Here is a 71,882-nt window from a genome sequence, read left to right as displayed (position 1 = left end):
AAACATTTGGAGGGCTTAAAAATTGACCTAGGGATGTCAGAATTTAATGAAATAAGTTTCTGTAGATTCCTAATTTTCTAGTGATCATAAAAACATCTTAATTCTAATTTTTAACCTAATATATTTAGTTTCATGATTTTTTTAAACACGAATATGACCTAATTTGGGGTTAAAAAATCATGAAATAAATATATTAGGTTAAAAATCGAGACTAGGATATTTTTATGATGAGGATAAAATTACAAATCCATAGAAACTTCTTTCATGAATTTTTGACATCTCTAGGTCAATTTTCAGGCCATCCGAATGATTTTTTTTAATTTATTTAAATTTAGGACGAATCTTGGATTCGTCCCAGATTTGGGGACGAATTCCTAGATTCATCCTCGATTTTGGGACAAATCTAGGAATTCGTCCCACATTTAAAAAAAATTAAAAAAATTCGGAGGGTCTAAAAATTGACCTAGGGATGTCAGAATTTAATGAAGCAAGTTTTTATGTGTAACGACCTAAATTTCCTCATTTGGAGTTCTAATAGAGGTTAAAAATATTTAGAAATACTTTAGAAATATTCTAGAGATTTTTAGAAATTTTTAGAGTATTTTTATGTAATTTTTGGAAGTTATTTGGTATTTTTACTAAACAAAGGAAGTTTTGACAAAAATATGTCCAAGCCGAGGTTCAAACCATCGACCTTTGACTCGGTCAAAACCCGACTAACCAAGTGTGCAAGCAGTTATTACTTGATCAAATAAGGGTCGAATTGTATTTAAGTAATAAATAGTTAATAGTAGAAAATAAAGGGAATAAAAAGGCTCGGTTGGGGATTCGAACCAACGAACCTTGACTCGGTCAAAGGCCAGCTGACCAAGTGCTCCAGCCATCGATTCTGTTTAGAAAAGGTAGGAAAATTTACTTAAACAAGTTAACAGAATACCTAGTTATGAAAAGGAGAATTTAGGTATTAACCCTAACCCCGAAATTCTTTCTCTCCCTCTCCCCTTTCCTCGCTCGCGACAGCACCGGCGTTTTTCCTCTCGGGCAGAAACGAAAGGGGCTTAGGGCATCACTCCGGCCGTCGGTCGAGGGGGGGGGGGGGTTCTCTGAGAGCCATCTACACCTTCGTGATCCCCTTGTCGAGAAGAGCAAGTGGGCGCAAGGAGAGGTCGGGAGCTCGAGTTTTTCCCGAAGCCCTAGCTGCCTCTTTTCGGTCGTGAGTCTAAGGAACCGAGGTAAGTGCTTCCTCACCTGCAGTAGAGTAGCTCTGGGTTCTCGTTTCTTCCTTGTTTCCGAATTTTGCTGTGGGGATTTTCCGTTTAGGGCTTGTTGCCATGAGGTTCAAAGAAAGAACGAGAAAGAGGATGATTACATAGTTGAGCAAGTACACATTCATATGCTAACGTGAGATCCATAGGGTAGAGAACAGGAGCTTAGGCGAAATTTGGCTTAATGAGTTGTGTTTTTGAAGTTTCCGTGGGATTCCTAATCTGTTCTTCGATTTCTTCTGATTTCTGTTAAGGGAAAGAGGATTGTGTAGTAAGATGGCTTAGTAGGGTAATTTCCTCGATAGATCGAGCTTTCTGAATCGATTTCTTGGGGTTCCGACTGGTTTCAATGGTGGCTATTTTTCTTTGATGCTTGGATGGTTTTGGTCGGGTTGTTGATCACTGAGGCTTTACGAATTGATCAGATGCTCTGGGTTTTCTTTGGTATGAGATTTGTTTGACGGAATTGTAGTGGATTGATTTGTAGTGTACAATATACTTACTTTTCTTTGTGCTTCTTACTACTGTCAACAAAGTTCTGTGATGATTTTCGGTTGTCAAGTTATAATCGATGGTAGTAGTTGTTGCTTGAGTTTTATAAATTGTATGAAATTTAAATGATAAGACTCTGCTGTAGCTTATTGTAGTCGCTCTTCCATTGCTTTGGAGGTGTACGACTATGGAATAACTAGAGCTATAGTCCTTGATAAATTATGCATGAGTTGAATTATGGTATTACCTTGTATTAGTTGTTGTTATGTTAATTAGGGCAGCTCACTATGAATTCCAGATTTTCGATTAGGTAGGTATGCAGATTTTACTAAGCTTGCAAGTGCAGAATGTTAGTATGCAGTATTTCAATTAGTTAGCATTTCATTCTACAATTCTTATATATGGCATGCTTAGTCTTACTTCAGTTCATATGGGACTACGGTCCAATACAATGGGCGGGCTCCCATAGTCGCCCCTAGGTTTAGATAACCTAGCTCTAGGTTCAGATAACCTAGCAAGAACAAGATAAGATAAATTAGCTTATAAATCAATATTTTACTTTTATCAGTGGCACTGTACTGGACTCTCAGTTGTCCTTGGGTTGGGCTCCCATAGTAGTCCCTAGGTTTAGATAACCTAGTATACAGGACTCTCAGTTGTCCTTGGGCTGGGCTCCCATAATCATCCCTAGATTTAGATAACCTAGTAAACCCTACTAGATTCGGGATCAGCTAACTCGGGTCTAGTTAGGGATGCGCGCATAGCAAGTACAGTTGCCGGGCCCAAGAAGAAAGTTGATTATTATTTTGAAGTATTATAAGTATAAGTTTTTGAACAAATAAAATAAGTTTCACATAAGTATAAAAGTATAAAAGAATAAGTTTAGAACAAATGAATTAAGTTTTACTTTGTTTTAAAATCATCAAGTTTAGTTTCCTTTTATGCTAGCATGTTATTTAGATTAGCTTACTGTTCTTTGCTATTAGAAGAGCATGAGTAGCTTTACATGTTTAGCATTTCAGTATGTTTGTTTCTTTTACCAGTAGATAAGCATGAGTAATTTTCCTTTTGAGCATTCAATTTTAATTTTCAGTATATTCACATGCATATCGAGTTTTTGTGAGTTAGATAGCGCTTACTAAGCATTTTGCTTATAGATTCCATTTCCTCTTACTGCAGATAAAGGAAGGCGACAAGGTGGCGTAGATGATGTGTGATGCCAGGACTATGGAAGTCTTAGGATTAGAAAGGAGTTCCTTTAGTTTTCTTTCCTTATTTTTTTTTAGTTTCTGCATTTTAGTTATTGTAAACATTTGAGACTGTACTTTACACTCCGTGTCATTCGAGTTTATTCTTGTTCTAGGTTGTATGTGGGATGAGTTCGGTTTAGTAAGTAGATATTTGTGTGTTGATACTTATTTAACTGCGTGGGTGTCTGATAAATGTTCCAGCCTCCTGTGGATGATGTATACTATGTTTGTATCTCGGTTTATGGTCACCGGTACAGGGGAGACTCTGCCGAAATTTTTTGGTAGAGACTCTTCGTGGTTTCGATCATACCGGTTAAGTAGAGTTAGTAGTTATGTAACGGTCATCTTAGAGAGTAGTATAGTATAGTAAGAAGGGTGGTCGTTACAGTTAGTATCAGAGCAGTCCCCATTCTCCAGCATCACACATCAGCACCATCTTTGTCATTTTCAAGTAAGAAAGTATTTAATTTTTCTTTTATGCTTATTAATTGTGGTATAGAGTATCTGGTTATATGTGCTTAAGTAAGAAGAAAATTCTTGTTTTATTTTTCTATGTTTGGATACATATGCTTAGGAAGAATAGAGACGATTTTAGTTTTGTTTCTCTCCTACATAATTAGATGTCAAGAAGAGGGTGTCCCCGTACCGTTCGTACTGAGGACCGAGCACAGGAGAACGAAGAGCCCAGAATAACTGAACCAAATCTCTCTGAAGTTGTTGCTCAACTCCAAAGACAAGTGGCAGAGCAGCAACAAGTGATTGTCAATCTGATGGCAAATCAGCAGCCAGTCCCTCCCACTCCTCCAACTATTAATGTGGAGACTCCAGTAGTGACTGAGGTTCCACCAGCCGCTCTGGAAGTCCCCACAGCACCTAGAAGACAAGAAGCCTACTTGATACAGTGGTTGAAGCTGAAGCCAAAAAGTTTCTCAAGCACGACTGAGCCCTGGGATGCTCAGGCTTGGTTCAAGACACTAGAAAGCACCATGGAGCTTCTTGACTGGCCAGAAGTCGAGAAGGTCAAGTGTGCTTTTTTCTGCCTATCTGGAGATGCCCGTATATAGTGGGAGAGAGTGAAGAGCAAGAGAGTAGTCAATCAGATGAACTGGGCTGACTTCGAGATGGAGTTTTGCGAAGAATTCTTCCATCGATGAATCACCAACAAGCATTATGAAGAGTTTATGGAATTCAGACAAGGTGATCTGTCAGTGGAAGAAGCAGTCAAGAGGTTCAATAGGCTAGCTCGCCTCTGTCCAGAGTTAGTAAGTACGGAAAAGGAACGAGTCAGACTGATGCTCAGGATGCTGAGACCAGTGATATCACTTAATGTGAGTAGTGGAACTCACCAGTCCCAGACTGGCGAAGAGCTGGTCAGCAGAGCATTAGTCGCTAAGCATTATCTGAACAGCATCAAGGCACAACGAGAGCAACACAAGTCAGTCAAGATCGAAGACAAGACAGTGGGAAGCCAGAAACCTCAGTCAAGTGATTAGAATTGGAAGGGCAAGGGTAACAAAAGGAAACGAGGGAATACCGGAGGCAGCCAAAAGGGACGTCCAATAGACGAGCAGATTAAGTTCCCTCCCTGCCCTAAATGCGGGAGATCACATCTAGGGGCCTATCTTTTGGGTATGACCGGATGTTATTCATGTGGCCAAGAAGGACATCTAGCTAGAGCATGTCCTAATAAGTTAAGGCACCTCAGCAACAGTTAGTGCAATATGAAGGCAAGCCTGCACAGTTACACCACATGACAACATCACTAGAGGGTCCCTATCTCAGTCAGGGAAGATTGGAAGCACCACCCGTTCCAACCAATGCCAGAGTATTTTCTCTCACTAGGGAAGAAGCTGTCGGTGCCCCACAATAGTCACAGGTCAAATAACTATCTTTTAGCATTTAGCTACCTTCTTATTTGATGCTGGAGCCACCCACTCTTGTGTGTCAATTTCTGTTGCCAAACTTAACGAGTACCCACTGCCCAGAATTATTCTAAGTTCGAGGACGAACTTTTTATAAGGTATAAGGGATTGTAACGACCCAAATTTCCTCATTTGGAGTTCTAATAGAGGTTAAAAATATTTAGAAATACTTTAGAAATATTTTAGAGATTTTTAAAAAATTTTAGAGTATTTTTATGTAATTTTTGGAAGTCGTTTGGTATTTTTACTAAACAAATGAAGTTTTGACAAAAATATGTCCAAGCCGAGGTTCAAACCAACGACCTTTGACTCGGTCAAAACCCGGTTGACCAAGTGCGCAAGCAGTTATTACTTGATCAAATAAGGGTCGAATTGTATTTAAGTAATAAATAGTTAATAGCAGAAAAAAAGGGAATAAAAAGGCTCGGCTGGGGATTCGAACCAACGACCCTTGACTCGGTCAAAGGTCGGCTGACCAAGTGCTCCAGCCATTGGTTCTGTTTAGAAAAGGTAGGAAAATTTACTTAAACAAGTTAACAGAATACCTAGTTATAAAAAGGAGAATTTAGGTATTAACCCTAACCCCGAAATTCTTTCTCTCCCTCTCCCCTTTCCTCGCTCGCGACAGCATCGGCGTTTTTCCTCTCGGGCAGAAACAAAAGGGGCTTAGGGCATCACTCCGGTGGTCGGTCGAGGGGGGGGGGTTCTCCGAGAGTCATCTACACCTTCGTGATCCCCTCGTCGAGAAGAGCAAGTGGGCGCAAGGAGAGGTCGGGAGCTCGAGTTTTTCCCGAAGCCCTAGCTGCCTCTTTTCGGTCGTGAGTCTAAGGAACCGAGGTAAGTGCTTCCTCACCTGCAGTAGAGTAGCTCTGGGTTCTCGTTTCTTCCTTGTTTCCAAATTTTGCTGTGGGGATTTTCCGTTTAGGGCTTGTTGCCGTGAGGTTCAAAGAAAGAACGAGAAAGAGGATGATTACATAGTTGAGCAAGTACACATTCATATGGTAACGTGAGATCCATAGGGTAGAGAACAGGAGCTTAGGCGAGATTTGGCTTAATGAGTTGTGTTTTTGAAGTTTCCGTGGGATTCCTAATCTGTTCTTTGATTTCTTCTGATTTCTGTTAAGGGAAAGAGGATTGTGTAGTAAGATGGCTTAGTAGGGTAATTTCCTCGATAGATCGAGCTTTCTGAATCGATTTCTTGGGGTTCCGACTGGTTTCAATGGTGGCTATTTTTCTTTGATGCTTGGATGGTTTTGGTCGGGTTGTTGATCACTGAGGCTTTACGAATTGATCAGATGCTCTGGGTTTTCTTTGGTATGAGATTTGTTTGACGGAATTGTAGTGGATTGATTTGTAGTGTACAATATACTTACTTTTCTTTGTGCTTCTTACTACTGTCAACAAAGTTCTGTGATGATTTTCGGTTGTCAAGTTATAATCGATGGTAGTAGTTGTTGCTTGAGTTTTATAAATTGTATGAAATTTAAATGATAAGACTCTGCTGTAGCTTATTGTAGTCGCTCTTCCATTGCTTTGGAGGTGTACGACTATGGAATAACTAGAGCTATAGTCCTTGATAAATTATGCATGAGTTGAATTATGGTATTACCTTGTATTAGTTGTTGTTATGTTAATTAGGGCAGCTCACTATGAATTCCAGATTTTCGATTAGGTAGGTATGCAGATTTTACTAAGCTTGCAAGTGCAGAATGTTAGTATGCAGTATTTCAATTAGTTAGCATTTCATTCTACAATTCTTATATATGGCATGCTTAGTCTTACTTCAGTTCATATGGGACTACGGTCCAATATAATGGGCGGGCTCCCATAGTCGCCCCTAGGTTTAGATAACCTAGCTCTAGGTTCAGATAACCTAGCAAGAACAAGATAAGATAAATTAGCTTATAAATCAGTATTTTACTTTTATCAGTGGCACTGTACTGGACTCTCAGTTGTCCTTGGGTTGGGCTCCCATAGTCGTCCCTAGGTTTAGATAACCTAGTATGCAGGACTCTCAGTTGTCCTTGGGTTGGGCTCCCATAGTCGTCCCTAGGTTTAGATAACCTAGTAAATCCTACTAGATTCGGGATCAGCTAACTCGGGTCTAGTTAGGGATGCGCGCATAGCAAGTACAGTTGTCGGGCACAAGAAGAAAGTTGATTATTATTTTGAAGTATTATAAGTATAAGTTTTTGAACAAACAAAATAGGTTTCACATAAGTATAAAAGAATAAGTTTAGAACAAATGAATTAAGTTTTACTTTGTTTTAAAATCAGAAAGTTTAGTTTCCTTTTATGCTAGCATGTTATTTAGATTAGCTTACTGTTCTTTGCTATTAGAAGAGCATGAGTAGCTTTACATGTTTAGCATTTCAGTATGTTTGTTTCTTTTACCAGTAGATGAGCATGAGTAATTTTCCTTTTGAGCATTTAGTTTTAATTTTCAGTATATTCACATGCATATCGAGTTTTTGTGAGTTAGATAGCGCTTACTAAGAATTTTGCTTATAGATTGCATTTCCTCTTACTACAGATAAAGGAAGGCGACAAGGTGACGCAGATGATGTGTGATGCCAAGACTATGGAAGTCTTGGGACTAGAAAGGAGTTCCTTTAGTCTTCTTTCCTTATTTTTTTTAGTTTCCGCATTTTAGTTATTGTACACATTTGAGACTGTACTTTACACTCCGTGTCATTCGAGTTTATTCTTGTTCTAGGTTGTATGTGGGATGAGTTCAGTTTAGCAAGTAGATATTTGTGTGTTGATACTTATTTAACTGCGTGGGTGTTTGATAAATGTTCCAGCCGCCTGTGGCTGATGTATACTATGTTTGTATCTCGGTTTATGGTCACCGGTACAGGGGAGACTTCGTCGAAATTTTTCGATAGAGACTCTTCGTGGTTTCGATCATACCGGTTAAGTAGAGTTAGTAGTTAAGTAACGGTCACCTTAGAGAGTAGTATAGTATAGTAAGAAGGGTGGTCGTTACATTATGGATTCCTAATTTTCTAGTGATCATAAAAATATCCTAATCCTAATTTTTAACCTAATGTATTCAGTTTTGTGATTTTTAAAATATGAATATGATCTAATTTAGGGTTAAAAAATCATGAAACAAAATATATTAGATTAAAAATCGAGATTATGATATTTTTATGATAAGGATAAAATTAAGAATCCATAGAAACTTGTTTCGTGAATTTCCTACATCTCTAGGTCAATTTTCATGCCCTCCGAATGATTTTTCTTTTTTTTTTTAATTTTTTTTAAATCTGGGACGAATCTTGGATTCGTCCCAGATTTGGGGGTGAATTCCTGGATTCGTCCCAGACTTTGGGACGAATCTAGGAATTTACCCTAGATTTAAAAAAATTTTAAAAAATTAAAAACATTCAGAGGGCTTAAAAATTGACCTAGGGATGTCAGAATTTAATTAAACAAGTTTCTATGGATTTCTAATTTTCTATTGATCATAAAAATATCCTAATCCCGATTTTTAACCAAATATATTTAGTTTTGTGATGCTTTTAACATGAATATGACCTAATTTGGGGTTAAAAAATCATGAAATTAAATATATTACGTTAAAAATCGGGATTATGATATTTTTATGATGAGGATAAAATTATGAATCCATAGAAATTTGTTTCATGAATTTTCGACATCTCTAAGTCAATTCTTAGGCCCTCTGAATGATTTTTCTTTTTCTTTTTTTAAATTTAGGATGAATCTTGGATTCGTCCCAGATTTAGGGACGAATTCGTAGATTTGTCCCAGATTTTGGGATGAATCTAGGAATTCGTTCTAGATTTTAAAAAGAAAAAGAAAAAGAAAAATCATTCGGAGTGCCTAAAAATTGACCTAGGAATGCCGGAATTTAATGAAACAAGTTTATATGGATTCATAATTTTATCTTGATCATACAAATATTATAATCCCGATTTTTAACCTAATATATTTAGTTTTGTGATTTTTTTTAACATGAATATGACCTAATTTGGGGTTAAAAAATCATGATACTAAATATATTAGTTTTAAAATCAGGATTAGAATATTTTTTTGATGAGGATAAAATTACGAATCTATAGAAACTTATTTCATGTAATTCAAACATCCATAGGTCAATTTTTAAGCCCTCCGAATATTTTTAATTTTTTTTTAAATTTTTTAAAATCTAGAACGAATTCCTAGATTCATCCCAAAATCTGGGATGAATCCAAGAATTCATCCCCAAATCTGGGACGAATCCAAGATTCATCATAGATTTTAAAAAATTAAAAAAAAAATCATTCGGAGGACCTGAAAATTGACCTAGAGATGTTAGAAATTCATGAAATAAGTTTCTATGGATTTCTAATTTTATTCTCATCATAAAAATATCTTAATCCTGATTTTTAACCTAATATATTTAGTTTCGTGATTTTTTAACCCCAAATTAGGTCATATTCATGTTAAAAAAAATCATCAAACTAAATATATTAGGTTAAAAATCGGGATTAGGATATTTTTCTGATCAACAGAAAATTAGGAATTCATAGAAACTTGTTTCATTAAATTCCAACATCCCCAGGTTAATTTTCAGGTCCTTCGAATGTTTTTATTATTTTTTTAAATTTTTTTAAATCTGGGATGAATTCCTAGATTCGTCTCAAAATCTGGGACAAATCCAGGAATTCGTGCCCATATCTGGGACGAATCCAAGATTCGTTCCAAATTTAAAAAAAATTAAAAAAATAATGAAAAATCATTCGGAGGGCCTGAAAATTGACCTAGAGATGTCAGAAATTCATGAAACAAGTTTCTATGGATTTGTAATTTTATCATCATCATAAAAATATCATAATCCTGATTTTTAACCTAATATATTTAGTTTTATATTTTTTTAACCCCAAATTAGGTCATATTCGTGTTTAAAAAATCATGAAATTAAATATACTAGGTTAAAAATCAGGATTAGGATATTTTTATGATCATTAGAAAATTAGGAACCTATAGAAACTTATTTCATTAAATTCCAACATCCCTAGGTCCATTTTTAGGCCCTTCGAATGTTTTTAAATTTTTTAAATCTAGGAGGAATTCCTAGATTCGTCCCAAAATCTGGGACGAATCCAGAAATTCGTCTCCAAATCTGGGACGAATCCAAGATTCGTCCTAGATTTAAAAAAATAAAAAAAAAAAGAAAAATCATTCGGAGTGCCTGAAAATTGACCTAGAGATGTCGGAAATTCATGAAACAAGTTTTTATGAATTCGTAATTTTATCCTCATCATAAAAATATCTTAATCCTGATTTTTAACCTAATATATTTAGATTCGTGATTTTTTAACCCCAAATTAGGTCATATTCATGTTAAAAAAAAATCACGAAACTTAATATATTAGGTTAAAAATCGAGATTAGGATATTTTTATGATTACTAGAAAATTAGGAATCCATAGAAACTTGTTTCATTAAATTCCAACATCCCTAGGTCAATTTTTAGGTCCTCCGAATGATTTTTATTTTTTTAATAATTTTTTAAATCTGGGACAAATTCCTAGATTCATCCCAAAATCTGGGGCGAATCCAGGAATTCGTCACCAAATCTGGGACGAATCCAAGATTCGTCCTAGATTTAAAAATATTTAAAAAAAAAAGAAAAAATCATTCGGAGGACCTGAAAATTGACCTAGAGATGTCAAAAATTCATGAAACAAGTTTCTATGGATTTCTAATTTTATTCTCATCATAAAAATATCTTAATCCTGATTTTTAACATAATATATTTAGTTTCATGATTTTTTAACCCCAAATTAGGTCATATTCATGTTAAAAAAATCATAAAAGTAAATATATTAGGTTAAAAATCGGGATTAGGATATTTCTATGATCAATAAAAAATTAGGAATCCATAAAAACTTGTTTCATTAAATTCAGACATCCCTAGGTCAATTTTTAGGCCCTCCGAATGTTTTTAATTTTTGTTAAAAATTTTTTTAAATCTGGGACGAATTTTTAGATTCGTCCCAAAATCTGGGATGAATCTAGGAACTCGTCCCCAAATCTGGGACGAATCTTGGATTCATCCGAGATTTAAAAAAATTTATAAAAAAAATCATTCGGAGGACCTGAAAATTGACCTAGAGGTGTCGGAAATTCATGAAACAAGTTTCTATGGATTCGTAATTTTATCGTCATCATAAAAATATCCTAATCCTAATTTTTAACCTAATGAATTTAGTTTTATGATTTTTAACCCCAAATTAGGTCATATTCATGTTTAAAAAATCACGAAACTAAATATATTATGTTAAAAATCGGGTTTAGGATATTTTATGATCACTAGAAAATTAGGAATCCATAAAAATTTATTTCATTAAATTTCTTCATCCCTAGGTCAATGTTTAGGCTCTCTGAATGTTTTTAATTATTTTTTTAGTTTTTTAAAATCTGGGATGAATTCCTAGATTTGTCCCAAAATCTGGGACGAATCCAGGAATTCATCCCAGATCTGAGACAAATCCAAGATTCGTCACAGATTTAAAAAAATTTTAAAAAAAATTATTCGAAGGGTTTGAAAATTGACCTAGAGATGTTTATGGTACCCTATTTAAGCGAGGAAAAGTTGAATTTTTATTTTTTTTTTCTTTTTTCTTTTTCTCTTTTCCTCTCTTTCCATCGCCGTTTTCTTCCCCGCCGAGCCCGCGTGCCCTAACCGCTCCCAACCGGCACTACAAAACCGCCGCACGAGTTTAAGCCTTGGCCAAGGGGAATGCGGACTCAACTTCTCCGTGCCCGATCCCCCTCTGTTCCTTCTTCTCTTCTCCTTTGCGCGTCGACACCAACCCAGTGCCACCGCCGCTCGACGCGCGCAGCGACGCCAGTCGATCGCCAACCGCCTCCTCTGTGCTAGCCACCAAGCACCACTTGACCTCTCCCTCTCCTGGTCGCGGTCAACAAGAGCTCACCGGGAGACCAGGCGTCAAGCCGTGCCCTAGGCTCCGCCCTCCTCTCCTCTTTCTTACCTGTGCCCTAGTCTCTAGCTGACGTCTCCTTCTCGTCGGCAGCCTGAGTCCCTTCCACCAGCCGACCTCAGCGTGCCCTAGCTTCCACGCCGACGCCACGATTGTCGGGCATCTGCACGAGACCGCCAGCAACACAGCTAGCCATAACCCCTGTCTTCTTCTCCGGCTGATCCTCTATCCAAAGATCTGGTGTTGGATCTCTTCCTCTGTTTCGGTTAGAAGCTTCCAGATGCCTTGTACCGACCAAACAAGCTTGATCCGGCTAGAAGAAGAGGATTGATTTGGGGGTATGCATTAGTAACTAAATCTAATGCTTGGCTGTGGATGTAATGATTTTGTTTTAGGGCAATTGCTTCGAAAATCCACAGCTCCACCTCGCTCCGGTTAGGTTTACTGACAACAAGTTGTCTCCGGCTGTGGATCACCGGTTGATCATTTGGATTTGGGTGAGTCTTGATGTTTGTTTCATTTTTTATAAGGGATGATGATGGTGTGATGTGGGTTAGGGTTGAAGCTGGAATAACTCGGGTTTTAATGGTGAATTGTTTTATCGAGACCTAAATAATATATAGGGGGCTAAGTGATGATCTGTTTTGATTGGAGTTATCCTAAATAGAGTAGCTAAATAGGTGTGTGAATTTTATTTAGCTATTTGTTATATATGTGATTAGCTAAATAAAATTATATGTGATTGATACAGGACTTTGATTCGAGACGGTGTCTCGACGAGGGATCTATTTCGGATACGATCCTCTTATTGGAGGTGGGTACTTTGACTTATCTTTTAGATTTGTCATTTGATGGGCATAGTAGTTTTTAACAAATAGTAATGATTATGTTTTATATCTGCATTGGTATGCCATTATCCATTACCTGCACATGCTTGATTGTTTACTGTTTGCATTCATGTTTATACCTTCAAATTACTTATGATCATAAAGGTAATGACATACCATGCCATAGGATATACCGAACTTATTTGATACCATATCTGACCTGTGTACCTAGATCTTTTGATATGATCCATGTATATTTTTTGTACATATTTTATGGAGGTACATATGGTCAGGACTTCCATGCTTAGTGTCATGCATCATCTCGCATGATTGCATGCTGTGTGATAGTTGGCTCCATTATTGTTGAACACATCGCTAGTTACATGGATCTGTACACACCACCACTCATGGGTTAGTGGTATATCAGGCAGGGTGTGTGGCAGTTTGCTCTGTCAGTGCTCCGCTGGTCCACTCATGGGTAGCGTGACGCAACGTTGTAGCACGTCAGAGATCCCTCTTCTGGATTGTCTCAGAGATATGAGAGCATTGAGCTCCCTCACTTATGATTTGGGGTAGGAGGATAGGTGTACTCCGACAGCATCCCGTCCACTCGGTCACTCATCAGGAGCAGTGACGGCAGAGTGCACGGTTGTCACAGCCCTACCCACTCGATCTCACCATAGTGTGTGAGACGGTTGACTGGAGAGTAGGGGTGACCAGGACATGTCATTGGCATCATACGCATTGATGCATTTATTGTTTGTGTTTGTTGCATTTATTTGCTACATTTGGATGGATGCATATGATTGACATGCATACAGGATTTATGACACTCTCAGTTTGACGACCTTGTGATCCCTACCAGGTCCCAGTTAGTACAGTTTGCTCATGTTTATTTTAGTTGCATTTATCATTTTTATATCAGGAGACTGTACGCATGATTAGTGCTAGTTGTTATTTTCTTACCATGCATGTCAATATTACCAGCTGAGGAGTTGACTCACCCCGTGGTTATTATTATATTTCAGGTTGAGACTGTCCAGAGGAGTTCCAGTCGCTAGTTCCCTGCAGGTTGTGAGGATGTATTGTTTCGGTCTTTTGGTTTTCTTATGATAATATCTAAACGATGTTGTAGACTTGTTCTGGTTTTTGACACTTGGATACTGTATGGTCTTGTTTTATTGTTGATGAGTTTTATTTGGATGTGTTTTTGCTACATACCTGCCTGGATGGCAGAAGAGGTGAGTTCGTTGTGATTTGTACTTTATGGGTGTAGTTGAGTAGGAATATGATTTGAGTTTTGTGGGTGTAGTTGAGTAGGATGGTTTGAGATGTTTTACTTATCGTTGTTTTAGTTCACTATTATACTGCGTGGTTGTTGTTTAGTTCTTTTATTATTATTGTTTCGGCCGTGTTGGCCGTGTATGTGATGGTTATGTTGTAGAAAAGTTTCAGATTGTCACCCGTACAGGGGAGATGTTGCCGAAATTTTCTTCGGGCAGGGACTACATGGGGTGTGACAAATGTAAAATACTGAAAATAGACAAATCATCATAAGGGAATTTTTCGAAATTTTTGGAAATTTTTCGGAAATCGTATGGTTTCGTTTACGGGGATAAAAACTGGGCCCCGGGAACGGTTCACCTTGGGTTCCAAGAGTCTTGATCTGATTCTTGGAAAACAGCGAGCCGTTTATAACAAATCCAGACTTGGATTTAAGACCAAACACAAATACAAATCCTATCTGCCTCTAGTAAATCGATCAAATAGAAAAGTAGTCCAAGCATGAGTCCCCAAGTCAAACCTGATTAATCAAGTCAGACTTGGGCACTATTGGGTCCCCAAGGATCAAATCCATTATCTTGATAGGTCATATCATGGCTATGATCTAAGGGGAGCAAATAAAAAGACCATTTTTAAAATTGTTTGATGATTGCCTTATTTTTCTTTCCTTATTTTATTAAATGCTTAGATTAGGCTAAATTAAGGACCTAGGCGTGATTTACACTTGTTAGTTAAACCTAGGAATTTCAAAAAGAAAATTAAATATATAATTTCTTTGAGCGGTTCTGTCTAGGAAGTGGTGGATGATCCCATACCCAAGAATGCCGAGTACCTCGCCACAACCTAGGAACCAATATTTAAAATGTGTATTTAATTGACTAATTGGAAAACCTAAGTTTAACTTAAATGTAAATTAATCATTAGAAATAATCTAAATCAAGGATAACCATCTCACAAAATTACTTAAGATTACCTGATTGATAACTTAGAATCGGGTGAGATGGAACTAGGTTGAACTTAGTCTAAAATAATTTTAATTAATTCAATTTAATCAAATAAATTCAATTTAATCAAATAAAATCAAATAAATCAACTTAATTAACTTTAATTAAATTCAATTTAATCAACTTAATTAACTCAATTTAAATAAGTAACATAATTAACTAAATTAATTTAATAATTAACAATCTTAACTTAATTAATCAAATGGATTTAGCTCAATCAAATAAATTAAAATTATTTTAAAACTCCTTTTGAAAATCATTTTAAAATTATTTTTAAAATCCCTTTGAAAATCATTTAAAAATTATTTTAAAAATCCTTTTGAAAATCATTTTAAAAATCCTTTTGAAAATCATTTTAAAAATCTCTTTGAAAATCATTTTAAAATTATTTTAAAAATCCCTTTGAAAATTATTTTAAAAATCCTTTCAAAAATCATTTAAAAATTATTTTGAAAATTATTTTAAAAATCCTTTCAAAAATCATTTAAAAATCTTTTTGAAAATTATTTTAAATTTATTTTAAAATTCCCTTTGAAAATCATTTAAAATTATTTTAAAAATCCTTTTGAAAATCATTTTTAAAATTATTTTAAAATCATTTAAAAATAATTTGAAAAATCCCCTTGAAAATAATTCAAATATAATCCATTTTTAAAAATCCATTTGAAAATTTCAAAATTTGTTATCATAATTATTTAAAAAAAACTAATGATTATTAATTTTTAAATCATAACTAATTTTCAAATCATATGTTCAAATTATAATTTCAAACTCAATTTTTAAAATTTTAAATGTTTTACTCATTTGAAAGTCATACTCAAACTTATTTTAAATATCAATTTAAAATAAAGATAATTCATCTCACATTCACTCATAAGTTGAACATACTTGATAACCTAAAATGGTTGAGATGAAAAATTAGGAAATATAAAATACCTATTATGTTTTTATATATTACATTCTTGGACTCTAGGACCCTAGGGATTTATTTTGGCATTAATTAAGGGAGAGTGAGTGGAGTCAAGCCAAGTTTTTTTTATTTAACAGTTAAACTCTTTAAAAAATTAAAGCAAATCCAATTATTTTATCCAAAAAAATAAGTTTTTTAATTAAGCTTTAAACTATTTATTATCTTAACTAAGCTTTTATCAATATCTTTTTAAAGCCAAGTTGTTTTTCAAATTTAACTAAGTATTTCAAAAAGGCTTTTTTCAAAATTTAGCTAAGTAGTTTTTCAAAAAGGCTTTTTCGAATTCAACTAAGTTTCTCTTCAAAAACTTTTTCAAAATTTACTAAGTATTTCTTCAAAAACTTATCAAACTTTACTAAGTATGTCACGCCCCCAGAGGAGTCCCTGCCAGACAAAAATCCGGCAGTATCTCCCCTGTACCGGTGACAATATGAAGCATACATACATACATCACACTATATAAACATAAACAACATATTCATCAGCCCACACGGCTGGAACATACATAAAATAGAAACAACATAACCACGAAATGTATCAACTATATGTATATGTCATAGTTTTCATAAATTACAATTACTATACAGATAAATGACATCTGTAACAAAATTGTAAAATGTAGATACAGCGAAACAAAGGTAAAACAAACCAGAAAATCAGCACGTTGAGATCTCTGAGCAACTCTATGAAAGTCCAAAATCGACTATAATATCAAAAGGATCCCTGTGTCTGCAAAACTGGAGACCAAGGAATGTAGTAAATTAGCCAAATGGCTAAGTGGATACTCAAGAAAGATGTGCATGAATTTAATCTTATTGAAGAAGTCAAGGAAGTAGAATAAATCATCATCTTTTGTTACAACTTTAGGATTATTCTTAAAGTTCTACATTTATACATATATAGGTATAATCATCTTCTCATTATCTATAATCAGGTAAAAATTTTTAGATAGAGTTTGGGATCTTCACCTTATCATCACTTGTCATCATTAATAAAATCAATTCTTCAATCTTATTATTTAATCACTCAATTATAAGTTATCATGGTAAGATCAACATGTATATCAATAGTCTGAATCTGATAAATCAACTAAAAAGTGAATCACTAGAGCCAATATCATCAGAGTGAAATATCATATGGATAGGCTAAAAGCCTCCTAAGAGTATAAAATTGTCGCATACGTCATCTGACGTACGGGCTATCAACCCTCACCGGTGGAAGACATAATAAACACTGACCGAGGGCTACATCACGCCAACACGCCTCGGGTGTACGGTCAGATACTCTGGACCGCAGCCGCCGCGCTACCACAATAACATATGGGTGGTCCAGTACTCTAATATAGAGCTCTGGTATAAAGCTAGGCTCATAGTCTTCACTTTTTAATTCTTCATTTACTATCTTTATTAATTCACCGTTATGATTATATTCATCCATTTATCATGATTATTCTCTTTTCATATTGATTGGTCAATCAAGGTAATATTTTCGTATCAAATCTATTAATTTATCATTATAGGGTCCACAGATAAAAAGCTACAAGTATCAACAGATAGAGTATCAAAAGCATGAAGTATGAAAGGTTAAGCAAGTCAAAAGAGACAAGGTATCAACAGAAGAGTAATTCAGAATATTTCTTTAATTTAAAAAAAACAACCCTTCCCATATCAATCCCAATATGAACCCACATGTGAACAAGAAATAATATTAATTATTTACCCTCCAATAATTTTAATATTTTAACCCATTTCGCTATTTATAATATCAGTTTAATCCCATTTTGAAAACAATAATACAATATATACATATTCCAATTTATATATTTATTCATGCACAAGGAAATAGACAAGAGTAGATGTATCCACCTTATATACAGCAAAATCTCCGAGTATCGACAGGTCACTGTGCTCCACTCGAGCTCGGATCTACAAACACAATATCAAACATAACTTAAATAATCAAAATACTATCTAATAATAATAATGACCTAAAATCTACACATTATCTCTAATTCAAAATCAGTGAATTATTTTGATCTCGATACCTCGTACCACTTCGCATTCCTAAATACAACATCTGTTCTAATCTAGATAACCCTTCTAACTACACATCAATTTAACCCAAAGCAACCTAAAATATACTTTCTAAGGGTTTTGTGTGGCTGCTGGAAATGAGGACAGCAACTAGGGTTATTTTCCCTTCGTCGTTGGCGGCCTCAGCTAGCTCCGGCGAACTTCCACAGTGCTGCCAAGAAAAGAACAGCAGCTAGGGCTACTGTTGAGGAAACAAAAGGTAGCTATGGCAGTTAGGGAAGGTTGAAAACAAAGGAAGATGGAAATGGTGGGTCTTCCTCTCTTTACCGGTAGCCTCGGCGAGCTCTGGCGAAGGCCACAGCTAGCTCCGGTGGCTGCTGTGCTTGGCTGGAAAAGAAGGCAGCAACTAGGGCTTTTCTTTCCCCCTCTTTTCTGGTGGTCCGACGGGCTCCGACACACTTCGAGGAGCTCCGACGATGCTGCCAAGAAGCAGGACAACAAGGAAGGGGGAGCTTGTTGCCGTCGGAGAAGAGAAAAAGAGAGAAGGGGGTTGCAAATCTGGAGAAGAAGAAAGGGAAGGGATCTACCCTTCGTCACCACCGGAGAAGAGAAAGAAGGAGCTGCTGCGATTTCTCCTTTTCTGCTATTGACGAGAAGCAAGGAAAAGAGAAGAAGGAGGGGTTGCAAGGTTCGGTGGGGGAAGGGAAGAAAAGAGGAAAAGAAGGGGGAAGGGGGCACGCGGACAGGTATGGCTTGTTGAATTTTTTTTTTTTAATACTTAACAAAGTATTTCATTAAAAGCCTATCAAAATTTACTAAGTAATTTTTCAAAACTATTTCAAAATTAACTAAGTTACTCTTCAAAGTCAAAAATAATTTTTCTTAGCTAAAGTATGTTTCAAACTTAATCCTTCTCAGCAATTTTTCCCTTTACACATGTAATGAATCTTCTAATTTCACTTAGCTAAAAAGTTTTACAAGAAAATCAGTTTAAAAAGCTAAGTGTTTATCAAAGTTTTTCCCTCAATTTAAAAGTTTTTTTTACAAGCTAAAATTTTCATCTATCTTCTTAAAGTTGTTATGGATAAAAATTATTATTTCTCAAAACAATCTAAGGCTTATACTCAACTTATCCTCTACTCTTTCGTTTATTTTTGATATATGGCAAAGCGGGAGAGTATAAGAAAATTCAAAGAAAGTTTAAGAAAATTCAAGGGGAACTTTTGTTAAGGGGGAGTCTTTATACTTAAGTTTTTTACTAAGGGGGAGCTCTGCACTTAATTTAGCTCTGCACTTAATTTTATGCTTGTCTTTTCATGCTTATCTTTTTATGACATTATTTTCTTAACTTTAAATTTTTGTTGCCATAATCAAAAAGGGGGAGATTGTTGGTGCGGGAAGCATTCGATGATCGAACCTAGGTTTTGATAATGGCAAAGGGATTCAAAGTTAAGATTCCTTGTTATCTAATGTGCTTAAATGAGATTTCAGGAAAGTCCTAACTGTGGTTAGACAGGTGAAAACCTTAGGGGGTGGTAACCCTAGGTGAAGGAAAACCCTAAGGGGCGGCAACCTTAGGTCCTAGGGGGTGGTAACCCTAGGTGGAGGGAAATCCTAAGGGGCAGCAACCTTAGGTCCTAGGGGGTGGTAAACCTAGGCGGTGAAAATCCTAAGGAGGGGGGTAACCTTAGGTCCTAGGGGGAGATAACCCTAGGTGGAGAAAAACCCTAGGTCCTAGGGGTGGTAACCCTAGGTCCTAGGGGTGGTAACCCTAGGTAGAAAGTCCAGTCGGTCTGGAGGACCGGACTGACATCAGGTAATCTCTTGAGGGGAGTAGGTGAGGACGCGTTCCCCGCAGAGGGAACAGTAGGCGTCGAGTCGACCTAGGGTTTCCGGATTAAAATCCGAAGTCAGACCCGGACAGTCTGATGACTGTCGATCACTTGATTTATCATGTTTATATCTGTTCTAACTTTGTCTTGCAGGGTATCTTGTTGTTTTTGGACTAACATGTCTTGCAAGTATAAAAGGAACAAGCTAAGCCTCGGATAAACAGTGTCCGAGGTGCCTCCATGGAGCTTAGAGGCGCCTCGGGTGCAAGGCTGGAGTTGTCTACGAAGTGAGCTTAGAGGCGCCCTGGACTACTTCTTGGAGGTGCCTCCATGGGGCATTAGAGGCGCCCTCGGGTGGATAAGAGGCAGCGGTGAGAGCTTATCGACAGCGAGGATTGCGGGATAAAACTTCGCCTTGGAGGCGCCTCCATGGGGCATTGGAGGCACCCTCAACGAAGTATTAAGTAGGTCTCAAGGCAGCAGCAGGACAATAAGATTCCAAGCGACCTTTCTGCAACCGACTGCTAATGAGAAGTTCCGACAAAGCTAACGAGAAGTTATGCAACTTGGAGTTTTATTTCTGCCACTTCTTTTGTCGTCGGTATATTTATTTGCTATTAATTGTACTTTATTTGTAAATCTTTTACGATATTATAGTTGTTGCCCACCGAAAGTGATCAACGATCGCGGGCCTTGGAGTAGGAGTCGCCCTAGGCTCTGAACCAAGTAAACCCTTGGTGTCTCTCTGTGTTTGTGCTTATTTCGTTTATCATTTCCGCTACTGTAACTCGAACGTTTTCCGAAGACGAAACAAGTGAAAGCTACGAGCGCTATTCACCCCCTCTAGTGCGATCTCGATCCAACAGAATATCGATTTAAAAATTTTCGTAGAGTAAGTGCACAGCGGAAAAAGAATGAACAAAAAAGAAGTGACACAAGTAGGTTTTTAATTGGTTCGGAGCCTGTGTCGACTCCTACTCCAAGGCCTGTACACGAGGGTGCTTTCGATGGGCAATTCACTAGCAATTCGAAAATGTTTACAATTTAAAGTACACGAACGCTAATAAAGGAAATAATACTGACAAAAATGAAGAATGAAAAAACAGAGCGATGTCAGCAACGTCGTAGGAGCACCAGAGATCGAATTGAGAGTTTTTTGTTAGAGCTTCAGCCTTAACCCTCCTTATATAGGAGGTTCAGGGCGCCTGGAACCTTCAGGGCGCCCTGAACATGACGTAGCCGAGCCAACCAGGGTGCTCCACGTGGCGAGGTGACGTTGAGGATAAGTTTTTGCCTCCGGGTGCCCTGATCCTTCCTAGGCGCCCGGACCCCAGTTTTCTAGCAGCTTCCTCCCTGCAAGAAAACGTTAGTCTAGAGGCAAATATATAATACATATATCTTGCAAAACAAAGTGTTAGCACAGTTCAAGTTTAACAAGTAGAGTATTAATTAGATTCCGTCTCTCCGAGACCAGAATCTAGTCAAAATCTCGACTTAGAGTTCTGAAATGGTTCTAAGTCGGATCGGTGCCTAAGTTTCCTTCCCGGGAACGCGTCCTCACAGTCACTCCCCACCAGTGACTTAACTTCACTTACCTGTCAGACGTCCGGTCAGCCTTTCAACCCGTTTGGGCTTTGTGCCAACTATCCGGTCAGCCCGTCAACCTAGCTGGACTTCGTGCCAAATGTCCGATCAGCCCATCGACTCGTTTGTACTTCGTGCCAACTATCCGGTCGACCTGTCGACCTAGCTGGACTTCGTGCCAGACATCAGGTCAGCCCGTCGACCTGTTTGGACTTCTCCTGCACACTCGATCAGAGTGTTAGATAACAACGAAACTAACTTAACATATTTTGTCATTCATCAAAACTTGAGTTAGACCATTAGTGCTAACCGCACCAACAACTTCCTCTCCACTTATTGCTATTAATGCAATCTGTTGACACTCAATCACTCAACTCACTAATGTTAGCTCTTTAAAGGACTTAGAATTGTGGTAATTTTCCTATAAATGTTCATTAACTAATTTAAACTCTCAAGGGTATTAGGATAAAAGATAGGAATTAATATAAAAATACAATTTGCAGAATTGAAAACTGATATTAAGGATCGAAAGAAAATTTGCCAGAATTAAATCTTGGCAGAACTTAAAAGGAAAATACGGAATTGAAAAATGCAAGTATACTAGGCAAGACTTTAAAGGAGATGCGGAGTATACTAGGCAAGATTTTAAAGAAAATACGGAATTGGAAATCACAAGTATACTAGGCAAGATTTTAAAGGAGATGCGGAATATACTAGACAAGACTTTAAAGAAAATACGGAATTGGAAAATGCAAGTATACTAGGTAAGATTTTAACGAAAATACGGAATTGAAAAATGCAAGTATAGTAGGCAAGACTTTAAAGAAAATGTAGAATTAGAAAATATAAGTATAGTAATAACAATTCTCTATACCCACCTTCTTTTTTCTCTTTCCTCTTTTTTCGACCTTTTTTACTGAAAATATTTTTTTTCTTTTTTTTTGCTGAAAATATTTATTCCCCTTTCTTTTTTTGAATTTCAGCCTTTTTTTTATAGCAACTAGATGACTAAAACTCACTAAGATTGAGATGATAATGATAAGTAAATAATGTTGAACAAAATTAACAAAGATTCAAGCACAAAAGAAAAAGAATAATGAAATCGATTTAGAAAAACTAAAGCTTTGATACCAAATGATGTGAATCCAACGAGAAAGATATCTCAAGAACCCACAACGAATTGAAAACAGAAAAAGGAAGGTGTAAGACAATAAGGTGGATGAAAAGAAACCTCAACCCAATGCTTAGGAAAGCATGAACCTTGGTATAGAAGATGCGAGATGCCACAACCTTGTGATGGAGGTTGATAAGTCTTCGAACGCCACAAGGAAATGCTTTGATAAGTTCTAATTCAATGAAGAACCAACAAGTGAGAGCATCACCATGCTTTGGGTTGAAAATATGTCAAAGATACATGTGTGGTCGTCACCCCCTTTATTTATAGCTATAAGGTGACCAAAAAATCCTAAAAGAACAAAAGAAAGTCCATTTAGTAAAGGCCTATATAGACTATTTAGCCATTTTAAGCTTATGACTTTATTACAACCCAAATAAAACTAGAAATTGAGTCTAAATTGAACCTACATATCTCTACTACATAGATATGAGACTTGATCCAGTGGTAAGGTGGGGTCCATCCAACAGGAGGTCAAAGTGGTCAACGCCCTGGGCAGGTGTCCGACCGAGTGAATTACCTTCCTGATCAGCAGGAAGAATAGCCGACCCGACACATCGATAGCTCGGTCAAACGCCGAGCTTCCGACGCTCAAGAAACGCAAATAGGGAAATAGCTTGTTCATCCTGCTCGGTCGAGCAGGGGATTCGCCTCTACTCGGCAGGAGAAAGAGCCTCAGCCTGACAAGGCAAAGTCGGACATCAAATCATTGGTCGAGTGGACATCCAGATCGGCCCGGCTTTGGGGTCGCCCGAGAGGTGCTAACCGAGCGGCTCCTCCGCTTGACCCGGTGAGGAACAAAGGGAACAACTAACGATATCTTGTTAGGGACCAGTGCTGCCGACAAGAGGCATGGCCGATGGCATGGTCAAATAGAGAATCGTACGGTGCACTACAACAAAAACTGCAAACGACAATGGATATTATCCGTTGTCGTAGGGTCAAAAAACCGTTGTAACTAAGGGTGTTGTAGAATGTATTGCCCTACGATAACGGTTTTGAATCCGTTGTCTTTGTAGACATTCGACAACAATTTTTATCTGTTGTTGTTTATATGCTCAAAATTTATTTACGAAGGATACGACAACGTTTTAAAACCGTTGTGGGAGATAATTTCGACAACAGATATAAACCGTTGTGGTAGACTCTTTTTACAACAGATATAAACCATTGTGGTAGACTCTTTTTATAATAGATATAAACGTTGTGGTATATAATTTTAATATGTTTTACAATGGATAAAACCGTTGTCTTTTATCACTTTTTTCAAAAAGAAATTCGTTGTGGTTATGCACTTTTTACAACATTTTTAATTGTTGTCTTTAATGTTCATGATGTAACATGATAATACCAAACAACCAATCTTTATTTAATATAAACAACCACCAATACAAAACTAAATCCAAAATATGACAGCTAAAATATACAAAATGAGTTGTACTCATCAAACTTAGTAGTATCAAACCATAAATCACATGTTTTCCATTATTGTTCTCCATATGGCTTTTACACATTAACAAGGCAAGATAGAACCTAACAAAGCTCACTCCTTGCATCAAAAATCTCAAGCCTCACGAATTGCCCGAGTTACGTACCTACAAGAGAAAAATTAAACAAAACTTATCAAAAAAAATATAAAATATAAGAAAAAAGAGAATTGTAGTAAGTACTGCATGAACTGTAACCAGAGAATAAATATTTCGCATAGCTCTAATATCTAGACATGAGAGAAGGATTTCCAGAATTCCAGGACAACACTCAATGTCTGTAAAACGGAAGAAAAAAACTTATTCAATACAAACTTATGCAATACAAACTTATAATCTCTAAGAAATAAAACTTATGCAATAGAAACTTATGCAATACAAGCAATTTAACCAACTTAGAGTTGTCTTGGTAACTTCCATGTGCACCATATCAATCACCTTTAAACCTTTTATAGAAAGTGACATAAGAAACTACCATGTGCACCTGCATTCATACTTCAATAGTGAGAGAGTTAGGCTTAATGGTCTAAAAATAGGAACTAATATAATAAAAACTAACAGCAGATACAGGAACTAAAGAAAAGCAGAATTTAGAACTGATTTTAAAATGAGAGGGATAAAATGAAAGATATTTTCAGGTGACTAATGCATATCATCTAGTTCAGAGTTCTGGTATGACTTGAAATTACAAAGATCTAAAAATAATTTATCTAAGAAAAGTGTAAAACTAACAAATGACTGGTGATTTCAGGATTTAGTATTTGTATGATCTGTCAAAAGGTTTCTTTTAAGTTCTTGTTTTATGTTACCTTTATGACAAGGTTATCCAGCAGTTTTTGGATGAACATAAGATCCACTCTTTGCATATTACGTTCTTTGGCTAAAATAGAAAGTAGTTGCCAAGCTATCTCAGAGGTAATAAGTTCTCTCCCATGCTGTCCAAAGCTCTGGAATACAAGGAATGTTCTGCACAAATATGAACCATTAAAATCTGACAAAATTGCATTAAACATCATGCAAAGGATATCATACAACTTGAATGACTTTAAGTTTTTTTTCACTTTTAGAATATTTAAATTTAGATAAACTCTTCACTGTGAAAATGAGTTAGATGCAAAGAAAGTACCATAATTACTTTGGATATCCAAGTTTAGTACCTCTTATTTAGCACAACTTGATGCTATTATTACTTCACCATGTAAATATCTGCTAGATGTAAATTCATACTACTTACCAGAAGTATCCTAAACTTTGATTGGTCATCTACATCCTCCGTATGTCGATTGTATGTGACAATCAAAATCTCTGCAGCATAGCCCTTATTGCCTGCTTTTATAGTTTCCATCTTATACCAGTGATTTTGCTCGGCTCAGAAATCATCAAGAAACTAAGTGTTTGATAAAGGACAATAAGCTGAGCCACTTACAGTCAAAGTATCTGGATGTCGAACTACTATCGCCTTAATTTCTTTCAATAAAGCATCACTGAAGAGTTTCACAAGACAACATTTCGGTAAGGAAACTAGAGAAAAAAAAATTTAAGATAACTCTTATAACTGGAAACATGAATAGCACAACATTCATCAAAATTATCGATTGTCCAAAGAAGAACATGCCTCCACGCGTCAAAATAGAGCAATCACAAGATGAAAATTTTCAAACCCTTAAAAAAACTTATTCAATACAAACTTATGCAATACAAACTTATAGTCTGTAAGAAATAAAACTTATGCAATACAAACTTATGCAATACAAGCAATTTAACCAACTTAGAGTTGTCTTGGTAACTTCTATGTGCACCATATCAATCACCTTTAAACCTTTTATAGAAAGTGACATAAGAAACTACCATGTGCATCTGCATTTATACTTAAATAGTGAGGGAGTTAGGCTTAATGGTCTAAAAATAGAAACTAATGTAATAAAAACTAGCAGTAGATACAATAACTAAAGAAAAGAAGAATTCAGAACTGATTTAAAAAATGAGAGAGGGATAAAAAGAAAATCATCAACCATAAAATTTACAAAATGATTCAAAATGATCCCAAATGAAGTTCAACCATCTTTTGAAGTGTTATTTAAAGGTAGAGGAAATTTATTTGCATTTTAATAGAATGGGAACACCAAGAAGGTAAATAAAATATGCAGGAACATAGATATCAAACCTTTAGTTAATTCAATTTGTCAAATTGTATAATAGTTTTCCTTACCAATGTTATAATTTCTGACACCAAACTTAATTGCTTGAATTGTCAAACATTATCTATAATATTGTTTGCATTTGATTAAGGAGCACACAACAGTTAAAACACTAATATTAAATACTATATTCAAGGATATTTTTGTATTTCTAACATTAACTTTCATATGTATGTTTTTAGTGATAATAAATTGAAATCCTTAAATTCATATCCTTGTATCAGAAATCAAAATTAAAATTACACTACAAAAAAAATGTCATTCAACAACACTCAAACGACAACGGTTTTATACCAAACCGTTGTCTTTTTATCTTTTAACAACGGTTTTAACAAAAACTGTTGTCTTTTAGTAATTTTTTTGGCCTATGACAACGGTTTTTAAAAATTGTTGTCAATTTATGTTTTTTTGAGGATACGACAACGGTTTTTAAAGGGAACGACAACAGTTTTTTAAAACTGTTGTCTATGTGCACTTTTTTGGGATAACGACAACAGTTTTTAAAAACCGTTGTCTATTAAGTGTTGTTGAATGCGATTGTTTTTTCTTTCGCCACTTTTTCTCCTTTGTCATTTGTCTGTTTTACGCTTTGTTTTTTTCTGTCTCTTTCCCAAAACCCTACTCTTCGCCGCCTCCTCCTCACCGCCCTCTTCGTCGCCTCCCTCCTCACCACCCTCTTCGCCGCCTCCCTCCTCACCACCCTCTTCACCGCCTTCTTCGCCGCCTCCCTCCTCACCGCCCTCTTCGCCGCCTCCCTCTTCGCCGCCTCCCTCCTCACCACCCTCTTCGCTGCCTCCTTCCTCGCCGCCCTCTTCGTCGCCTCAACTTTCGGCCTCGCCACCTCCTCCTCGCGGCCTCTACTTTCAGCCATCTTCACCGCCTCCTCCTCGTCGCCTCGACTTTCAGCAAGTTCCAACACAAGAAGGAAGAAGAAGGAAGGAGGAGGAGGAAGATGGAAATCCCTCTCCTGATTGTCTCACTGATCTTTCTCTGCTTCTTTTCCTCTGCTCTCTCATCTTCTGTGGTCACCTATTTACCTGGATTCCAAGGCCCCCTTCCCTACATGACCAAGGGAAGCTTGGTCTACGATCGGCGGCGGTGAATCATGTTTCGACGTCTCTTGTTGCAGCATCCCCGTCGTGGCGTCGCCACTGGCTTCCTTGCTCTCACCGCCTTCACTCTCGGTTCCTCCGACGGCCCCTCCCTCCCCACAAGTAACCCTCCTTTCTTCCTTTTCCCTTCACCTCCTTTCTCAATATTTTCTCTTCTTTCTCACGCATGTGCTCCCCTTCGTAAAAGATGTCGCCATTTCGATATGCGATCCGTTTCGGCAATTTCTGTCTTCGACTTCGTCGATTTTCTCACAAGATTTCACGCTTCCATTCTCAGTCTTTTCTCCAGGTTTAAACCTAACCTATCGTCCTTAAAGTTTTCTTTCATCGATTTGGAGTTGCATAATCTTTTAATCTGATTCGTAGAGTTTTTTGGACGGCATTTTCCAACCGTGTGCCCTCTTCCACCTCCGGATTCAAGTAAGGACGTGGCATGCTGCAGTGGATGCCTCAAAAGGAACTCTATTGTCAAAGCGGCCGCGGCAACTGGTCCTGCCGTGGTGAATATATGTCTTACTGAAGGTGAAAGGACTTTATTGTGTCTTCAGATTTCCTCAATATGTGGATTTTTTTTAGGTGTATTCGTTTGAACGATGAGCTTTTTCCAATACTTCTTTTCAGATGTATATGGTCCTATGCCATAATGGGTATAGGGTCTGGCACTATCATTGATCCTGATGGGACGATCTTGACCTGTGCACATTGCATAGCAGACTTTTCTAGTAGGCAAGTGATCTCAAAAGGCAAAGTGAGTATGCAAACCTACAACTTAGTTATTCATCTTGATGAAGAAATGCGCTTAGAACTGGATGAGGACTGAGAATTTGAATTTGCAAGTTATATCCAGTTGGACTTGGTTACAAATACTATCTGGGTGAAGTTACAAGCAATTAGATTTCATCATGTAGACTAATAAAGATTGTGACTCATGTCTTAGTCCACCTTTGTAGGGCGGAAATTGTAGAAGATTGCAAGATGCATATCGGTCTTTTTGAAGTTTCCTTGGTTAGCTTGCTGTCATACAAGTTTGAAAGATGTTCTCCTAACTCAGTCTGGTTCATATCTGACTATGCTAAGTTTGCTTGAGATGATGAGATGTAATAGTCCTGGACCATATCTTTAAGTTTCCTGGACCATATAAGGGAAGCTTGGTCTACCATCCTTATTCCTGGACCAAGGTAACTTCTTCTTCTTGATCAGTAATTGAGGAAGCAATATGATACATGCTTTTGTCCTGTCTGCGTGAAAACATTCGTGCAGGTAGCCAACATTATCTTTGTAGATTCCCCGTTGGGTTCTGGATTCTCATACTCAAGAAAATATGAAGGGTATGATGCCAACGATACTATTTGGTCCGAACAGGCTTCTAAGTTTCTTTTACAGGTGGGAAAGATCATATATATTCCTGATGTAATTACTGTAAGTGCCTTAAATATGTAATCTTTCACTTTTGCAGTGGCTTGTTGAGCACCCACAGTTCATCTCCAATCCCCTCTACATTGCTGGGGATTCATATGCTGGAAAAATTGTACCTATGGTGGCCAAAAGAATATTGGATGGTAACTCTACTTTTAATGTAAACTATTGATGAGGGTGTTAATTTACATGCCATTTTCATTTACTGTAATTCAGGTATTGATGAAGGGAAAGAACCATTACTTAACCTCCAGGTAAATTGCTTGAATTGATGGGCCACTGGCAATAAAGGGAAAGAATCTAATTTTGATCTTTAAATTATGTCATAGTTTATATGAAAGAAAAAGCCTTGGCTTTCAGGGTTACTTGATTGGCAATCCATCCACGGGTGGAAAAGTCGATACCAATTCTAAAATACCTTATGCTCATAGCATGGGAATCATATCAGATGACTTCTTTGGGGTAATCTTAGTAGATCAACTAGGACGAATTTCTCAAAATGATCTTTGGTATCACTTCACGAATTGTTATTTAGTTATTATTTTTTTCCAATTAATTATATTTTGTTTTTTAAGATCATATAATTTATGTGTGTTCACAGTTCACAAAAGCGGAGTACTCTCAAGAAGAAATTGATGAAATGCGCTCTGAGATAGCAGAATGCATACAAGATCATATTTATGAATAGGTATATACATGAGTTCATCTTATTGCATTTGACAATAATAATATTCAGTTATACTTGATTGCACTTGATTTGGAGATATCTGTCTCTGAGTCCATTTACCAAATCCAATCGGCATGACTAAACTGCATACTTGATGCGCCAACATCAAATACAAACCGATAACTTAATCCTTTGTCAAATATAAAAATTGATTAACCTTAATCCTTTGTCAAATATGTATACTGTATTTTGGTTTACATAACAAACTTTCTGGGGTTCTCAATTTTATAATGTAGATGTCTTTGTTTAGAAGGGTAATAATCTTGTTACTGCAGCATCTTCATTTTTTAGATGACTCCATTATTAATAGTGACGAAGGGGGTATTTTACATCAAATTGAGATGATTATGGTCAATTTTTTTTGGGGTTCTATCAGTTCCAATAGGAAGATTCACTGGATCTCTTGGAAAGATATTTGTAAACCTAAGCTAGAAGGAGGATTGGGAGTAGAGAACACACTTGTCGAAATTTCTGTCTAGCATGTAGTATGGGTCAGTCTCTCCTGTGGTGGTTTTACTCAAAAACAAAGCTTCACATTGTTGGAAAAGGACGTTATAGATGAGAAACGTAGCAGAAGAGCAGATTAGATGGCGTTTAGGTGACGATCATATTAATTTCTGGTTTGATACATGGTTAGATGCAGGTCCTTTGTTAAATCCCTCAGTCTCATTGTTAAATCTTGGGCTTTTATGTTCTTTACTAGTTCTATCTGTGTGATTTCCATGATCTAATTAGCGGTATCCTCTATGATGTTGTTGGAAGTTTGGATTGCTCTTTTCTACTCTCTATTCCGTGTAAAAACTAAATAAACCATCTCTATGCTTTTGCATGATTGTCGGAGAATTTTATTCGAATATGAATTGGGGAAAATGCTAATATAGTTAGGAATTTTGATTCCTGCTAGAAGTTAGGCCGTTTACTGATTCTATTTGAGTATCAAGAGAGTAGATCCTTATGATAATTGTGGGTTGATCAATTTGCTTGCTCTGTGAATTTAAATTAGTAAAGCTTGTTTGCTTAATTCTCTGTGTGCTGCTTTGTTGCTTCAACCCTTGTTTGTATTTGTGATTTTGTCTGCTCCGGAAATAAGTTGGAACTTGATTTTTCATGTCTAATTTAGCTAGATTCTATAATGCTTTTTTGATGCTCGATGATAGAACCAGAATCTGGTTGTTGCTCTAAGCCATTTCTGCAAGTAGATTTTCCTGAATTTGCTATTAATTAAGCAAATGCTATATGTAGATCTGCAAGTCTTCGATTTTTAGATTAATTTAAATAATTATGCTGATTTACTAAAGAAATTGCTGGCGGATTATCTCGCTAACAAAGCAGTTGAACCCATAGTAGATGGAGTTTCGCTAGACTTCAAATTGGATAGAATTTTTTTTGGTATATGTAAAGTTGATAGGTTTGGTTTACCATACTTAAGAGTTACTTGTAAAGCCATATAGCTGGTCTTTTAAGACATACTACTCTGAGTTTTTGTAAAACTGTAATAAGGTCAAGTGTGAAATTTTCAAGAGATCCATTTTTTATGCTATTTACTCCTGGGAAATGAATTAACTTGCAATCATATGCTATTTACCTCAGGGAAAAGATAATGACCCGTTTCTGTGAAAGGAGAAGAAAAGAGAAGCTAGGAGGGAGGAGAAACTAGAAAAGGCTGCAGTTTAGAAGATGCACAGGCTGTTTAGAAGATGCACAGGTAGAGAAGACGTGCTCCAACAAAACATGATATTTTGGACTATATGTGTGATATATATAAACTTTTGGCTGTGTAAACTTTTGTGATGTTTGAATGTTGATGTTTGGTACTTTAATGATGTTTGGATGATGATGTTTGATACTTTAATGAAATTTGCATTGTAAATATTGATTATGTAGGTTTTTTATCAATGAAATTTGCACTGGATGCTTTTTATAAACCATTGAGTAGGAAAAGATTAATAAGTTTTTTATTTATTGTCAAAATGTTGTATATTGTACCCAAAGACATCAGTTTAAATATGTCAAACTGTTGTCAATGGCGTTAAAAGACAATAGTGACAAACTGATGTTATTTAACATCGTTGCCTAAAAAGACAACGGTTTTTAACCGTTGTCAAACCGATGTCATTGGCAAAAAAGACAACGCTTTTTAGCAGTTGTCGTAGACAGTTCAAAACTATTGTTGAAAAGCCTAGGCATACGCTCAAAGACAACGGTGAAAAACTGTTGTCTTTGTAGGAAAAGACAACAGTTTTTCACCGTTGTAAAAATGTTGTCTTTGTCTTCAAAGACAACGGTTAAAAACTGTTGTCGTTGGCCACCCCTTTTAACAACACAGCCTTTAACAACAGTTCAAAATGGCCTACGACAACGGTTTAAAACCGTTGTTGTTTGCCTTTTTTCTTGTAGTGTTAGTTGATTATTCAAACTAACCCTCACTAAAAAAGTACACAAAATCAAATTATTCTACAAAAGAGCAACGAATTATAACAACTTACAATACAATGAGAAAGAAGGCTTATCTGACAAATGCAATGCTTCTTTGATGATTGAAAATCTGTCAAAAATATGTTTAAAATGTATATACATATGAAAGTCGGTAGATTATGCTAGAATACCACATATTGGTTCGATTCAAACTGGGTGACAGTAATGCTGAATATTAAAGGTGTAAAGGACAACACTCTAAATAAAACTGAATAGGAAATAAAGTAATAGCTAAGAACAATTTGATCCGGGAAGGAAAAAACTACAGAAATAAGAATCATTTAGGAATGTGTTAAATAACTGTCAAACTAAAGTTCCTTGATATACGAAGAAAAAAACAACGAAAGCATGAATTGGGCACGGAGCGATAATGTCAATTTCGAACCGATCCAACATATTGGGGAATCGTCTTCAATGTAAACCAGATTTCGATAATAATCAACAGGGCAAGAGTCAGCAATCAAAGAGAATAAAAAGCTAAAATTAACTCAAATATGGGCCTCCAAAAGAGTAAAAATCAGATTTCGATCAAAAGCTCAAACTCCAGTTTTTAAGGAATCGGTGACGAAGAAGATGACAGAAGAAGGATTATTAATTACCTGTAACCGTCGACGAATCACTGCTGCTCTCAGATTACAAAACTGTGTTCGTCGATCCACACCTCTCTGTAGTGTTCGCCAATCACTCCTGCGGTCTAGAGAGAGAGAGAGAGAGAGAGAGAGAGAGAGAGGACTTGCCGAAGCCCCATATGCGCTTCTCCTTGTGGTCCGCCGGGAGCTCGCCGACGCCTGTCTTCTTCCCTTCGAGAAGTCCCCACAACCACCTGGCGGCGGACCCTATCTGCTCATTGCTCCATTGCCCGCGATGACTCCTCTATTCCTCACTCAAATCCACAGCTAAGGCCACCAAAGAGCAGGAAACCAACCCTAAAGCCACAACAGCAAGGAAAAGGAAGAAAGCTAGCAAAGAGAAGATCAGAATAGATTGGAAGAGAAAATGCGTGCGAAATACGGAGTCAAAGAGCCAAAGAAGCAGCAGTGGAAGGTACTCGTCGAGCTTAGAAACCCACTCACCAAGAAACGAGAAGAGAGCACACCATCGTGGAGGAAGATCCAGCGGAGACGGCACCCCTTACTGTCGCATGGTTGACAGGATGGCGTGAAGAGATGGTATGGGGAGAGGGAAAGAAAAATGGCTTAGGGTTCAAGAATGCGAAGGGGAAAATAAGGCGCCGAAAAGATTTGCGGAGAGAGGGAAATGACGAAATGAATAAAGTTAAAGACAACGGTTTTATCAAAACTGTTGTTGTAGCCCCTAAAAAAGCGCTTAAAGACAACGGATTTAGAAAATCGTTGTAAAAAGTGTTGTTGATTCAAAAACAAATCGCTCAATGACAACAGTTTTTCCAAAACCGTTGTCTTTTATATTTAATGGGGAGTTCAAAGACAACGGTTTTGACAAAAACCGTTGTCTTTGAGCAAATACGCAACGTTTTCTCTTAAAACCGTTGTCGTAGGGGTGTTGTCGTTTGCAGTTTTTGTTGTAGTGGTGGAAGTTTCCACTGTTACGTCAGATATATGCTCATGCTATTAAGGCATGGCGGCAGACACGCTTTTCTGACACATCCATTCCAGGCATGCTTGGAGGAGCGTGCACGCCTCAGGGGACATGCACGCGCCTCTGGGGAGCCCTATATAAGGACCCCAGACTTCGACAGCGGTATGCTCACTACTTTTACTATGGCTACAGTTCTCGTTTCTTCTTTGCTCTACTTCTTTTCATCGGAGATCTTACTTGAGCGTCGGAGGGTCATCGCCAGAAACCTCTCCTTGACTCGGCGTTGTGCTTGCAGGTCCACGTCCGCGGGAGATCTACGTCTTCAGAGTCTTCGACCAGTCAACAGGAGTGCCACCTCCCAGCATCCATCGACTCAGCTTTCAGACAGGATCAAGACTTAAGTGCTAATTAAGTTCATCTAAGGCTTGAATTATGTTGACTATGCCGAATTACTTGCTCTTGGTCAAACATTCTTCGATGATAATTTTGATCTTCACATCTTCAATTAGTACATTAAGTGCTTCCTTTATCTTTCTAGTCATAACTTTTGTAATTGACCTTCCATTAATGTATAATGGATCATTATTAATATTTAGAGCGAGTCACTATGTGAAAATAGACAATAGACTTCACCACTGTTTACTTCGGTAATTAGTAATTACAAAGTAAGAAATGATAATCAACTTCGGTAATAAAGTTGATGTAGTAAATATGATTTTAGACTTCGTAAGTTTAAAAATGTGAGTCTCACTTCTAATTGTGTTTGATATTTTACTTCATAATATATATTTGACAAAGTAATAAGTTATATATATATATATATATATATATATATATATATATATATATGTACTGAAGTAATAAGTTTAAATGGGTTTAAAATTTTAGTATGACTTGAACTGGTTAATTATTCTTATAAAATTTTTACTAAGACTTGTTCTCTACTAAAACCTAAGTTTTGTTGAAATCACTTAGCATTTTTTTCCTTCACGTTTTCCCCCGACGACAGCTTCTCCTTCACATTTTCCTCGATAGTCTTCTTCGCGTCCCCCCTCCCGACGGTAGCCTTCTCCTTCACGTTTTCCCCACGGTAGCCTTCTCCTTCATATTTTCCCCCGACAGTAGCCTTCTCCTTCGTGTTTTCCCCTGACGGCAGCCTTCTCCTTCGCGTTTTCACCTGACGACAGACAACCTTCTTGTTTATCCCCAACACAAAGCCTTTGCATTGAGACACCTCCACTTCCTCTTCTCTCTGCTCGGTAGGTTTCTTCCCTCTCCACCCCTTCTTTTTTTTCCTCTATGTTGTGCCATTAGTGTTCTTCCTCTCTGTAATGCCACCGGAGAATCGACCTTCGATTGGTCATCCTCTTTGAGGTTTCCTGGCCATGGGAAGAAGGCAAGTGCTTTGTAGCAATTAGAGCCAGAGGCCACCGAACTTCTCAAGCCCCCTTCCCTTCAAGATATGTAGTTCATCCTAGGTTTGTAACCCTAATCCATCCATTCGTCCCTATTTTTGCAATTGTATGAGATGCTACAAATCTAGCATAGGTCAAGGCCGCAGAGTGGATACCATGGTCATTGATGACTCTATGGTCGTCTTGTGTTGCTTCGATTGCCAATCTATTTGGATGATTTCTCCAGATAAATGCTTCCTAGAGGTTTAGGAACTTTTCCTCATTAGTGTTCAAGGTTTCTGTAAGATGAAGCTTATTTTAGTACCCAATATTTATTGAGCTCATATTAATCTTCGCCTTATGTTTTTTGTGATACCTGCTTATTTTTTTCTTTCTTTTTTTTTTTTCATTTATGTTGTCAGTTTGAATATATGGTATGAAAGTCTTGTTTGCTGTTACAATTGAAAGATAAATATTGAACTATTAATGAGTGCTCATCATAGGCAATTCTGTAGGAAAAGAAGAGAGTTATAACTAAGTAAAAATACTATGCTGATAGTGTATTACTGCTTTTGTGTCTAGGTAATTACAATCTACTAGATACTTATTAAGTATTCAGATAGCTTATATTGCCACATATATAGCAGTATAATATTTCATAAATTTAATTTTAGGATAAAACATCACATCCCCTTGTTAGTGTGGTGCCTTATTGCAATATAATTCGTATTGGTTTAGAAGATGCATGGTTCCATTCTATCGAAATATGAGGTTGTGGTAAGGTGTCATGCAAAATATGAATGAGTTTTCTTTCCGTTGTTAAAATTATTTAATGTTTCTATTATGTTGTACAATATATCCATATTGAATCATCTGGCTACCTTATAAGAGCTCAGCATTCTAAACTCAACTTAGACACTGATTATTCAGTACATTTCATATCATTTCTCATATTTTTTTTAATATTCTTAGATGCGCTTAACAGTAGTTGAATGCCCTTGCTCAATCTAGGTTCTTTATTTTGATGATGAGCTATAAAGTATTTAGCTATAACTTAGACACTGATTTTCACATGGTTGATTATGATCATCGTTAGTTTATTGTTTTTTTTTAAACTCCATCAAGTACATCTAATGTGGTCGGACCATTGCCTAGATGTCACCCTCGGCTTCGACCACGAGTGATGCGCACTTCTGGCAGCAAAATACGGTGACTACAATTGTCAGGAATTATCGAAAGTTAAGGTAGAAGAGGAAGAACTCAACAAAAGAATCTTCACAAGAGGGAGCGTTAATCAGACGGCCCCAGGAGGGAGATCTAGAATGCACCAGGGAAATGAGCAGGTGACTTCTCGGTCGTGTTATCTCCTGATATATCATTTATAATGTACTTTATAAATAATGATTGCATGTATATGTGTAATTCGTCTTAAAAAATAGTTAATTTTAGACTAAGTTATATATTATATTATTACATGCAATCATTATTTATAAATTCATAGATCAACCATTAGACATATTCGAAAGCACGAACGATTTCTCGCAATCAAGGTCCTAAATTTTTCATCCTACGAGAGAAAAATATTATTCCTTACCCAACAATTAACATTTCAAATTTTCAATTATACTAAAGGAAAAAACCTTATAATACAACATAATTAGAATTCAAACGATATGAATACTTAAAAAAACTACTTGAGCGTCTTAATTTTGACCCGGGGTAGCAAGACAATTTTAATAACAATACTAAATGAAAGGGAGAGGATACATTTTAGATAAACAAATGATATTAATTAGTTTATAACTTGAATAGTATGCGATTAGAACCTCAAACAAAGTATAAATATATTTAACGTACATTTAACTCTTTCAATCCTTACATTCCCCGTACCATTGCACCATGAAGTTATGTGAAATAGCCACAATGTTGTTGAAAAGCATCACGCCGCCTTGCATGCTTCGACATACAATTACTACTAGTCTACTTGGTTATATGTTTAGACTTAAAGGGCGTGTTTGGTTCAGGGTTATTATGGATAACCTTGGTTATCTGTATAAGGTTATCCATGATAACCGTGTTTGGTTCAAGGTTTTTTTAAATTCCGAAGTTTTTCTCAATTCCTACACGTCATCAAACGTCATCAATTTGGGCATATCACCAGGAATCAAAAAACCTCCATCTGTCTTGGTTTTTACCGATTCCTGAGGTTAAGCAAAAAATATTCCTAAATTAACCTTTGATTGGAGCGAGCCGAGGTCGTCGATTTGGGCGGTCTCGTATCAACAGCGAGGCAGCGTTGAGGAGGTGGAGCAGGAGCGGGCGGTGGGAGCTGAGCAGGTGGCGCGAGTGGGCATGACGGCCGGAGGTGGCAGCAGGGGGTGGGAGCGGGGGGTGGCGGCAGGAGCCTGAGCGGGCGGCGGGAGCCTGAGCGACGCCGTGAAAGGGAGAGCAAGCGGTGCGAGCAGGCATGCCAGTCGGAGGTGGCAGCAGGGGGTAGGAGAAGGGGATGGCGGCAGGCGGCAGGCGGCGGGAGTCGGTGCGAGGGGGCGGCGGGACCGTGAGCGGCGGCGTGAGAGGGAGAGCAGGCGGTGCGAGGGGGCGGCGGGACCGTGAGCGGCGGTGTGAGAGGGAGAGCAGGCGGTGCGAGGAAGAGGCGAGCGAGGGGGGTGGCAGCAGGGGCGAGCGAGGGGGGTGGCGGTAGGCGGCGGGAGCCGAAGCCGGCGCGTGAGTGAGAAACAGGCGACGCGAGGAAGAGGGAGATACCGAGATTTGTTTTTAACTTTATTATTTTAATTAAAACCTTATTAAATTCACATAAATGGAATAGATTTAATTAAAATCTAATTAAATTATCTAAAAATTTCATAAAATAATAATAAACAATTAAAATATTATCCAATTTTATTTATATATATCATTATTAATAACAATATTATCATTATTAAACTAAGGATAATATGATAAAATATCATACTTTATTAAACTAAGGATAATATGATAAAATATCATATTAGGTTATATACTAAAATCTCCAAACAAACAAAGTTTTATTGTATTACCTAAATTAAACCAAACAACATAGGTTATGTTTCATTCCTCATAACCAAGATTATGTGATTACCTGGTAATCACATAACTAAGGTTATATGTGATAACTTGAATCAAACGCACCATGTTAAATCTTTGGCTAATACTTAGATTGCCTCCTACCTAACTTATTCCTAGATAATCTTACATGATGTCTCAATTAGCGACACATCTAATTTGCATAATAAATATGAAATACTTAAGATAAAAATCAAAAGAGTGTCCTTAATTATTATTTTTGTTAAAAATATACATATTTTTAAAGTCAAAATAATATTTCAATATATTTTTTTATCTTGAAAATAGCTTTATTCTAGTGCTGTTATAATAGCTACGCTAGCTAGCTACTACGAGATAAAGAAAAATTAATTAAACTTATCACTTTAAATTTGTTTGAATCACTTAAAATTATTATAACAGCTATTATAGAGTTGTTAGATAATATAAAATCTATTATATAAAAATTTCACCAACATAAAAAAAATATTTCAATATAAAAGAACTCCATAATAATTTTGACAAAATGAAATTGATTTACTTTAAATAACTGTTATATAAAATATTAGAATATCCAAATATTTATACACATGTTAAATTATCTAGTCACATTTAACTTTATGCAATTTAGAATGAAAACCTTGACTCAATGATAAAATTGATCTTAAGATCATAAATTTAACTCTTACAAAAATACAAGATAAAATTATGTATAATAAATCCATTCGACCTTTTCTTTGAATTTTATATTGGCATCTATCTAATTTTATGCAATTTTTTAAAAATAAATTAAATTAAAACTTGATTAATCAAACATAATTAGCTACTTAAACTCCGACCTGAATCCTCATACTCATGGATAACCTACTTATCCATTGTCTTCCATACAATGCAACGAGAGGCGCACCACCGCCCATGCAATGTTGTTCCGGCGGAACATTGGAACCAAACCCTCTTCCTCTTCCCTTCCCTTCTCTTTTTAAATCGCCTCCTTCTCCTCTTTCCTGTCTGCTTGCTCGACGCATCCATCCTTCCCCTCCCTCTGCTCGGCTTGTGAGGGCCATGCCCTTCGCCCAGTACTCAGTAGATAGATACTGCCCCTGCTCCAGCGCCGCCACCTCGTCATGGAAGTAGCTCCGCTCGTCAAGTCTTCCGCCGCCGCCGCCACTTTGTTCAATTCAGGCGAAGCCAAGTTTGCGCTCCGGGTCTCTTCCTCCCTTGTACTCTCCCTCCACCTCCCCTCTCGTCGCTTTACTCGGCTCAATCTTGTATGTTGTCTTTTGATTTATCGTCCGTAACGTAGGTGTCGTGTCGGAGGATTGGCTTTGGCCGTCAAAATGCTTCCTTTATAATATGGCCTGTGCTGTTCTCCCGACCTTTGACTACCGATCTGCCCCACGGGTGCGGTGGTTCTGGATCGAAACGGAGAGGCCGGGGACCTGTGATGGCGGCAGCGAAGAAGGCGTCTGATGGTAATCTACACTCGCTCAACATTTTCTACCTTCTGGTAAAATAATGTTTTTGATTGGCTCGGCGTTAGAATGCTTTGAAAATGAAACTAGTACTTGAGTTTAATTTAGTTTGGTTATAATGGCGATCTTAGACAAAAGACAGCCAACTACTTCAATGGTTTGATCTCTTGTTTGAATGTAGTATGTTTCTATGTGTAATTTTCACATCGATACTGGTTTTCAAAGGTGGGATTAAAGAGGAAGGAAAATATAAGCACACGGTAGACTTGCCCAAGACCACATTTGGGATGAGGGCTAATGCAGTGGTTAGAGAGCCTGAGATCCAGAAGTTGTGGGAGGAGAATCAGGTTTTCAAGAGAGTATCAGATAGAAATACTGGGGTGAGCTACTTTGGCAGAATTTTTCTTCATCTCTTCCCTTTTTTCATAAAATCTTGTATATGGTTAGAAATAGTTTGAAATTGTTGGAAGTCTTGATGCCTGATTGCATGGGCAGAGGAGCTTTGTCCTTCATGACGGCCCACCTTATGCAAATGGTAGTCTGCACATGGGTCATGCTCTAAATAAGATTCTGAAGGACATTATCAACCGATACAAGGTACCATTAGCCCTTGATTTTTGTATTTATCTTCCTTTTAATTTTTTTCTTAGATATTTTGCTATCCTTTTTCAGATGTTACTGCTTAATTAAGTCAATGAAAATGTGTGATATTCAAATTTCTGAGGAACCATTTTGCTTAAGTTGTGCAGTAAGGCAATCTAAATTCGAAAAAGAAATTAAGATACAATAACCTAGCTTTTATTATAATAGTGGCATCGGCTTCTTTTTTGGGCATCCGTATTAGTTTGAATGTATTAATATGTCACATCTTCAAAAAGCATGCCACATACCCATTAAATTAACACATCCCTTTTATTAACACACACCCACATTCATATTAATATTAACACTCATTATTTGTAGGTCCTATTGCCCACTTATTCATCTTTATTCTTTATACCCAAAATTTATTTTCTTATTTTTTTAATAAAATCTGCTCATTGTGTTCAAAGAATTGAAATGAACACGGTTAATATGTGGGTGTTATAACACTTACACACATTGGTTATAACACCATTTGAGTGTTATAACACCCACACATTAACACCAATGTGGATGCTCTTAGAGATAGTGTTCCTAGAGTAGGCAGTTGTAAAACTGTCACATAGAAAAGCAACATTTTTAAATTATCCTATGCATAGAAGCCCTTAGAAGGAGGTTGTATAAATATTAATTACTAAGTAACATGTGTTTGGCTTTCTACTTGGAAGCTGTTGATCACCAGGAAGGCAGGAAGTGCTTTTAGGATCAATTTTTCATGCAGAAAGGCAATAGTTAGAGAAATAAAGAGGACAGGGGAAAGATTCCTTGGAGCGTAGAAAAGAGGGGAGGAAAACTTAAATTTTAAAAATTATTTGTTAAAAGCCCAAAAAATAATTTCAAATCAAGATAACTAAGAAAAATTATTTTATTTTTCAAAAAAATCGAATGGTTCTATTCTGCCCAAATTATGTTTTTCACTTGACTTGGGAAGAAGCCAAAAGTTGTATGACAGGAAAAATAATCTCTCACAGCATCCTTTCCTGTGTAGAAATGGTAGGAAAAGCCACTTGGGGAATTATTTCCCAGGTTTGTTTCTAATGTAGTTTCTCTTCACCATGGGAAATGTTGGCGCAATTGTGCCTTAAGTGCATTGAACATATGTACTGGTCCAGACACAAAAAGGGACTTGCAAAAAAGCAAAACTCCAGACACCTAAATTTAGAAACTCTTTGCTTGTTCTTTGGCTTCATGCTCTTGAAGCCTCAAAATTTGAAAACCTTATTATTTGAAAGTGTATTGAACATATGCACTGGGCCACTGAGAGGTTAATCACAGAATCACAATCAAACATCCCATTGGAGATCTTTTTATTTTGTTTCTTTTCTCCTTAGCTTTTTGGCAGATTGCTAAAAACGGGGTTATAAATCCCTCACATTGTCCATCTTCACAAAAAGTATGTGTGCTTATGCATGTGTATTTCTCTGAGTTTGCGGATACTGATTAAAAAAGATAAATTGGTTTATTGCCTCTTAATTTGCAAATGCTTTATCTTAATTTTTTTGCTCGGTTGTTTCTGTATTAACCTGTGCTTTTGCTCCAGCTTCTTCGTAATTACAGAGTCAACTTTGTTCCTGGTTGGGATTGTCATGGCCTTCCAATAGAATTAAAAGGCAAGTTCCACATCCTTAGCACACTTTTTTTTTTTCTCACTATGTGGGTTAAATTAGTGAAGTAAGTATCTCATAGATTTGATGTGTTATGACTTATCTGTAAATCTCTAGAATCATGCATTTCACAGAAAGCTAATTACCTATCTGTTTTTAGCATTCGCACAATGACAATATGAATTGTTAGATTGTTGAATTTCTTCTCAAGTATTGTAAATATTTTAATTTCATGCGCAAAAGCGAAAGTTAAACATGAATTTCCAACAGTAGGTGCTATTCAGTTGGACTTTTTATCAACATCGCATCGTAGATTGCCATTTTTGAAACTACAGCTGAGGGGTTTAGTTGTGAAAGTATGATATGCGACAATACAATTCCAACATTTCATGTAAGCTGATATAGGAATGTTCACAGTTTTAGATATCATGCCATCCATCAATACAGGTGCAAATTACCTATCTGTTTTTAGCATTCGCACAATCACAATATGAATTGTTAGATTTCCTGTCAAGTATTGTAAATATTTTAAATTCATGCACAAAAGTGAAAGTTAAACATGGATTTCCAACAGTAGGTGCTATTCAGTTGGACTTTTTATCAACATCGCATCGTAGATTGCGATTTTTGAAACTGTGGCTGAGGGGTATAGTTGTGAAAGTATGATATGCGACAATACAATTCCAACATTTCATGTAAGCTGATATAGGAATGTTCACAGTTTTAGATATCATGCCATCCGTCAATACTGGCGGAACGCTGTGTTCCACTCTTCTAGTGAGATGCTGGCACAGTCTGAGATGTAGCACACCTGGGAACCTGTGACAAAGGCAGAAGGCTGCAATTTTGATGAATCTGGCTTGGCAAACTTCCAGATAGGCTTCTTCTTCCTCTCCTCCTCTCATGCTGCTAGGTCTGCAGTTGTTCCCCCTTCTTCGGTGTTGACAGGCACCACAGTGGGTATGCTAACATGATACTAATATTTCGCTTTGGTCTGGGACTGATTATCTAACTTAAAATGAAACTTTACCTTTGCAACATTATACACAAAGCAACTGTGGGATGAGGATGCAAGTATTTTTGAAAATGAATCAAATGAAGATGTAAAGTATTCATCTCTGTACTATCTGGTATCTATATATACACTGTTTGGTAATGACGTAATGTATTGAAATTCTACTACTGATCCTTGGCTGGATTGTTGGAAAAATTGGTCAATTGCTATAAAATGTTTCATTGATGCATCTGTAGAACTCTTCTACATCGGATTTCCTTGTGTTCATTTGTTTCAGCTATCATTACTTTGTCATCTGGTAAAGCAAGAAGACATGATTTATATTCCTTTTTTGAAGAAAATATGTTATTATTTGTATGATCGAATCACCAACAACCAATCAACTTTTTAGTCTGAGCAATTGATATAAATTATAAACCACAGTTTTTTTTTTCTATATTGCATTTAGTAAAATTGCATCTATTGTTTGTTCTTTTTTTCCTCCTTGTTTTTGCCTCTTATAGACATATCTAACTTTTATACAATCCCTTCTGCAATGACCTTTCACTCAATTTTATATTGCTCAGTTCTGCAGTCTATGGATGAAGATACTAGAAGGGAGTTAAAGCCTTTGAAGTTGAGAGAAAAGGCTGCAAAGTTCGCAAAAAATACTGTTAATATTCAGATGAACTCTTTTAAGGTAAATTTTATCTCTCTAACTTTTCATAACTACACTATTTATGCTAAATTTACATCCAAGGATCTTTCATATCCTACTACATTGAGTTACTTTTATGTTTTTTGGATATAGTTAATTCTTGTTAGTTGACAGCGCTTTGGGGTATGGGCTGATTGGGATGCACCTTATCTGACCCTTTTCCCAGAATATGAAGCTGCACAGGTTGGTAGTACTTTGCCATTCACTTATTTTTCCTTTTATTTCTCACTTGGCTGTGTTTGAGTTTTCCAGAAAAATGGCAGACATTTTCACTTTCTTAAAATAGTGATTCAGCTCTTAAACAGGAAATTTTTGACATTGTTGGTGTGTGATAATTGTTTAAATAACTGTAACATCAATTTATTAGACAGGGCTGCATTATGAACTGCTGAGATTGATGAGCCTTGCTTGACAATATTTTTTATCTAACACCGTTACGCTTGCCATCTAATTTTCTATGTTAAGACCTTCAAATATGCCTGACACTGTGGTGTACTTTATAATTACAAGCTAATAAGTGGTGATCACATAATCTCCATGCAGCTTGTTGATTTTCATGTTAACTATTCAAATTTCATTTTTTTAACCCATACAAACTTAAGGACACGCAAATATGCCATTGTAATTAATGTAGATTGGATAATCATGATCATCATTTTGTCGCACTGGTCTTAGTTGGAGGTTAGTTAACATAGACTAGTTGATCATCAACACATTTTTCAATTTGATAATAATGTATTGCAAATAATATATATATATATGGAAGCATAATTAACATAAGTTTTTTTATAATTTTAATTTATGTTGATCGAATAAAATTATTTATCATAGAAAATTCAGTTAATATTAGCTTAATGAAACTAAACATATATTGAGTTTTTAAGAATTTATTATTTATTTTCAATTATCAGTATTCATTGTCAAGATAAATATTTTTTTTTCCTGAAGCAGTAGTGGACAATTGGTCTAAAATTAAAATACATGTAATGTCATATATGAAATTCTAACTCCTTAGTTCGCAAATATTATTTGTTAATTAAAATTTTGTATTTTCAGGTTGTAGTTTTTAGAAAATAAAATAAATCCATTAAAAAATGAACATAAAAAGTAAATTCTATCACTTCATTCACCTCTAGTAATTTATAATGTATCAAAAAATCATTCTAAAATTTATTTTATTCCTCTTTTCAGATTTCAAATTCACTTTTCCAAGAAATGAAAAATGAAAAGTAAAATATCTTTCCATCCAAACACATTATAAATATGTAAAAGCCCCTACTAATAATATTAACAGCTTGATATTGATTCTGACATATATTTGTGGCTCTCATTGTCATTGCCTATTTTGCAATAATTGATTCCGATTGATCAATGTCTTCATTTTTCATTGTTTTTTGTTTTGTTTCTTGACATACCCATTCTGCATGAAAAGGTTTGGGGATGGAGAGTTGATTTCATTGGTAGCTTATCTGGATGAATACTACTAAAGATGTATTGATAATTGGAGACTATGGTTCGATGACACTTTTCTATAGCTTCAATGTTACAAACAGATCCAGTCTTATTGTTAATATTTTCCTAAATATTACATTCTCTGTATTTGTCTTTGGTAGATAGAAGTTTTTGGCAAGATGTTCCTAAATATTACATTCTCTGTATTTGTCTTTGGTAGATAGAAGTTTTTGGCAAGATGGCTCTTAAAGGATATATTTATAGGGGTCGAAAACCTGTTCACTGGAGCCCATCCTCACGCACAGCTTTGGCAGAGGCTGAATTGGAGGTAAATTACTGGTGATTAGATGGTTATTTTTGAGCTTTTATGTTCTTTCTTTTCTTTTCATTAATTCATTTGTTGAGTATTTTACTTCATCTACACTTTTGAGTTCTTGTCTGTGGCTTCCCTGATAACAAACTATTATGACAAGTAAACAAAATGTTAGAGAAACAAATATGCCTAACCTCTGTAGTTCATTTTTTCCTTGGATAAATTCAGTAAATAGTCTCATTCACACTATATTTACATGCAATAATATCTTTTCTGTATTCACCTCTGTAATTTATCCTCTTCTTAGATTTCCTCTTCTTAATTGGTTAGGCATGATTACTATGAATGCAAAACCCATCCTTTTTCTCATGTTTTCTTAACATTGTTTCACTCGTTTTATCTTCCAGCTTAGTTAATTTCAAGTCATGATTGTTAATGTTCTCAGTTCTCCTTCCTATTTGCAGTTGTTAACCACCTGACACCTTGCATGACATGTCAATCACTGAAACACCATACACCCCTTTCCATTTTGACCACCTAGCTTTTGTTACACAAACAAATGATAGAGCCATTTGTATGAACCAAAGTGAGTGTAAATCTCAGCATAGTGAACTAATCATTTTCAACTGTTAAGTTTGATACTGATCTAAACTACACAAAATTGTGAATCCTCATAGAAATAGTGTTTGGTTCAATAAATATGGGTCATTATGGCAAACAATAAATGCTGGTCACTGTATCAAGCTTGACTGTGATTCAACTCTTTTCTAGTTCTGTTTTCTTTCTAAGAGCTAATAGAGTAATCCATCCAATAGGTATTTATGTTGCTATAGAAAGGGATTATATGGTATCATTAGAATTAGATCTGTAGATAGCTGGTTATTATGAAAAATTAGGAATTTCAACCATCAAGTGCTAGGCAGACTAGATAATGCCTAAAAAGATTATATATATTATTGAATTTATGAAAGAGTGATATGAAAGAGAAATAAGAGTATTACAAAGAAAATGTTAAAATTAGGGGAAAAAAGAAAAGAGAGTAGTAGAAAAGAAGGCAAAGAAACGAGTAAAATTGATTTCATATTTTCTTTAACACTCTTCTTTCCTGTCTTTTTTTAAATCTTTGCTACACTGTCACCTACACTGGTTCATCTGCAACTGAACCCATACTCATCTCCATTTGTGAAATCAGATTAATTCTGTGTGCATTCTCCATTATAGGCTTGCATATGCTAATAGTAGTCTTTTTCATATCTTTCTTTCTGGTCAGTCATCATACTTATTTGAGATTATGGTATCAGAACCATTGTAGCTTTCTTTCTATAAAATGGTGCGTATTCAATAAAACTGAAAAGCTCTCTCCTGTGTTATATTTAGGCCTTCAGTTATTGTGTAGGTCTTTTATAAAGGTTCACTGATTTCAATATATATGGTGCTTACCTCTGTTGCTTTTCTTCTCCGAAGGCCTGTAGTTTAATTGATCAATTATTCTTATCTCCATTTTTTCTTCTATTTATTGTAGTATCCTGAGGGACACATTTCTAAAAGCATATATGCTACTTTCAAGATCATTAGCGCATCCTCAGCTTCACCTCAGTTAGTTGAGGAGTTTCTTCCAGATTTGTACTTGGCCATATGGACAACCACCCCTTGGACTATTCCTGCAAATGCAGGTAAAGCTTTATAGGTTTAATATTTTTATGATAAAGTTCAGTTTACATTGTAGACTTCATCAGAAGGAACCAAATTCAAGTAATAAATCATTTATCAGAAGGAACTAAATATTAACTGAAAACTCATATGTGGAAGTGCTTCACTATGTAAGAGTTAGAGTAGCTCATGTATCGCAAGGGATGGAGAAGAGAATTATTAATTTCTTTTCCACTTTAAGAGTATAGGGTGCTATTTATTTAAGCTATTTGTACTCAGGTATTATTATTTGACACGGGTGTGGATCCAAATGCCCTACATGGTATTTCTAAATATTTTGGATTTGGATGGAGAAATTCTCATCTAGATGATTTCTAGAGTACTCTAAAATCTGATACCAATTTACATCGATACTTCTCCATTGTTTTCAAATATTCTAATGTTAACATAAGTGCTCTAAATGATTGGTTTTATTAATGAAATTATACTCATGAATCATAGAAGCTCAAAGCTGTGGAAGTTTTTTTGTTATGATATGATTCTTTTAGTAGGGAAATGATCTCAACCTCAAAGTTAGTAATATTTATTCTGAATTCTCAGCTGTTGCTGTCAATCCTGAGCTTGAATATGTGGTTGCTGAATTACATCATGCTCCTGAAGATGTTACAGTCCCTTTGAGGAAGCAAACAAAAGTTGGTGGTTTCTTGAAATTTAGTGATACAAAGTGTTTTGTGATTGTGGCTTCCGAACTTGTACCTGCACTTGAGTCTAAGTGGGGGGTGAAATTTGCAGTGCATAAAATTTTCCCAGGATCATGTCTGGAAAATTTCAGGTTGAGACTTTTACATTATAGTTATTATATATCTCCACTGTTTAATTTATAACTATATGAATTACATCATTGCATGATCTACTACTGTATGGTGATCCATGATCAAACATTGAAGGTCTTGTAAACAATCTACACGAAACTATTGCCTGTGACAACTATTGCTGCCAGAAGCCATTGTGTAGTTTTTACAGAAATTATATTTGTTGAAAATGTGATGTAGGTATGCTCACCCTATAAGTGGCAAGGAATGCCCTGTAGTGCTTGGTGGAGACTATATCACAACAGAGTCAGGAACTGGGTTAGTTCATACTGCTCCTGGTCATGGACAAGAAGACTATATAACTGGCATAAAGTATGGACTACCTATTATTTCTCCAGTGGATGATGAAGGAAAGTTTACTGAGGAAGCTGGTGAGTTTAATGGCCTGGAAGTTCTTGGGGCTGGTAATGTTGCTATTGTGAAGTATCTGGATGAACAATTATCACTTGTTCTCGAAGAGCCATACAGTAAGTTCCCTTGTCATGTAGGTAGTATATCTTTTTGTATGATTTGATTTTTAAGTCTATATTTATTCTATCAATATTATGGCTTCTTTTAGAGCACAAGTATCCTTATGATTGGAGGACAAAGAAACCTACGATATTTAGAGCCACCGAACAATGGTTTGCATCTGTTGATGGCTTCCGAGACATGGCTATGGATGCAATTGGTAAAGTAAATTGGATTCCTACACAGGTATCAATTACCTTTGAAAATTTTTTGTTTGGCAAATAAGCAAGCATGAGCTTTATACTTCTTTTCATTTTTAAAAACATAAAATTAAAATGGTCCTTTGTATCTCCTCCATCTTTCTTTTACTGACTGCTTGATGTAATAATTTGCTTTTTTGCTTATATATACTCCTTTTTGTTATGTGTAAAGCATTTTTTTTGCTCAAATCACTCGGAACAATCAAGTCTTAAATTTTTTTCTTTTTATGTAACTTAACTTGAAAGGTAAATATGCTATTTTCTTATCAATGCTACTTAACTTATAAACTCATTTTCTAAGTACATTATACATAAGACAAAGAACCTTATCTTGAAACATTAGTTACTGTCTTTCATTTTCTTCACTTGTATGAGACTATAAGTAATGGGATTAATGAGCTCTTGTTACTTAAGCTTCATTTTTTTGAGAGCACTAGTCATGGTGAAAATTGGACAAGGAACTTCATCAGGTCATTCAGGATTGCTGACAGATTATTCTTAGTGAAGTCAAAAAAATTATATAGAGAAAGAAACAAAGAAGAAACACCAGAGGGGGAAGAAAATGCCTACCTATAACCAAGTTGTGAAAGCCACTGTGAGGTATTTGTGGGCAGCTGTAGGCAGGGAAGCAATTGTGAGATGTGGAAGTGAGCAGGTGAAAAAAGTGAAGCCTATGGATGGGGATTCAGGAGATTCGTGAGACTTGGGAACATTTGCTATATAATACTAATAAACTGATTAGGTGTAAAGAGACATTCACGTGAGCAATGTTTTGAAAATCGGACCGTACAGACCGGGAAGCGGAGGCTAGTTTGATTTGATGAATTAGTGGACATTCATGGGAGTAGCAGGATTGAAAATCTTCTTGTATAATACTACCTATACTCTGGTGCTAAAGTTTGTTTTCCTATCAACTCCATCATTATTTTATCTTTGACAACATGTATAGTAATTGCCAGGCGAAGAACAGAATTGTTGCTATGACTGCTAGCCGTTCTGATTGGTGTATCTCACGGCAAAGAACTTGGGGAGTTCCAATTCCTGTTTTTTATCATGTTCACTCTAAAGAACCACTGATCTCTGAAGAAACCATTGCACATGTTAAAGGTAGTGCAATTTTTTTAAGAACAATACTTTTATAGGATGCTCAAAACTGCTCTCCTGTATTCTGTTAGATAGTAAGCAATCATGTGTGTTGTATTTCCACATCTTCTGCAATTCATGCTGGAATTTTGTTTGTTGCACTCCTGTGTCTGGATTGTTTGTGTTGTTGCTTAGCATGGCCCATTCTTCCATATTCCAGAAATTGTCTCTGGTTGACACATTTTATCTTTTTCATGCTGCTTATTATAGTTTAATTTTTCTATTTTCCAGATATAGTGTCAAAGAAGGGTAGCGATGCCTGGTGGTACATGTCAACCGAAGACCTTCTTCCTGAGAAATATCGGCAAAACGCATCAGAATACTACAAAGGAACTGATACAATGGATGTTTGGTTTGACTCTGGTATGCAATTCTGGCATACAAATTGTGGCATCCTGAACGAATATTTTATTTTACATGGTCCTAATTTGTTGGCTCCTATCAAGGATTATTTGCATATCAATTTGAAGATATTTCTTCGGCTTCAATTTTGTATTGTTGATCTTGGCAATATGAGAGGGGATATAATAGCCTGAGTACAGGCAGTTATTAGCATCCACTTGTAATATGAGATAGTTGCTAGTATCATCCTAAATAGTGGCTTTGGTTCTAAATCAAATCCTCATATATATTGTAGCTATGAAAAATGGAAAGAAGAAAACAGCCTCTCTCAACCATAGCAAAATGTGCTATTGAGAGAATAACAAGAGAGCGGATTAGATTACAAAGTTTATTTAACAATTTTTTGTCTCTTATTTTGCTCTTTTTTGTTTCTAAGAATGTGAGATTGAATATAGGCTTTTATTTTTTTTAAATATTTAATGCATCATCACTCTCTTTTCAAATATGTTCTTTAAGAACCGAAATGATCTAATTACTTAGAAAAAGAACTAGCCTAAACCTAACATGCAAACAGTATTATTGCATTTGAAGGCTAATTAGACTCAAGCGACAGCAAAATTACTACTGGAAATGAGGTCTGAATTTTGCTTTTGTTTATAATCATAGGACTACTTCCTCAGGCATTAAGTTATCTCTGATATGGACTTTTCTTGTGTTCATGTTTAAAATATTCAATATTTACAATTATTCAATTTTTTTGGTGTTCATGTCTTATAATCAATTTACCGCATTCCTTTTTGAGTGACACCAAGTACTGTTCTTTATTTTTTCTTTTCTTGTAATGTCTCTTGTGTGGTACATTTCTAGGCTCATCTTGGGCAGCAGTTTTAGGCAAAAGGGATGGGCTATGTTTTCCTGCAGATCTGTACCTTGAAGGATCTGACCAGCATCGTGGATGGTTTCAGAGCTCTTTATTAACCAGTATTGCAGCAACAGGTATCTAGTTTCATTTTAGAATTCTGTTTGCTTTAGACACACTTCAATCTGCATGGTGCTAATGTTTGTTGAAAAAATTCTTTGTGCTAAATCAGCAGTTGCCAACCAAGACTAATCCATGTAGTTTGAAACACAGTTGATTATTTTAACACATGAAAGAATTTAATACATCATTTTGGAAAAAGGTTCCAACTAAGAATCTTTTCATGGATGCTTATTAGTTGCAGCTTGAATAGCATATGATTGTCTCTTTACTTGATTATAGTTATGACAAAAATAATTAAACCATTAGAATTTGCACTAAGCATGATTCAATATTAATTCAGAATTTCTTTCTTCTGGATTTGTTGATTTGTACAACCTAATATTATCTTAACATCCACATGCCCATCGCAACCTAATAAGTTTATTCATTTTATCTGTGCATTTTGCAGGAATTGCTCCCTACTCATGTGTTGTTACACATGGGTTTGTACTTGATGAAAAGGGTATGAAAATGAGCAAATCTCTTGGTAACGTTGTTGATCCTGATGTTGTAATTAGTGGAGGGAAAAACACAAAGGTTTGTTCAAATATACTTGCTTCTAAATTCTTTCAATCATGCCTGGTGTTTGATGCTTAATTTCTTATGTTAGGATCAACCGGGTTATGGAGCTGACGTTCTTCGTCTTTGGGTTTCAAGTGTTGACTACACTGGAGATGTGTTGATTGGCCCTCAAATTCTCCGCCAAATGTCTGATATGTATAGGAAACTACGTGGAACATTGCGGTTTCTATTGTCAAATCTGCATGATTGGAATGTATGCCATCTGTTTTATTTGTTTCATTCTTTTTTTAAAAAATTAGTATATGTGCTCCACGACCAATGATTAACCTCTGAAGTGTCTTTCATTATTAGTTTCCTGGCTTGTTTTCTTCATCACCTTTCATAATATTTTGATAAAAGTTTGTTATTTACTTCAAATTTGTCAAAATGGATTCAGTAAAAGAGCATCACTGCAGGTCTCTGCCAGTCTATATTCAATCATTGCTCTTAGTTATGATATGCTATAATCCTATAGAAGGGAGCAAAATACAGTTGTTTTTTAAAATTGTTCCATATCTTTAGTTGATGTACTAAATGCACAAGCATGTTAACTTTTGCAAAAAATAGCTAGACTTATTTTAGAAATATTTTATAATAACCATGAAGATGTTTGATTATCTTGTTCAGAAATACTTAATAATGGCCATGAGCATGCTTTGTTTTTCATTTTTTTTCTTATGATTTCATCTAATAATTAATTTTTTTGTAGCTAGAAAATACAGTTTCATATACCAAGCTTCCAAAAATTGACCAGTATGCACTATACCAACTTGGGAATATTGTGGAGACAATAAAGGACAACTATGAGCTTTACCAGTTCTACAAAATATACCAGGTACTTGTTGCTTCAGTAGTAGAAGCTTCTTGTCATTGCCAACACTATTTATGCATGTGTAAAATACATTTGACATCGGTAGTAGTTAATTCCTTTGCTGTTATTAGGATGTATTAGTAATTCCTTCTTCAATGTGTATTTTTGAGAGACTACTGAACTTTAATCATAACTTTTCATTTCCAGATCATTCAACGCTTTACGATCGTTGATCTTTCAAATTTCTATTTAGATGTTGCTAAAGACCGGCTTTATGTAGGGTATGTTTTTCTCAACTGTCTTGGGAACTTTTATATTCTTGTGGTTATTGTCTTTTATTTTGGCGCTTCAAAGTTAAGCAAGGTTAAATGACAATATTTTGGAATACACTAGCAGAGTGGCAATTCCTTAATATAATTTTGATAGGTTGTCCTTTTTGTGCATAGCTTTTGCTCCTTATAGCATCATACACATATATTGTGCCTCGATAACCTTGGGTATTGCAAATGATATGACCTTACATATAGCTTATCAAATGATGAGATCCATGTTGCTAATTCCAAATAGTTAGGTAATATGATGGATATTGTTGTGATTAATTTTGATTTTGAATATCCCAAATAAATGTTCACTCTGGCCAAGCTCTAATCACCCCTTATCAAGGCCTTAAATTTCTTCTTTGTAATTCTCCTTTTTTTTTTTTGCGATCTAGCATTATCATCTTTTATGAAGGAGAGTGTCAGGTGTTTTTTGTGATTGTAAAGTATCTCTAAGACTAAAAGGAAAATTTTACAAAATAGTGGTTAGACTTGTTATGTTATATGGAGCTGAATGCTGGACTATGACTCGAGCACATAAGCAAAAGATAAGAGTTGCAGAGATAAGGATGTTAAGGTGGATGTGCGGACATATAAGGATGGATATATAAGAAATAAAAATATTAGAGAGAAAGTCGGGGTTGCACTTATTGAGGGAAAACTCCGGGAGATGTTTAAGATGGTACAAACATGTATGTAGACGACCAATAGATGTTTCAGTTAGACGATGTGAAACTATGATAAATGTGCACATCAAACGAGGAAGAGAAAGGTCAAAGAAAATTTGGTTAGTAGCAATAAAATAAGATAAAATTTATTTAAATATAAATAATGATATAGTAGGGGATAGAGCTCAATAGCATAAAAGGATCCATATAATCAACCCTATCTAGTGGAATAAGACTTGGTTTTTATTGTTGTTGTTAGCATGATCATCTTTTGCCTTTTAAGTTTCTATAATCTGTATTCCCTGAGTTGTGTGGTGGCTATTAGGTACTATTGCAAAGAAGAAAACCAATGAAATTAAGGATGAGAAGAAATTGCATTGCGGATGACAAAATTAGCCTATTTAAGGCTCTTCTTGACAATTTTTTTTAGAATCTTACATTGTCATCTTTTTTGCCATTACGTTTCTACAATCTGTACTCCCAGAATTCTGAGGTTGCTATGAGGTGTCACTACAAAGAAGAAAACCAATCAAATTGAAGATGAGAAAAAGTTGCATTCTCAAGGATGACAGAGTGAGCCTGAAATCGAGCTATCTTGTAGAATTAACCCAATTACTTACAATGGTACTTATTAGAGACAGGGAGCATGCAAATTTGTATTTTCAAAATCTAACTAGTCCTAGATAAATAATGGGCTATAATTTTCTTGGATACCACTTGCCTAACCTGTATTTGAAATCATTAATCCAGTTATTCTCTCTTTAATTCGTTGATTGTTTTTTACCTTTTATTGTGACTAAACATCAGAATTTCTCAGGGGTACTACCAGTTTAAATAGACGGAGTTGTCAAACAGTTCTTGCAGAGCATCTTATTTCTATTGTTAGTGTAATTGCTCCGATTTTGCCACATTTGGCTGAGGATGTTTGGCAGTACCTCCCTTTTGAATATGCCACTGAAGATGGTTCTGCTGCTAAATTTGCCTTCGAGATAAAGTGGCCAGTTCCAAACAAAAGGTGGCTCCAGATGCCCGCTGATGATGTTGATTTTTGGAGTCTAATCCTGGAGGTATAATTATATCACTATTTTACTTCATCTAATTTAGATTGTCTTTGCCTAGAAAATCTTCCCAAACTTTTAAGAAATTTAGTTTTTTAATGTAATTAATTTTAAGTTTCTATTTGAGAAGTTTGAATGGCACAATTTATGGACCTACGCTGAGTTTCAAGATAGTGCAAGCTGAAGTGACGATCTTTGCGCGAATAGGCCCACAGGCGATGAAATTAGGTTATAATTTGAATGCTAGACCCTCGATAAGAGCTAACCAAGAATCCAACTCCTGAGTTGCACATGATAAAGACTTGCGTTAGAGAAACTTTTGGATTCTTTTGCGATGGATTTTTACTTCTTAGGTTAAAGTGAAAAGTTTTATAAAGTTGTGGTTCGTCAAATCGATTATATGCATTATGATGTTAGGTACTTGAGATATATGATGTTGCCAAAAAAGATTTAAGATTTGGATATTTCTAGCTATCAATGTAACAGTAGTTGAGTTTGACGGTCTGTTGCTCGTCCCAACATGACTATAACATATTGTTTATTGTTAAGCAGTTGAGATCCGAGGTGAACAAAATCCTAGAAAATGCAAGAGTCGGAAAGCTGATCGGGTCCAGCTTGGAGGCCAAGGTTTATCTCCATTCCTCCGATGCTGGTGTGGCCTCCAGATTGCAGGAACTGTGCCTCGCTGAGAATGAAGCTGACGCTCTACATAGGATTTTCATAACATCTCAGGCATGTCGATTTCTCAGTTAGGGTTATTGTTTCTACTTTCTCTCCCCATTCCAACATGTTCTACTTCTTCAGGTGGAGGTTCTCGATTCACTAAACACAGATTTAAGTACCAGAATGCCACATACCGGCAAGTACAGCGATACAAGAAGTGAAATTTGGATCGGAGTTGCTCGGGCAGATGGCTCCAAGTGCGAAAGATGTTGGAACTATACAACTCAAGTTGGTTCCTTCCCAGAGCATCCAACTCTATGTGCTCGATGTTACGACGTCATCAATATCCATCCTCTTCCTGCTGCAGCAGGAGTCAGTTGAGAAATTGGCAGAGAAACTTCTTGATCCATATTTTTTTTTCCTTCTTCTGGAGGGGGAAGTTTAATCCCTCGGCAAGTTCCATTCGATAATTATGTTAAATGCAAAGTCTAATAATACTGAGCATGATTACTCTTCGATATGATTTATCTAGCCCGAGATGGTCCAAGGTTGTTTGAGGTGATCACACTAATGAAGCTCTAAATGTGGCCTATCGTACCAACGAAGTTTTTTTTTTTTCACATATATATTTTCATTCTCCGCGTGAAACCGTGAAGTTTTTTTTTTTCATATATATTTTCATTCTACGCGTGAAACCGTGAAGTTTTGTTTTTGATATATATTTTCATTCTACGCGTGAAACCACCAATGCGGTCTTCGTACACTGTTGTTGAACCTGAACTAAAGACTAACTGATCCAATGTCTCTGAAACGAGGTTGTTATATTGTCCCACCTCTTGTTAGCTAGATGTTTCTCATCACTTTAGCAATACTCCTGCCATTGGAGCTGTTTTAATATCATTTCGATTCCTTGAGATGGTATGATGATTTAGATATGAGATATTATCCTATGAAGTTTTTGGATAGAAATCTGTACTAATACTTATTTATGATATTTTCTATGTTAACTTAAGGATATATTGACAGAGGCACTGGGGCCACATGTTCTAACTTCGTTGAAAGATTTTTTTTATTTTTCATGTTCAAAGTTTTTTTGTTTTAAAAAATATTTTAATCAAATTTAACATGTTTAATAAATTGTGGCCACCACCACTCAGAATTTGTTCACATTTCGCGTAATGACGCACGTGCCGATTGATTCCATTAGTGTGAAGTGTGAACGGTCGTTGGGTTGCGATAAATTTCAGCGCCCAACAGCTAGGTCGCCTCAGCCCCAGAGTTCCGACCTCGATCACTGTTCGCAGTCGCCGGATTCTCTTCGACGATGGCTTCCTCCACAACCCCCGGATCCATTCACGACCTCACCGTCAAGGTTCGTCCTCGAACTTGTGATCCTTTCTGCGTCGTATGGATAGCTTAGATTCTTTTTTTTTTCTTTACAAAAAGGGGGAAAATATTGGGCCTTGTATTTTTAGATACGTGTGGATCTTTGGTTCCTTCGTCTTCCTTGCTTCGCCCTTATGGGAATTCCCTGGCTCTTAGAATCTCTTGTGTGACTTTAGTCTTGACAATCTGGGGATCGCCGTGTGTGGTGGATTACCATAGTCGCTTTGCCCTATTTTTTTTAGGAAAGCCGTTTCCGACCAAGGTTAAATTTCTGAAAATTTTTAAAATTCTGTCAATCTAATGATACTCATTATTAAGGTGTTCTACTCTGATATTCTTATATGCTCTGGTAACGAGATCCATTTTTTTTTTCATCTAAACATGTTCTTATTTTAAGATCCAGTAGAATTTAGTTGTTTTTCTGTCCAGTCTAACGCTTTCTCCTATATTTTCCTTACACACAGCTTTTCTATGATTATTAAATTTAAATTTGAGTAGCACTTTTGGTTTGGCTTTGAAAGGGTCAGCTGGGATGCCCATATTCAATGTTTTTTATGTTTGTATTGATAAGACAATTTTGCCTTCCTTTCTTTTTGTGGGTGATCTCAGCTGATAACTATCATGTGCTTTACTGATCTAATGCAGGACGCCAAAGGAAATGATGTTGATCTTAGCATTTACAAAGGAAAGGTCCTGCTAATTGTCAATGTTGCTTCTCAATGGTATTGTAGCTCAATCAAGGACTTAATTGATCTTCAAAAAAATAGAAAAATATTATTCAACTTATTTAGAGTAAGGGTTCATTCATGCTTCCACTGCATTGTTTGTTATCTAAATCTCGTATTTATGCATTTGATAGTGGGCTGACAAACTCAAATTACACAGAACTGACTCAGTTGTATGAGAAGTACAAGGACAAAGGTATGTTCTTGCTAACTAAAGATGGTCATCTTTCATCACTTCCAATCACCTGTTAGTTTCAGATACAACTGTTGCTAATTTTTAGTTGAGGTAGTTCTGTAGTTGCTCTGTGTTCTGACATTTTAAAATTAGCACTCCATGATCTGTTACGTATTAAGAGATAGAAGAGAAGAAAAACTAGCCTTAAAAAGTCAATTTTCATTTTTAATTACTTTCCATTTACCTAGTTGCTCGCATGAAACAGATTTTGAGATTCTAGCTTTTCCATGCAATCAATTTGCGGGGCAAGAACCAGGAAACAACGAGGAGATTGTTCAGTTTGCATGCACACGATTTAAAGCCGAGTATCCTATATTTGACAAGGTAAGCTATAACTTTTGATATTACACAAATCTAACTTAATGGATCAATGCTTGAGCTCTCTTTTTAATCATAATACATCAATTTTTGTGCTGTAGTTTAGGAAAAAAATAATCATTGCTATAGATATTGTTGAAAATTTTCATAGGTACTAAGCTGTTTGTATCTGTATATCAGAATTTGTCTCAAATTAAATATTTTCCCCGTGCTTTAGGTCGATGTGAATGGTGAAAAAGCGGCACCCATATACAAGTTCTTGAAGTCCAGCAAGGGTGGTTTTTTTGGAGAGGGCATCAAGTGGAACTTCACTAAGTTCTTGGTGGACAAGGATGGTAATGTGGTCGATCGCTATGCTCCAACCACCTCTCCCCTTAGTATTGAGGTAACCCAAGCTTCCTCAATTTATTCCATGCGCCATCTACGAAACATGTTCAATCTACGAACAACGACATACAAAGTCCATTCTAACGTTTTGAGTATTCATTGCTTGTGCAGAAGGATATCAAGAAGTTATTGGGACTTTCCTAAACTTCAGATGCACCTTACTTATGGTAGGATTCACGTCTTTCGTGTATGGATGTGAGGATGCTTATTCTAATAATGAAGTATTGGCAGAACTTTCCTGCTAAAACATCTGTAAGAAAACATCATACTGTGTTTTATTTGTTTCACAAAGTTGATAAATACTCCTGGTATTGTAGTTTGCAGTAAGTGGATATATCGATCGAACATAGAGATCGCCCTCTATAATCTCATTAAATGCTCTATGATGATATTTAGTTTACAGCCATGAAACTTTAGTCAGTACATATTTTCATTTTGTTTCTCTTTACGACCACACTTGCCTACTGTTCCATATATCAGTTTTAGTAGTCTATTCATTCTAAGATACCGAAACTTCTTGCAGTTGCCTACATGAAACAAATAATTTATTGTGTACATTTAGATCAATTCGATCAAACTTTACCTTGAAAATTGTACGGAAATTAGTTAATTTGGTTGGTTACTGAATTAATCAAATGATGCTGCTATTGGACGGAGTTGGGAGTTGGGACTTGAGTCGGCGATTTTTAGATTTTTTTTTTTTAGTTTTTTTAATTGAGTGCAATAGTTGAATAATCATGACATGTCAGTCGATGAGTACAAACTGATTTGGTTTAATCGGTTTAATAAAATTTGAATTTTAAAAAATTAAGTTTCTAAATTAACCGAATGAATTTTCAAATTCAATTACGTTGGTTGACTATTTTGATTTAACTTAAAATTTTCTCACCCCTGTTTATTACCTCTGTTTACATGCTGGTGCATGAGTTAGCAATTGATGCAAACTTCAGATTTATATTTGTTTGCCATTATTTGTCATCAGCTCTCTTATAGTCCGATTTTGATAATAATGTTCTCCTTGCTGGCTCACACAAGCTTAAACCTTGAATCCTAATCTTAAACTCCATCTAGAAAAGGTCTCTCCCTGAACCTACTTCAACAATAAGTGATCCTATGTTGAATAAGTGATCATATCCAAAAGTGTAGAAAATGACAGATTGAGAATGTGGCTTGAAGATTGACGGGGTAAAGACTCCATGTGTTCCTATAACACAAGAGGAGTTAGTGTCGGGCCAGGAAGGGTTTCTAGCGTTGATTCTCCGACTCTCAAGTCAGTACTTAGTGGGGAATAGTAGAAAGTTGTGGCAGTGAACGTGTTGAATAGTAAAATAATGCATACCTCCGTCTGTAGATGAGAACCATCTTTTATAGTGTCTGCATGCATTTCTAAGAGTATGCACGTTTTCCAAAGTATCTTAGGAAAATACAAGTAAAAAAATATTCTTGACACTTTTCCTTAAACGAGCACACGAATCCTTGATGTGACAGGTTGGAAGCTTCTAAAGTACAATCTGGCTGTTAGACATGCTTCGTTATCAGTGACACCAACCTTCAAAAGGATATGATTAGATATGTAGTTGGGTCCCACTATAGGCTGACCGGACATCGACCGGAGGTCGCTCGGCAAGGACGTCCTTGCTCGGTCATACTGAACAGAGTTATCTTCCTTTATTCGGTCTTTCTGTTGTCATAGGGTTGTTTTTCATCTGACTGGCCATGGTGTCCGGCCAGGATGAAGATTCAGGGGATTTACGTCTTATCTCTTACCACAGTCACAAGCTCTCCATGAACGGTTGTCCGAATAGTCATATTCGACCGGTCATGTAGGTCGTTTGGCCCACTACGCCCGACCGGGGGACCTATGCTTCGACTATCTTTACTTTGGCCTCTACGTCAACTGGCTGCAAGCCCGATTGACTGGACGATTAGTATGTTCTGCAACTCTTAGTCCCGATCGGGTGTTTCAGGGTTTAGAGCCATTGCTCGGTTGTGATGTTCATTGCTCTTGCCGTTTGTCGAGAAGCTGCCTTTTCTCCGACCGAATGTGATAGGGTTTAGAGCTACCGCTCAACTATGACAGACACTTTAGCCATCTTTGAACTTCTTTCTGGTCACTCTTCCGATCGACTATTCATACTCTGAGGCTGATGCCGCTCGGATCCATCATGGATAACACTTAACTATTTTTTAACTTCCTTCTGATCTCTGCTCCGAGCGCTCACCCCCACTTAATGCCTTTTAATTGTTGCTAACGTCACCATAATTTCTCAGAAACCATTCAAATCCCTAACCCTTATGCAAAACACGCTTGACCATGCCCTTTAATCATGCATTCTCTTTCCTCATTAATGTCACTTGTAATCGAATGTCACATGTCATTTTTCCCTATCGCTGCATGTGTGATGTGACAGATAATTATTTGGATTTGATGCGATGACTGCCTTTTCGAATTCCATGACCTAGATTAAACCTCAATTTCCAAAGTTCTTGATCTGACGACTTAAGGCAGCAGTCCACAGGGTTTTTAAACCCTCAACTTCTTTCTTCTTCATCTCCACACCTTCATCTTCTTTTGTTCGCCTTCTTGCTCTCTCTTCTCTATTTGTCACCGATGATCCTTTTTTTCCAGTAAGTTCTTCCCTCCTCCTTTCAATCTTTGCTCTTCACCCCTCCTTTCATGGCGCGCTCTCCTTCTCCACCCCCTATGGCACACCTCCACCGCGCCCGATTTTAAAGGTGATGAGGTAGATCAAATGAAGATGACCTACCATATTCCCGACAACTACCAAATCACCATCCCTTCTGCCTATACTTGCCCCCATACACCTCCGGATGACTTTCTTCCTTTCTTCAAAGACTAATTCCATGTCGGCCTGTGCTTTCTCATTCATTCTTTTTTCTCTGACGTTTGTATATACTTTCACATTCCCTTACACTAGCTGGTACCCAACTTCTTTAGACTACTGTGTGAGGTTGTTGTCCTATTCCGCATATATGGAGCTTTCCCTTTATCCCGTATTTTTCATTATTTTTATTATCTAAAATTGTCCAAGTTGGGCACCTTTGTCTTCCAGGACCGAGTAGGCGCTGTCTACTTTGATAATATGCTCACATCAAATAAGAGCGGGAAGGACCATTATTTCTATGTACGACTCCTTGATCGGCTAGCCTTCCCGACCGGCTGGCAAATGGAGCTGCCAAAGTCCTTTGCAATGACAAAGTATCGATGGGAGTCGACCTACCTCTAAGCGGTCGCGCACCTTTCCAGTCAGAAATATCACATCCACAAATTATTGCTGGAGGGCGTGCTATATATGTTTGGGCTAAGTCCCATCCGAGCCTGGCTACCTGGCTCTTTAGGTAAGCTATTTCTATATCCATCATTTTTTATTTTAACTGATTTCTCCTTCTATTTTGCAACCCAAGTCATGCTGAAGCCATTGTTAAGTAGCTCAAGCAAATTAACTGATGTGAAAATCAGTGCAAACGGGGTTGTCGAGCTAGAGAGTCACGGTCACTTGCCGGTCACGCATTCAGAAGATCAGATCGGGGAACAAAGTTGAGCAACAGCAAGTAACACCGCGGCTGCCAAAAGTGAGCTTCTACCTGCACGACCCTGCATGGTTCCAGTGGCTATCCCTTCCGAGTCGACTGCCTCTTGTGAGCCCCTGAACCATTGCCAACGAAGGAATAGGCTTCGGTCGGAGCTTTCCTCCCACTCGGAGGCTTCAATTCTGCAAACTTCTGTGGCCACTTCTGATCCTTGACTTCCATCCAAGCGGGGCAAGAGTTCTTCCTCCGTCGTCCCTGAAATAACGATCGGCCTACTGACACCGCCATCGTCCGATCGGACTTCCTCCTTGTCCGAGCTGCCAGCGGGGATGATGATAGCGCAGCCAATTTCTTACCTGTCGTCGCTGCCAACCGACCTAGCAGCCCCTACTTCAATCATCTGCTCCTCCCCCATGTCCAAGGGTAAAGTGATTTCAGAGCCCTCGGATCTGAGCGGCCATAGGCATATTACGACCATCACCTTATTACCAACTGATGATTGGTGCCATCCAGATGACACCGAGCTGCGCTCCCCTTAACATAAAATTAGGATACAAGGTCCTCTAGCCCAGACCTGGGCAGATGCTAGGGCCAAGGCAGTGACTGTTTTGTCTGGGGAGCTTGCTGATAGCTTTACTCAGAAATCCATAGGGGGTAAGCTTATCTAGATTTTCTCATTATTTTTCCCGGTCAAGCGCTTCTGACATCTTCTACTTATAGTTTTGAGTGGAAAGCTTGACCATGTGTTAAAGGCTGACCTTTCTCGAGCATGAAAATAGGTAGCTGCAAGCTCTGACCAGGGAGTCGAGCACCTTGCAGGCCTGGGGTCGAGCAATTGACTACCGAGTTGTCTAAATTGAAGAAATATTTAGACACTTCCTCCGAATAGCTCTTAGGGTCCGAGCGGGCACTGACAGTGGAGAAGAAAAAAACCATGACCGGGCCCTCCAACTCGACCGACTGACCAAGAAGGTTCATCATTTTGAGTCAAAGATTAACTTTGCTAATGCCAGGAAGCTCAGGGCTATTGAGGACTTGGAGTTAAAGAACAAGGAAGCTTGGGTTCTGGCCAAAAAGCTCTAGGAAGCAAAAACACACCTTGGCCGCGGAGCAGTCCGACCATACGACTGAACAAGCGAGCCACGAAATCTAGCTCGGTGAGTTCAAAAGGACCATTGATGAGAAGATGCCGAGCTGCTAGCTCTGAAGGTCAAACTGGCCAAATTTAAAGAAGAAGAGCCCGCCCAGCTGGAAACCCACAGGGTGGAGTATCTCCGCTCAAGGGAATTCAACCAGATACTGACAGACCAAACCATTCACTTGTTCGGCTATAACATCGAGGGGACTATTATGCAACCAAAGGAGGGCAGCTATCTTGCAGCAGAGGTCCCAACAATGTTAATAAAGAGGGAGAAGATTGTGGAGATACTCCTCGACAATGTAACCGTCGACCTGGTGTAGCTTTCCTATGCATTTAGCAACAACCTTTTGTGGAAACTCAGTAACTTTTGTAAAAATTTGCTAAGTATAATTCAATGTGCATCCGATCGACATTTTAGAGTTCTCGTTCATTTTAACCTTTACACTTCATCTTTAAAACTTTCTTAACGTGAGTGTCATGCAGAGAGCAAGAGTTAGGCTCGCTCAAAACTTGGTTGAACAACTCGACACTCCAGGATACTCAGGTGTGAGGGCTTCGCTTACTTGTAACCCGTCTGAACGGGTTGAGAGTCTAGAGGCATGAGAGCTCAGCTCAATTATAACTCGTCTGAACGGATCGAGAGTTCTTCGATACTTAGCGCGATGGCTTCGCTCGCTTATAACTTAGTTGAACGACTCAAGAGTCTAGAGGTTTAAGAGCTCAGCTCACTTATAACTCATTCGAATAGGTCGAGAGTCTTCGAGACTTAGTGCGAGGGTTTTGTTCTCTTATAACTTGCCGAACGACTCAAGAGTCTAGAGGCTTGAGAGCTCATCTCATTTATAACTCACCCGAATGGGTCGAGAATCTTCGACACTTAGCACGAGGGCTTTGCTCGCTTATAACTTGGCCGAACGACTCAAGAGGCTGGGGGTGTGAGTGCTCAGCTCACTTATAACTCGTCCGAATGGGTCAAGAGTCTTTGACACTTAGTGCGAGGGCTTTATTTGCTTATAACTTGGTTGAACGGCTCAAGAGACTGGAGGCGTGAGAGCTCACTTATAACTCGTTCGAACGGGTCAAGAGTCTTTGACGCTTAGCATAAGGGCTTTGCTCGCTTATAACTTGGCCGAATAGTTCAAGATTCTGAAACACTTTTCATATAAATCTTCTTGCATTCATGGAACGAATGTCTTTACAATTTACATAAACTCAATCACAAACTTACTACTCGACCCTATTAATAGGGTTGTAGATGATTCGTGCTTTAAGGTCATTCCAGATTCCTCCTAATTTCATCTTGTCAATAGTAAGATCCCATGCTGGGCTTCTGGATCACTTTATATGGCTCACCCCATGAGGCCTTCAGCTTGGTGATGTCGCCGACCGGCTTGACTTTTTTCTAGATTAAGTCACCAACCTAAAAAGATCTCGGGATTACCCTTTTGTTGTAGTTCTGCTTCATTCTCTGCCTATATGCCATTAGCCGAATGATTGCTTTATCCATGATTTCGTCTATCAAGTCTAATTCCATAAGGCGCCGCTCGAGATTTTCCGCGTCGTAGAGCTGAATCTGATCGGACTCAATATCTATCTCTCACCCCTGTATACTAAGTGGAACGAGATTATGCTGGTGGCTTCTCTAAGCGTGGTGCGGTAGGCCTACAACACGCTTGGCAGTTCATCCACCCAACTTCCTTCGACGTGGTCGAGCCGAGCCTTGAGTTCTTTGAGGATTTCTTTGTTGGTGACTTCCACCTAGCCATTGCTCTGGGGGTAAGCTACTGAAGTGAAGATCTGCGTAATACCATAACTGACACACCACTCTCTAAGTCTCCGCCCTTGAAATTGCCTCCCATTGTCGGAGACCAGTTTATGAGGGACACCGAACTGACACACAATATTCTACCACAAGAACTTGATAGTCATCTGCTCATTATCTTAGCGAGTGGCTCTGCCTCTACCCATTTGGAGAAGTAGTCTACAGCCACAAGAAGAAACTTCCTTTGTCTGGTCGCCAGGTGAAAAGGTCCGACAATATCCTTGTTCCATTGATCGAATGAACAAGAGACAATGGATACCTTCAGCTCTTCTGTAGGCTTGTGTGGTATATTCTGATATTTCTGATAGGACAAGCAGGTTTCCATCGTCTAAATGACATCATCTTGCAAGGTATGCCAGAAATAGCCTGCCAATAGGATTTTCCTCACCAATGAACGATCGCCAGGATGACTTCCATAGGAGCCCTAGTGAACTTCTCGCAGGATTTATTAAATGTCTTCTGATCCGATGCACTTTAGCAATGACCTCGAGAAGATTCTTTTGTACAAGTGATCTCCAACTAATGTGAACCGCCTAACTTTCTTTTTTATTAACCAAGCTTGCTCCCGGTCGACCAGCGCATTGCTCGATCGGAGGAACTCAATCAAAGGTGTTCTCTAATCGCTTGAGGCTCCCCTTTCCGCTGACCTCTCGATGTGAGCTACCAACATTACCTGCTTGATCAGTTATCTAACAATACAAGGCTTAAGGAACTTGCTAACTTGGCCAACTCGTCGCGTACTGGTTGTCCACTCGGGGGATCTTTTGTATGACACCTCTTGAAATTCTGTCTTTAGCCTCTCGAAAGCCTCAGCATATAATTTGAGCATGACGTTATTTTTCTTGAAAGTGTCAGAGAGTTACTAGGCTGCCAGTTGGGAATTTGGGTGGATAAGGATCCAAGTGGCTCTCACATACCTAGCTGCTTGCAGATCGACAATCAGTGCTTCGTACTTCGCCTTATTATTTGTAGTTCGGTAGTCCAACCGAACGGACAGTTGCATTCTGTCTTCTCGTGGTGATATTAAAAGCATGCCCACTCTGCTACCCTGTCGGGTGGATGACTCGTCCACATATATCCTCCAAGTTATCTCTAGCTCTACATTTTGTACTTTAGTCACAACATCGGCTAAGACTTGTGCCTTGATCGCCAATCTGGGTTGGTACTGTATCTCGAACTCGCTCAGTAGGGGTGTAATCGAGCCGAGCCGAGCCGAGCCGAGCTCTTGAATGTTTGAGCTTGACTCGTTTATAATCGAGCCGAGCTCGAGCTTTATTTAACGAATATATTCATGGCTCACAAGCTTATTCGAGCTTTTATTGAGCCTAAACGAGCTTAATAAATATAAATCATAAATTTAAATATTCATTAAAAACTAAATTATATATTTAGAGAAAATTATAATATTATTATTAAAATTTATAATTTTATTCTAATAAATAGATTTAATATATTTGTCTATATTTTTTATAAGTAGAGTGTAAAATCTATAAATTCAATATCAAAACTATTATTTTTTTATTTAAAAATTGCTTAATGAGCTTAACGAACGTGTTCACGAGCTAACGAGCCGAATATTGCGAAGCTTGAGCTTGGTTTGTTTATCTTAACGAGCCTCATTAAACGAGCTTTTATCGAATCGAGGTTCGAATAGCTTGCGAACGGCTTGGTTCATTTACATCTCTATCGCTCAGCTTTGTGGTTCACTTGATTAGTCACCAGGATGTCTCTGGGTTGAAGACTCTCCCTAGTATGCTGTTACTTAACACAATTATGGGATACGATAAAAAATACAGGTGTAACCTTCGAGCGGCGAGGACCAACTCTTACGTTAGTTTCTCAAGACAGGTGTAGCGGCATTCAACGTCTTTCAATATGTGGCTCAAAAAGTACACTAGCTGTTATTCTGCGCCGTTCTGTCACACTAACGCTGATCCGACTACTCACTCTATGGACGACAGGTACATCCAGAGGGCTCGCCGACAATGGGCTTTACCAATACAGGTAAAGAAGTTAAATAACTCTTGAGCTCTTCCAACGCCTTATCGCATTCTACGTCCCACTAGAATTTGGTAGCTTGACGTACCACTTTAAAGAATGGGTGGCTTCGATCGAACGACTTGAAAATGAATCTTGACAAGGTTGTTATCTGTCCGGTCAGCAGCTGAGCTTCCTTTAAATTCCGTGGATGGGGCATGTCTTGGAGTGTCTTCACTTTACTTGGATTTGTTTCAATTCCCCACTCAGTTTCTATGTAACCAAGGTGTAGGGCTGTAAATACGCTAAATGGAGGGGGGGGGGGGGGGGGGGGGAATAGCGTTCTTCAAAAATCGAGAGTTAAAATGAATTACACAGCGGAATAAAAAAAGGAAACTAGAAGGAAGAAGACAAACACGCGCTAACACAAGTAATTTTTTACTTGGTTAAGAGCTTTCGACGACTCTTACTCCAAGGTCCGCACTCGTGAGTACTTTTGTTAGACAATCCTCTAATAGTTCAAAAAGATACAATAATGAAGTACAAGGACTATATATGAAAGATTACCGACAATAAAAAAAACTAAGTAAAGTTTGATGTTCGGTTGTCGGTGGAGCGTTACAACGTTATCGGAGCCTTTTTGAAGCAGCACGCAAGAAGGAAAGTCGTAGCAGATGATGCCTTGAAGCTGTTAGTCGAAAGCCCTTATATAGGCCCATTCCAGATGTTTGGAATCCCTCCGGGTGCCTGGACTATACTGACGTGGTGACCTCTCATCGAAACTTCATCCGCGAAGTTTTATCCACCTCCGGGCGCCGGGACCCCCTTTGGGCATCTGTACCGTTGACGTGGTCTTGGTCAGTCGATGTGCTCCAACTTAACTCTTATATAACTTTTCTGGTCTGGATGCTTGGACCAATTCAGAGCACTCGGATCCCTCGGGTGCCTGCCTAGGCACCTGCCTGGGTGAGCTGGTTCGGGTGCCCGGATCCCTTCCGGGTGCCTGACCCCCCTTTTTTCACAGTTCTCTTTCCTGCAAAAAAAAGTTAGTTTAGGCAAATAAAAATATATTTATCCTATAAAATAAAGTTAGCACAATATTAATAAGATAGAAGTAATTAGATCCTGTTTCCCCGAGATTAGATCTAGTTGGACTGACGTCTATAGTTTTCTCAACCGGGAACGTGTCCTCATTGGATCTCTCCTCTAGTTGCTTACCTCCACTTACTAATTACAGTCGCTTGACTTGCCTTTGACCCATTAGGTCTTCCAGTTGTTAGGTCCCGTAGACCCAACTAGAATTCCCGTCAGATATCGGGTCTCACGGACCTAACCGGACTTTCCGCCAGATATCGGGTCCCACAGACCTAACTAGATTTCAACATGGTGTTAGGTCTTCTAGACCCGTCAACTCCTGCACACTTGGTAAAATAATTGGACTACAAAACACTCTTAACTTTAAAGCACTTGTCATTCATTAAATCTGTGTAATTGCACCAACAGTCTCCCCCCTTTTGATGCAATGATAACTTAGGTTAAAGTTAGAACAAATAATATTGAAAAATAATATGCAAAATACAAACAAATGATCTCAGTTATTTTTGAATTTGTTCACTTGATCAAATTTATTTGGTATTTTTCTACATTAGCCCTTACTTTCTCCTTTTGACATTCATAAAAGAAAAATTAAGGTAAAGGAAAGACAAACATAAGAAAGCTAATCTCAGACAGTAATACAGAAAATAGTAATATAGAAAATAGCTGAAAGTAAATATTTTGTATATCTCAAATTTAAGGAGAGGTTTTGAACAGAAGGTCAGTCAAATAATTGTCTTTTAATTTTTTTTTTTAAATTATCTTTTAAAAAAAATTAAATAAGAAAATATCTAAGTAAATATTTGTAAAGAAATTTATTAAAAAATTATTCTAAGAAGATTTTTAAAGTAGTTTTAAGGAGAAATTTTTGATGTAAGATTTTAAAAAAAAAAAATTAAGAAAAATAATTTAAGAAAAAAATTCTCTAAGTAAGATTTAAAAAAGAAGGAAATTTTTTATGTAATAATTTCAAAGAAAAATTTTCTAAGGAATTAGTTTTAAAAAAATTTAAAGAAAAATTTTAACAATTGGTTTAAAATAGGGTCCTCTCTCTGAATCTGAGCACATAATAGCTGATGTGTAAAATAAGAAATATCAAGAATTATGTGATAAATGAACTGAAATATCTAGTGACTAAAGTGATAATCAAATAGTATCAAGTCAGTATGAACTACTGAAATAGCCAGCATAATGTGATAAGTGAAATAAAACATCTAAAGTGAAAGCCAAATAACATTAATCAGAAACTGAACTATTGAGAAGACGAGGAAGAAGGGTCAGAACCCCAAGAGCGTAACATGTCCATCAACTCAGTATGATGAGTCTGCCCCTCCTCTCGAAAACTGGAAATATCCTATTGAAGATCGGAGATCTCCTATCGAAGACTCGTTATGGACGCCTCAAGTCTATTAACTCTGTCGTCTAAAGTACGAGGAATTGGAGGCGGGGGTATCCCAAAAAGATCATCTATGAGATCATGTATCTCTACCTCCTCTCCTGGAGCTAGGTTATGCTGAAGCTAGGTTACGGGCTCAGGTGGCGGCTGGGCTGTGGGGTCAGGCTAGTGCTGTGCCCCTCTTCTCCAGGATAGGACACCCTGATCACATATGTGGACACCAACTAAGGACAGGTTCCTAGCATCTACTATGCCAAATTCATTTAGGACTCTGACGTCACCTGTGGTGACATCAATACCCAATGATGTTAAGTAGGCGATCAAAATATGACAATAAGGCATATAGACCCACTGACTAGTGGTAATATCTGCTGAATAAATGATGGTATAAAAAATATGTAAACTGATATCTATATCTAATCTCTGACATAATGCATAGAGAATGAATGAATGAAATGGACGCATCATGGCTATGTCGCGGGTAGTCAGAGGTAGAATGTATGTGACTAGCATCCTATAGAGGACATAGTCCTGGACCCTAAGAGTAACAAATCTGAACTGGGTCACAGTCGATATATGTTGACTTCCAAAAAATATGAAAATATCGTATCGAGTATGATATGTGAATAGAGATCACCAAATGATGGATTCTCTAGGGGATAGCACAGAAAAGGACATGCGAAGGGTCATAATCCTAAAAAGTTTATAATGATAGTAGGAGATAACGTAATGTCTGTACTAGCGACCATAGTGGAGTATGTAACATCATTAACTTTAATTAAGTTGTTATACAGTTCAGCACAGAGACTTATGTTTACGGAACTAGAGCAATATACTAAACTTTGCAACCTATAATATTTAATGACCTCTATACAAGAAATGCATGATCACATGAAGAAATACCTATCTAGAAATCTATAAAGCAATGGAACATATGTAATGAAAGAAAATCTAATCCTAAGTTCATAGGTTGGAAACCTAGGGTCTGTACTAGGTGTTGAGGGATCGACACGGACACCAGTATTTTATCTTTTCCTAATTAACAATAAAAAATTCTAGAAATAAAATACTAAATTAAATAGATAAAAATAAATTTAAGTTTAAAATATTACCGACACCTTGTGAATATTTATAAAGAAATGATGACCTCGGTTGATCCACAACAGCGCAACTTGAAAATGAGAATCGCAAGGGAAAATTTTAAGGGTCGTGGGGAAAAAGTTTAATTTTCCTTTGCTTTTAACAGTTTGCTGAACTCGGGTGAAAAGCAAAAGTCGGGTTCTTTTATAGGATGGTTCGGGCGTCCGGATTGTGTTCAAGCTCCTGGAGAGTGCGACGGAGTGGGGAGCATGAACCTTGTTCGGGCGCCCGGACCCCTATCCTAGGGGCACCCCAATAAAACCAGGGGCAAGTTTTGTGGGGGGCGCCTGGACCTGCGTAATTTAAGTTAAGAATTAAAGATTAATTTAAATTTAAAATTAATTTAAGTTAAGATTAAGTTGTTTAAAAATTAAGTTAAATATTAATTAATTAAGTTGTTTATAAATTAATTTAAGTTAAAAAATTAATTTAAGTTGAAAATCAATTAATTTGTTTAAAAATTAATTTAAGTTAAGTAATTAATTTAAGTAAAAAATTAATTAAGTTGTTTAAAAGTTAAGTGATTAATTTAAGTAATTAATTAAGTTGTTTAAAATTTAATTTAAGTTAATTAATTAATTTAAGTAAAAAATCAATTAAGTTGTTTAATAGTTAAGTGATTAATTTAAGTAATTAATTAAGTTGTTTAAAAGTTAATTTAAGTAATTAATTTAATTAAAAAATTAATTAAGTTGTTTAATAATTAATTTAAGTTAAAAATTAATTAAGTGGTTTAAAAGTTAAGTAATTAATTTAACTAAAAAATAATAATTAAATTGTTTAATAACAAAAAACTTAGTTTTAAAAATACTCATCTAAAATTGGTCCTTATGTTTAACATTTAGTTACTAACTAGATATACAGAAGATACCAGTTTTCACTTGGTTAGTAAGTTACGTAATATTGTCTAGTTAGATATTTGTTGAAAAGTGACTACTTAACTTGATCAATGCACTGTTATATTTTTCACCTAAACTTATGTTGATGCACTGATATAAGCATCTAAAGTCCAAGCAAAATGTCTACACATCTCACATCATTCTATGTTTTGCATACACAATTAAGGTAGACCTAGTATATTTTTGAGATGCTCAATTCTTAGATCTACAGGATCATGTTTTCTATGAGTTCGATCTACACTAAGGCTGAAATAATTTTGAAACGCTAAGAAAAAGGGATTTTTTAGAAAAAATAAATAATTTTTTTTAGAAATTAAAAATTGTCCAAACAAATATAGTCCCCCTTAACCTAATATCTTAGTTTTCAAGTACAAACACTATACTTATAATTATTTACAAATAAGTTTAAACAAATTAATTATTAAATTTAAATTTAATTAATAAGAATTAATCATAATTTAATTTTATTTAATTCATTTTAATTTAATTTATTTTTAATTAATTTAACTTATTTAACTTATTTTGAATTAATTTAACTTTATTCATCTCACCAATTTAAGTTTTCAAACAAAGGGATCATACATTTTTATGCGATGAGTTAAGTTGAATTTCAAGATTTGATTTAACTAATGTTAGACTCAAGTTTAACTTTGGATTCAACAAACAGGTATTTTTTAGATAAATTTCTTTGCTATAGTGGGTCACTTGAACATCATTAGAGTAACCATGCCTTTGAAATTTTCTAAATAGTTCTAT

The 71,882-nt window shown here is 36.7% G+C and overlaps 3 protein-coding genes and 1 long non-coding RNA gene across 6 annotated transcripts; all 4 read left to right on the top strand.

Moving 5' to 3' along the window:
• The first annotated feature begins 11,581 nt into the window (after positions 1–11,581).
• Positions 11,582–13,914, top strand: LOC122053960. Its single transcript, XR_006132472.1, has 3 exons — positions 11,582–12,381; positions 12,636–12,698; positions 13,740–13,914. It is a non-coding gene; the product is annotated as an uncharacterized LOC122053960 (long non-coding RNA).
• Positions 13,915–28,476: 14,562 nt separating this feature from the next.
• Positions 28,477–29,103, top strand: LOC122050573 (serine carboxypeptidase-like 19). Its single transcript, XM_042611470.1, has 4 exons — positions 28,477–28,486; positions 28,654–28,772; positions 28,846–28,948; positions 29,022–29,103. The coding sequence occupies exons 1-4, from the start codon at positions 28,477–28,479 to the stop codon at positions 29,075–29,077; spliced, it is 288 nt and encodes a 95-aa protein (XP_042467404.1). The 3' UTR covers positions 29,078–29,103.
• Positions 29,104–39,033: 9,930 nt separating this feature from the next.
• On the top strand, positions 39,034–55,618 carry LOC122052266 (isoleucine--tRNA ligase, chloroplastic/mitochondrial-like). Of its 3 annotated transcripts, XM_042613710.1 has the most exons (22): positions 39,034–39,262; positions 39,346–39,514; positions 39,740–39,894; positions 40,010–40,111; positions 41,697–41,766; positions 43,342–43,454; positions 43,587–43,655; positions 45,145–45,252; positions 46,760–46,910; positions 47,488–47,719; positions 47,940–48,226; positions 48,319–48,455; positions 49,429–49,576; positions 49,844–49,975; positions 50,822–50,950; positions 51,385–51,512; positions 51,586–51,750; positions 52,246–52,371; positions 52,555–52,628; positions 54,150–54,399; positions 54,943–55,122; positions 55,195–55,618. In XM_042613710.1, the coding sequence occupies exons 1-22, from the start codon at positions 39,167–39,169 to the stop codon at positions 55,432–55,434; spliced, it is 3,261 nt and encodes a 1,086-aa protein (XP_042469644.1). In that variant the 5' UTR covers positions 39,034–39,166; the 3' UTR covers positions 55,435–55,618. The 3 variants fall into 3 exon arrangements, with proteins under 3 accessions (XP_042469644.1, XP_042469646.1, XP_042469645.1); XM_042613712.1 differs by lacking the exons at positions 39,034–39,262; positions 39,346–39,514; positions 39,740–39,894 and having other exon boundaries at positions 40,070–40,111; positions 43,350–43,454; XM_042613711.1 differs by lacking the exons at positions 39,034–39,262; positions 39,346–39,514; positions 39,740–39,894; positions 40,010–40,111; positions 41,697–41,766 and adding an exon at positions 42,595–42,720.
• Positions 55,619–56,267: 649 nt separating this feature from the next.
• Positions 56,268–58,431, top strand: LOC122052268 (probable phospholipid hydroperoxide glutathione peroxidase 6, mitochondrial). The gene is made up of 6 exons (XM_042613713.1): positions 56,268–56,425; positions 57,085–57,161; positions 57,299–57,360; positions 57,605–57,723; positions 57,935–58,102; positions 58,216–58,431. The coding sequence occupies exons 1-6, from the start codon at positions 56,378–56,380 to the stop codon at positions 58,246–58,248; spliced, it is 507 nt and encodes a 168-aa protein (XP_042469647.1). The 5' UTR covers positions 56,268–56,377; the 3' UTR covers positions 58,249–58,431.
• The last annotated feature ends 13,451 nt before the right edge of the window (positions 58,432–71,882 follow it).

Source organism: Zingiber officinale, chromosome 3A (genome assembly GCF_018446385.1).
Source record: "Zingiber officinale cultivar Zhangliang chromosome 3A, Zo_v1.1, whole genome shotgun sequence".
Classification (NCBI taxonomy): domain Eukaryota; kingdom Viridiplantae; phylum Streptophyta; class Magnoliopsida; order Zingiberales; family Zingiberaceae; genus Zingiber; species Zingiber officinale.
This window is presented reverse-complemented; position numbering and strand designations above follow the sequence as displayed.

What these genes read in the sequence shown, in the direction of transcription:
- LOC122050573 (XM_042611470.1), top strand. An exon ending in CTTCTAAGTTTCTTTTACAG is followed by an intron (nt 28,773 to 28,845) that starts GTGGGAAAGATC and finishes TCACTTTTGCAG; the next exon opens with TGGCTTGTTGAGCACCCACA. An exon ending in GGCCAAAAGAATATTGGATG is followed by an intron (nt 28,949 to 29,021) that starts GTAACTCTACTT and finishes ACTGTAATTCAG; the next exon opens with GTATTGATGAAGGGAAAGAA.
- LOC122052266 (XM_042613710.1), top strand. Translation starts at nt 39,167, where the DNA reads ATGGAAGTAGCTCCGCTCGTCAAGTCTTCCGCCGCCGCCGCCACTTTG. An exon ending in TGTTCTCGAAGAGCCATACA is followed by an intron (nt 48,227 to 48,318) that starts GTAAGTTCCCTT and finishes GGCTTCTTTTAG; the next exon opens with AGCACAAGTATCCTTATGAT. An exon ending in AGTTCTACAAAATATACCAG is followed by an intron (nt 52,372 to 52,554) that starts GTACTTGTTGCT and finishes TTTCATTTCCAG; the next exon opens with ATCATTCAACGCTTTACGAT.
- LOC122052268 (XM_042613713.1), top strand. Translation starts at nt 56,378, where the DNA reads ATGGCTTCCTCCACAACCCCCGGATCCATTCACGACCTCACCGTCAAG. An exon ending in TGAGAAGTACAAGGACAAAG is followed by an intron (nt 57,361 to 57,604) that starts GTATGTTCTTGC and finishes CGCATGAAACAG; the next exon opens with ATTTTGAGATTCTAGCTTTT. An exon ending in CCTCTCCCCTTAGTATTGAG is followed by an intron (nt 58,103 to 58,215) that starts GTAACCCAAGCT and finishes TTGCTTGTGCAG; the next exon opens with AAGGATATCAAGAAGTTATT.